Source organism: Apium graveolens, chromosome 1, assembly GCF_009905375.1.
Source record: "Apium graveolens cultivar Ventura chromosome 1, ASM990537v1, whole genome shotgun sequence".
Classification (NCBI taxonomy): domain Eukaryota; kingdom Viridiplantae; phylum Streptophyta; class Magnoliopsida; order Apiales; family Apiaceae; genus Apium; species Apium graveolens.
The window spans coordinates 95,292,562-95,355,471 of record NC_133647.1 but is presented as its reverse complement, the minus strand read 5'-3'; the positions used below and the strand labels follow the sequence as shown (position 1 = coordinate 95,355,471).

General features: G+C 35.3%; 1 protein-coding gene across 1 annotated transcript; it reads left to right on the top strand.

Annotated features, from left to right (window-relative positions):
* Positions 1-22,033: 22,033 nt before the first annotated feature.
* Positions 22,034-24,799, top strand: LOC141665120 (dynamin-related protein 4C-like). Its single transcript, XM_074471106.1, has 2 exons — positions 22,034-22,755; positions 23,128-24,799. Exons 1-2 carry the CDS (start codon positions 22,191-22,193, stop codon positions 24,621-24,623), a joined length of 2,061 nt encoding a protein of 686 aa, XP_074327207.1. The 5' UTR covers positions 22,034-22,190; the 3' UTR covers positions 24,624-24,799.
* The last annotated feature ends 38,111 nt before the right edge of the window (positions 24,800-62,910 follow it).

Here is a 62,910-nt window from a genome sequence, read left to right as displayed (position 1 = left end):
GTAGTGACCTTTCTGCCTCCTCATTGCCCTGAGCAGCCAACAGATGATAGGCTGTCACAGGATGAGTAAAAGTGTCAGCATCCAAGGAAATGTTATCAATTACAGCTTTGTAATGTTGCTGAAATTGTCTTTCCTTTTCAGCATCATCCACAATCATTGACTCATTAGCAATGGCTGGTTCCACCCTTGTATCTACTGTACCTGCTTTTCTCTCTTTTTCTCTATGTTCTTGCATCAGGGGCTCCCCCTGGCTCACACAACTCACTCCCTCACCTTCACCTACTAAGGTGGTACTCCACTCACTTACTTTTGCCATGCTGGAAGAAATAGCATGCATTTTTGAGCTCTCAATCTCTCCTTTTGCCTGGGAGCAACCCAGCCTCTCACTCAAATTGTCACTCCCTTCCCTCAATCCTAAGAGTGATTGCACAGTATTCATGTCTTCTACACTTGGGATTAATTCAGTTATTTGTGTAGAGACTGTCAACGGATGTGGAATATCCGTTGAAGGTGAAACTGATGTTATCAACGGATAACTGCTGTTAAGCTTATCCGTTGAAGAACAACCACTTGTCAACGGATGAGTGATATCCGTTGAAGAAGGAAAAGAAGTTGAAATTGAAAGTGATATAACTGTTGAATCTGTGTAGATTGATTGAGATGTGGTGACACAGATCCTTCAATTATATCTGAAAGAATTTGCGGGTGATCCAACAAATCATCGAAGAGATGATGATCACCTGTATTTGAGTGGGGCTTCTCCCTGAGTTGTAAAGAGGGAGAATCAGGAATTGATGGGAATAACATATCCACATCCAGAGATGGTGATGAAGTGTTTGGTGATTGATGTGTGATTATTGTGAGAGAATGGGGCTGTGACTCCACATTTATTGGAGTCACATCAAACTGAGTTTGAGAAGGCATAGATACAGATGGATGTATCTGTGCAGTGTGTGCACCCTGTGTAGAAGATTGGGTTCTAGCCTTCTTTCTTCTAATAAAGGCTTTTGTTGGTGAGTGTTTGGCTTTAGTGTCCCTCCCTCGTTTGTTCTGTGTTCCTGGTTTGGAACTATTTTCAATAGTAACATCCTTTTGGGAGGATGCTACTAGGGATGTGCTAGATACCTTTTCAACCACCACAGCTTTTTGAGAAACTGTGGCTTGGCTAGCTTGGGAAGCACTCAACTTTCCTTCCTTATCCTGGGGGTTTCTTTGATGTTCACCCCTCCCCTCACCACTCACACCCTGTTCACTCACCTCAGGGTTAATAGTTGGTGTTACAACTGTTGTCTTTTGAGAAACAACAGAGGTGGATTTCTTTGTCTTTGATTTTGAAAGTTTAGTTTTGGTGACCTTGGTAGAAATCTGTTGGGGCATCACAGATTTCATGGCCACACTAGAAGATAAAGAAATAGAGGGGTTGGAAGAAGTAGGAGTTGTAGAAGCAATTACCTCACCTACCTGAGGTGCATTCATGATTGGTAAATATACCAATGGCACACTGCTGTTAAGATCCATTCTCATCAAGTCTGCAAGAACTCTTTTCTCTTGTGCCCAGCACTTGAGTTTATTATTCTCATTGATTATGACTAAACCTTCAGCAACATGGTTAGCCAATAACATAAAGAATCTAGCATAATAGATGTTATTAGGTCTATTAGCTTTGTTACCTAATCTAGTACCTAATTCTAGCATCACATTGTTGCTAAAGTTAAAATACCTATCAGAAACAAGCATATAGAGCATATTAACCAGAGATGAAGTTATGGCATCAAAATTACTAATTTTCCCAGAGAAAACCTTTATAAAGGCATCCCCAAGGAAACTCCATTCTTTCCTAAGGCCTTTTCTTCTAATACTCCCTAAATTAGCAGAGTTAAGAGAATAACCTATGGAATCTAACATGCTGGATACATCACTATCAGTGTGTGGTGTCATGGCATTGTTCTCAGGCAATTTAAAACATGCTTGTAAATCATCACAGTTAATACAGTGAGTTTTACCTTTGAGAGTGAAGGAGATAGTCATATCCATGGAGTTGAACTCAGCAGTTGTCCAAATCTCCTCAACTACTTCACAGAAAATTGTTGGGGCTTCCAGCATTGCATAGCTAAGTTTACAGTTTTTGATGAAGTCCATCATTTTGTGATAGTCTGAGTGGGCTTCATTCTTTTCTACCAAAGCTATGAAATTGTTCTTTTCATAGATGAACCCAGATTGAGACATAATCTTCACGACTGGTGCCATTGTTGTGAGTAGAAATTGCAGAGAATAACTTGAAGTTTTTGCAGAGAGAAAATGGTAAATGCTTGAAATTTCAAGAAAGCGTAAAGTAAAAATGAACAATCAGAAGGACTTATATGCTTTCTCAAATTAATAAACAAAAATATAAAAGAAAGATTTATCAATAAATATGCGTTAGTGAATTTCAGCCGTTTAAGAATAAACTGTAAGTATTCTAAAAACTACCTTTAAAACCAATACATACAGATGTATGTATGAGTATCAACGGTTAAGAGAATAGAATCAACGGCTGTTAAACACCTGAATCGATTGATGTGACATTTCAACGGATAAGGCAAATTGTCATCCGTTGAAAGGTACTTCAGTTTTATCCGTTGACGGATAAAAATTCCAGAAATGTATTTGTCTTTCAACGGATAATGACTATCCGTTGATAGAGCAATTTTGACTTTCAACGGATAGGGAACATCCGTTGATGGAATAAACTATGTTAAAAGTCAAATTTGTTCTTAGCAACTAATATATTTCAGGCTTCAATTCAAATTGCAATAAAGACATGAATTTTAAGAGTAATTAAGCATACCTAGCTCACTTACCAATCTTGTGAATGTTGATTCATCAAGTGGCTTGGTAAATATGTCAGCAATTTGTTGTTCACTTGGAACAAAATGTAGTTCCACTGTACCATTCATGACATGCTCCCTAATGAAGTGGTACTTGATATCAATGTGCTTGGTCCTTGAGTGCTGCACAGGATTCTCTGTTATGGCTATGGCACTTGTGTTGTCACAAAAGATAGGAATTCTATCAACATGAAGTCCATAGTCAAGGAGTTGGTTCCTCATCCATAACACTTGAGAACAGCAACTTCCAGCAGCAATGTATTCAGCCTCAGCTGTAGAAGTAGAGACTGAATTTTGCTTTTTGCTAAACCATGATACAAGCTTGTTTCCCAGGAATTGGCAGGAGCCTGTTGTACTTTTCCTATCTATTTTGCAACCTGCATAGTCTGCATCTGAATAACCAATTAGATCAAAGCCAGATTCTCTAGGATACCAAATACCTAAATTTGGTGTACCCTTGAGATATCTGAAAATCCTTTTGATAGCAATTAAGTGAGACTCCCTAGGATCAGCTTGGAATCTAGCACATAGACATGTAGCAAACATTATATCTGGTCTGCTAGCAGTTAGATATAAAAGTGAACCAACCATGCCTCTATAACTTGTAATATCCACAGACCTTTCAGTCTTATTTAATTCAAGTTTGGTGGCAGTGGCCATGGGAGTTTTTGCAGATGAACATTCCATTAAGTCAAACTTCTTTAAAAGATCATAAATATATTTAGTTTGACTAATGAAAATTCCATCACTAACTTGTTTAACTTGTAAACCAAGAAAATAGGTTAGTTCTCCCATTAGGCTCATTTCATAATTACTTTGCATTAGCTTAGCAAACTTTTTGCAAAGTTTATCATCTATAGAGCCAAATATTATGTCATCTACATAAATTTGAACAAGTATACTAGAGCCATTAACATCCCTAAAGAAGAGAGTTTTATCAACAGTACCTCTAGTGAAGTGATTCTCCAAAAGAAATTTTGATAAAGTTTCATACCAGGCTCTAGGTGTTTGCTTCAGTCCATAGAGTGCTTTCAACAGATAATACACATAGTCTGGAAAATTTGGATCTTCAAATCCTGGAGGTTGACTTACATAGACTTCTTCCTCTAATTTCCCATTTAGAAATGCACTCTTGACATCCATTTGATAGACTTTGAAATTGGCATGGGCTGCATGGGCTAGAAATATTCTGATGGCTTCAAGTCTTGCAACAGGAGCATATGTTTCATCAAAATCTATTCCCTCTTGCTGAGAATAGCCTTTAGCAACCAGTCTGGCTTTATTCCTTATGATAATGCCATTTTCATCCATCTTGTTTCTGAATACCCACTTTGTGTCAATAGGACTCTTGTTCTTTGGTTTGGGTACCAGCTTCCATACTTGGTTTCTCTCAAATTGGTTCAGCTCTTCCTGCATAGCTAATATCCAATCTGGATCCAATAGAGCTTCTTCCACTTTCTTAGGTTCCTCCTGAGACAGAAAACTACTATACAGACATTCATCTTGAGTGGCTTTTCTTGTTTGCACTTTAGATGATGCATCACCAATGATCAGTTCAAAGGGATGATTCTTGGTCCATTTCCTTTGTGGTGGAAGATGTGCTCTAGATGATGTGGCCTCAGTATTGTCATGATGTGAGACAGAGTGTTGACTAGTTGAAACTCCCCCTTAGTTGTTGGTCCTTTGCAGGGAACTTGGAGTTCTATCAACTGATGATGTAAATTGATTATCCGTTGATGAACTATGATCAACGGATGCTTCATTTTGTACTTCAACGGATGATGCACTATGTCTTTCAACGGATACTGCATTGCCTCTATCAACGGATGCAGTATTTTGTGCATTATCCAAGGGCATGTTTTGAATCCCTTTTGAAGTGTCATCTCCATCAGTCTCCTCTTCACTATCATCACAATATATCTCAATGTTGTAAAATTTGAGTCTCTCATTATGTCCCTCATCTGTTAGTCCATCAATCTTTTTATCATCAAACACAACATGCACAGATTCCATAACAATGTTGGTTCTTAGATTGTAGACCCTATAAGATTTTCCAGCTGAGTAACCAACAAATATCCCTTCATCAGCCTTTGCATCAAACTTCCCTTTATGGTCAGATTGATTCCTCAGTATAAAGCATTTACATCCAAAGACATGAAGAAAGTTTAGAGTAGGTTTTCTTCTCTTGAACAACTGATAAGGAGTCATGCCTTTAGCTTGATTGATCAAAGAAATATTCTGAGTGAAGCAGGCACAATTAACAGCTTCAGCCCAGAAATATGTTGGTAACTTTGATTCTTCAAGCATTGTTCTGGCAGCTTCAATTAAAGATCTGTTCTTTCTTTCAACAACCCCATTTTGCTGAGGTGTTCTTGGAGCTGAGAACTCATGCATGATTCCATTTTCTTCACAGAACAGCCTTAATGTCAAATTCTTGAACTCAGTTCCATTGTCACTCCTGATATTTCTAACCTTCAAGTCAGGATGATTGTTGACTTGCCTGATGTGATTGATAATGATTTCACTTGCTTCATCCTTTGATCCAAAAAAATAGACCCATGAGAACTTTGAGAAATCATCTACAATCACTAAGCAATATCTTTTTCTTGTAATAGACAATACATTGACTGGTCCAAACAAATCCATATGTAGCAGCTGTAATGGTTCATCAATTGTTGTTTCAAGCTTCTTTTTGAATGATACTTTCCTTTGTTTGCCTTTCTGACAAGCATCACACAAACCATCCCTTGAGAATTCAACTAGAGGGATTCCTCTAACTAAGTCCTTTTTGACTAGATCATTCATTGTCTTGAAATTCAAGTGAGATAGCTTCTTGTGCCATAGCCAACTTTCAACTGTGCTTGCTTTGCTGAAGAGACAAGTAATGGATTCTGCATCTGTAGAGTTGAAGTCAGCTATGTACACATTTCCTTTTCTAACTCCAGTTAGAACCACTTTGTTGTCTTTCTTACTAGTGACAACACAGGCTTCAGAATTGAAGGAAACTGTATTCCCTCTATCACATAGTTGACTGATGCTCAGTAAATTGTGCTTGAGACCATCAACTAATGCAACTTCATTAATGATGACATTCCTTGTTGAAATCAAGCCATATCCCATAGTAAACCCTTTGCTGTCATCTCCAAAGGTTATGCTAGGGCCAGCTCTCTCCTTGAACTCTGTGAGCAGGGAGAAATCTCCTGTCATGTGTCTTGAACAACCACTGTCCAAGTACCATAGATTTCTTCCATTTCCCTGCACACCATAAAATCAATCAATTTGATTTTGGTACCCAAGTTTCCTTGGGTCCATTCTTGTTAGCCTTTCTCCTAGACTTCATTCCTCCTGCATCTTTAGACTTAGGTAAGTTTGAGTCAACCTTGGTCTTAGATGTAGTTGGTTGAGGTGTAGGGTTAGTCACAGAATCATTTAGCACATTTGTAAAATTATTAGGCATTGATTGTGCAAACATGTTATTCCACATGGGCATATTGTATGGCATTTGAGGCATACTAAATGCAGCAAGATAAGGATTGTTAAAATATGGCATGTTTACAAAATGTGCATAAGGATTTTGTTGAGACATAACAGGCATAGCATGCAGAGGTGATGCAGACATATTAGGCATAGAAGAGGGTACAGTTATGGGAGTCTTCTTAATGGATTTACAATTAGCAGATAGATGATTAACACTACTACAATGCACACAGCTTTTTCTAGGAGCATACCTATCAGGTGTGTAATTGTTGTGTTTATTAACTCCTACCTTCCCATTTCTGTTGGATTTTCTTTTAGATTCCTTTTTATCCTCAACCATCTTGAGCCTATTATTTAACTGTTCTAAGGTCATGTGCCCTACATTCACCTTACTGACATCTTTGGATGTGCTTGCTTCTTCTTTGACAAAGTTCTTTGAAGTTGAACCAAACTTTTTGTTGAGTTTCTTTAGATTCTCTCTTTTAGAAACATCTGCCTGTTTTGATTGAGGAACCTTCAACGGATGCTCCTTTTCTTCCTTCAACGGATAACTTTCATCATCCGTTGATTCCACATCCGTTGACAGCCCATCAATTAATTCCAGTTTCTTTTTATTTTTATCCCAGGCAGTTTCACAGAATGATTCAATTCCTTGGACCTTAGCAATTTAAGCACTTACATCCCTAGATGTCTTCCAGGCTTTAATCACCTCTTGCTCTTTCTCTAATTGATTGGAAAGTATTTCTACTTTCTTAACAGATTCAGCTAGTTCATTTTCAACAGATATACAATGCAACTTTGTTTTCTCTAGGTCAATCATCTTATCTTCTAACAAAGCATTTCTATTACTTAAAAACAGACTGTTCTCTCTAATCCTACTATTTTCTTTAGCAAGAGATTTAAGAGACACACGCAAATGATACAATTCAGTAGACATGTCATTAAAAGCATCATTGCACTCTTCTTTAGTAAGCTGTGTTAAGTCAGTAGTGATTACCTGATTGCTTGATGAACTAACTTCATTTTCTTCAGAATCAGCCATGAGAGCAAGGTTGACATACTCCACATCTTCATCCTCTTCATCTCCATTAGCTGCCCAGTCCCTTTCTTGAGTAATGAAAGCCCTCTCCTTTTGCTTGAGTAGATCAAAATATTTCTTTTTGTAATCTACTTGTTCAAATTTCTTCTTTTCAGAAGTTGGCTTTCTGCACTCACCTGCAAAGTGTCCACTTATACCACAATTGAAACACTTGAACTTGGATTTGTCCACAGTGTTTTTGTGAGGTTTAGTGGCTCTAGTGTTTTTCTTGAATTTCATCTTTTCAAATCTTCTGGACAGAAATGCAAGATGCTCATCAATACCATCTGAGTCATCTTGGCTGGAGTTGTCTTCATTTTCAGCAACTTGCTCTTTCCCCTTGCTTGATTCCTGATTTCTTATACCATCTTTGGAGTTTGATGTAGATCTCGCAGTTTCTTGTCTGCATTTCCTCTCATCTTCAGCTACCAATGCAACTGAACTTCCTTTCTTTCTCCCCTTCTCCAATACCTCATCCTGTTCCAGCTTTAGTTCATAAGTCTTCAAGATTCCATACAATCTTTCAAGAGTGAAGTCCTTATAATCTTGAGAGTTTCTTAAGGAGACAGTCATGGGTTTCCATTCCTTTGGCAAGGATCTTAAAAATTTAAGATTTGAATCCTTCACCTGGTACACTCTTCCATACAGCTTCAGTCCATTCAACAGCTTTTGGAACCTATTGAATGTTTCATTTAAAGATTCATTTTCTTCAAAATGAAAGTATTCATACTGTTGAATGAGAAGCTGCATTTTGTTTTCTTTCACTTGTTCTGTACCTTCACACAGTAGTTGAACTGTGTCCCAAACCTCTTTGGCAGTTGTGCAATTTATTACATTATCAAACATATCCATGTTAAGACCATTAAACAAAATGTTCATAGCCTTCTTATCCTTGTGGACTTCTTCTGTGTCTTCCATTGTCCATTCTGCTCTAGGTTTTGGAATGGATTGACCAACAGCAACTGTGGCTGTAGCAACTGTTGCTACTTTGTGGGGAATGTGAGGACCATTCTCAATGCAGTTTACATAACCTTCATCTTGGGAGAGTAGATGAAGGTGCATTTTCACCTTCCAATGGTGATAACTGTCTTTGTCAAGAATTGGGATCTTTACTCCAATATCCTTCTTACTCATCTTTGTTAGATTCCAAGATCTTTAAACTCTTTGTATGTCAAGAGCCTGCTCTGATACCAATTGTTATTCCTAGTGGACTAACAATGAGATTTACAGAAGGGGGGGTTGAATGTAAATCTCAAAACCTTTTCAAGTTTTGAGCAGTTTATGAAAGTTGTGTGTTCAAGAAGAACAAGTGTGTGAATTGCTTTAAGCTAATACAGACAGATATATATTCAAGCACAAATGTAAAGAACACAACAGACCTTAAAAACTTTTCTGGTGGATTTGTTGTTCCACCAGAGATGGTATTTTAGAAAATCTGTGATTAAACAATGTTGATCACAGCTGCATCCTAGTACAAACTAGATGAATTTTCTCTCAATATTTTTCTAAACAGCTCTGGAAAATCTCACATCTAATTACTAGCTTCTACTTGGTTTATATATTACCAAGTGTACAAGTGAAGAACAATATAAAATACAGTAATAAAATAAGATCTTCACTTGCTTCTTTTCCTGTTCACTCCAGTACTTTGTTGACTATTGCATCTTTGTACTAAAGAAGAACGGCTGCTTTTTCTGTTGTTCCTGAAATTCGGCTACAACATCTCAGTTGTCTCTATCAACCCATGTGCCTCTGTTTGTAGGTACAACTACCCCTTATCAACGGCTAATCATCAGAACATCCGTTGAAGCTTTCATCCGTTGATGCACTCATCCGTTGAAGGATGTTATCCGTTGAAGCTTTCATCCGTTGATGCACTCATCCGTTGAAGGATGTTATCCGTTGATGACTTTATCCGTTGAAGCTTTAGAGACATCCGTTGAAGCTTAGCTTCTCATCCGTTGAAGGTCTTTAAGTCATCCGTTGATACCACTTCACTTATACAAAATTACAAGGCATGAAGTATTTACAATTGGCCTTCCTATCTGCATATCATCTAGTAGTCAACATGACTCATAGTTTCTCTCAACTTCCAAGAATTACATTTTAAATACAGAGACTGAAATATGCTACAACACTAGACTTATTTCTAAGTAAAGCTACACCATCAACGGATAGCCAAAGTGGTCTTATCCGTTGAGGCTACAGACACTAAATTTCTACTTAAGTATTTTGTTAAACATATCATCAAACTAATGCACATACATTCCTAACAGCTAGAGCTACAACTGATTACATGTTTAACAAGCACATGTCTGAGCTAAAAAATATATAATCAATTAGGTAGTCTAGACATTGTATCACAACCTATTTTGTAGGCTAACTTATTTATCAGCACTCTCTAGTTGTCCAAAAAATGCTATGACTGGTTGATGGCAAAACCAACAACCCATGGGTCAAAATCTGCATTTAGAACAACATGCATTCCAGACATGTATGTGAATAACTATTGTGAAGTCTTCAACAATAGTATCAGAGAGTACATAGATATACCTATAATTGGATTGTTGTAGGGTTTACATAAGAGTGTGATGAAAAGAATCTGTTAGGTAATGAATTACACACATGGGGGGTGAATGTGTTTTGTGTTTTTCTGCTTTCTTGAAGTGTTTATGGTGATGAACAAAGTAAAATTAAAACCTTGTAATGAAATGTGTTAGTATTGAATTTATAAAGATAAAATAGTGAACACGGATCTTTCAAAACTCACTTAATTTTATATTAAAATTTAGAATGTTTTGCTACAAAATTTCTAGGCTCTTTGTTGATAAAGATCTTAGCTTCTTCCTTGAGAGAATACAAGATTTCTGATCTAAATTGTTACCTCTAAAATAAAGCATCCAGTGTTTAATTTATAGAACGGTAATCACTGGTTATTACACAGTATGCAGTAGCATGTACCAAACCCTATTTTTAGATAACCAAATCTTTCTATTTATGGCTTAGTGTATCTTTGCTAATCTTGCACGCCTGTGACTTTACTTCGCCAGTTAATCTTGGCCTTTGATCTTGTACTCTTCAAGCTGCTTTTGTAGACTTGTCAATCCAACTGATTAGATTATTTGTTGATTGATAATCTTGGATATCTAACTGGTCAGCACTTTGTACTTTGAGTTTTACCTCGAGATCTCCAGTTTGATCAATAGAGAACTTGACATCTCGATAAGTATATTGGCTTATCGAGATCTCTAATAACTCTATAGTTGTTTGACTTATCGAGGTCTTTGAGTTCTCTAATGATAAATATACTTATCGATATCTCAAAGATCTCTGGTGATATTTTGACTAATCGATATCTCAGAGAGCTCTAATGATATTTTGACTTGTCGATATCTCAGAGTTCTCTAGTGAAGAAATGACTTGTCGATATCTCCAATCTTCATGTCTTCAATTTGGCTTGTCGATATCTCTGAGTTCTCTAGTAGCTTTCCTGACTTCTCGATAAGTCGTTCAGGAGTTCTCGAATGACTTCTCTAAAACACTTAATCTGTGACTTGTAGAGATCTTGACTTAGAATATTTTTTCCAAAATAGATTTATTCAACTCCAAGTTTCTTCATAATTCTTTTGAGGCATGATCTTCTTGATCTTCTTCCAGATAGAATTCTAGGATTGATACTGTTTACAGATAAGACTCCAGTCTGCCCTTGAACATTTTTACAGACTTAAGTGGTACAATACAAAATGCAAACTTAGATTACAATACAACTTACTTAGGGTTGTTAATTTAACTTAGTCTTGTTATAGTACAGGCATGTCTTGCACAACAGAATCCAAACAAGAAGAGATAAGATGGCAATGAGTTATGCTCTTAATCCCATTTATCCAGATGCTATGAGAAAAATTCACAAGTCATTTTTGTTTAATTTAAATAATGAGAAACTGATATCTATCATAATTTAATCTTGTCAGGATTTAATCTATCAGTATTTACACCTTGTCAGTATCTGATATCTATTATGCAAGGCTAAGACTTTGTTTAATTCAAATAATATCTATCAGTATTTGGAACTGATATCTATCAGTATTTAATCTTGCCAGGATTTGGCTTACACCTTGTCAGGTTTTAATCTTGTCATGATTCACATGTCAGTATTTACACCTCTATTATGAAGGGCTATGACTTTGTTTAATTCCAATAATTAGGAACTGATATCTATCAGTATTTAATCTTGTCAGAATTTGACTTACACATTGTCAGGATTTAATCTTGTCAGGATTTAATCTATCAGTATTTACACCTTGTCAGGATCTGATATCTATTATGCAGGGTTATGACTTTGTTTAATTCAAATAATCAGGAATCAATATCTATTAGTATTTAAATTTGTTAGGATCTGATATTTATTATGTAGGGCTATGACTTTTGCCAAAGTTTATGTGGTACAATGGTCAGGGGGTGACAAATATCTTGTTACAATGACTGATTATGGACATGAAATTGTGGTTGATCTGGAAGTAAGGTCATGTGCATGCAAGAAGTATGATCTAACAGGTCTTCCATATTACCATGCAAGAGATATGATCTAACAGGCCTGATTTCATTTATTGTATGTATTTGAGTTATTATGAGCACACAGTTGAGCCGATTAACAGTGAGCAATATTGGGATTTAACAGGACTACCACCTCCATTACCTTCTGTAATGAAGGTTCAACCAGGTAGACAAAAAAAAGAAATACAAAGGATGATGTCCCAGTTGATCCAACCAAACTGAGAAGGACTAATACAAAACTATATTGTAGTTCTTGCAAGGAGTGAACTCATAATATTAGAACATGCCCAGGAAATATAACTACTTGTTATGCATATACTTTAGTTAATCCTATATTATTTATTTCTAATTACAATATTTGTTGTTGCGTCTTGTAGAAAGCTGACATTGGCAATAACAATGATCAACACAAGGCACAATCAAAGAAGTCTAGCAAGCCTAAAACCCAGGAAAATCAGAAAGCACCTACAAAGAAGAAGGCTCCACCAAAAAAATCATAAAAATCATGAGACCACCAATGTGCCTTCTGAACCTATGCATTTAATCAGCCTGCCAAATGTACATGAAGGTAGTCAGGGTGGCATCTCCAGTACTTCACGACAACCAGCTGGGGTGTCTAATACACCATTTGGGTTCAGGCAATTGGAGAGTTGAAAACTGATAATCTTGTAATCACTTTGAAGCCATTAGAAGCTGAGGTCAGTGCAAGGAAAACATCACTAACAAAGCCATCATGGAGAATATGACCTAATTGGATGGTTAATAGGTTTTTGGTATTGACTACCTATAATTGGAGGTTATTATAGAATTATTTTTGGTTATTACTAGTAGTTATTCGATTGTAAACTCTGCATTATATTAAATCAGTTATAAATTGTAATATACTAAACTATGTTGCGCTAGTATTTATGAATATGATAACATTTTGCAAGGTGTATGATTTTTGTTAATTTCAATAGTGAAATGTAATACATTGTTTCTGCAATTTCCAAAGAGTGCACCTACATGCATTGACCATTCCATTCAATGGTCAATACTTTGAATCTTGTAACTCTAAAATGCGTTACATTCACCCAACCATGCTTTATACCTGTTTAAACAGGGTAATGTTCTATTTTTTTCATCTTACAAACACAAAATAGTTTTATTAGTTGTTGATCGAAAACGGCTTACAAATTGTGTGTGAAAGGTGTGTTTGACAAGACTGAGTTCAAGGCTATTGTTGAAGGTGTTCTGAAAAAGAATGGAAGGTGGGTTCGAGGTGTTAGGGGATAATTGGCTTGCCTGAACCCGAGACTGCTGAGCTTTGGGCCATATTCTACGGCCTAAATATGATATTGGGAGCGTCGGTACACAAGTGTGGTGCTTTTCAACGAGAGTAGGTGCGTAGTTGGACGCATCAACAACCCTGATCCTGATGATGCTATGGATGGCTTGGTGGATATGATCATCATGCTTCTTTCTGAGAACTGGACTCATGTCGAGCTCCAGCATACTCATGCATATGCTAATGGTGATGCAGATCACTCACTTCCTTGCTGCAGATGGAGGAGTCACCGAGATGGACGAGCCACCAGCAGCCATCCGCCATATCATTTGATCAACTAAAACAAGGGATTCCCGGTCTTTTTAAATCTTAATTAATCAGTTTTTATTGTTCTGAATAAAATTTGTATGCCCATCTTTTCACTCAATGACAATCTTGTTTGGTTTTAATCTATGATTTCTACTCATAAATCTATTACGACAAACTTGCTCGGTTTATGTTTGTGTTGTCCATATTGTTTATGCTAACGAAAAGTATGCAGTTTGCTTTAATCGAACTTAGAAACACAAATTAAAAAACAAGGCAAATTAAAACCATTAGAGGGCAAAACAAACAACCATGACAGTAACAACAAGATGCCTAAACATCAACATAACCATAATCACTTAACATCAACCTAAACAAAATAAAAAAAAATATCAAACACTCTCATTGCTGTCACTTTCTTTAACAATGCCAAGCGTAATTGAGGTGAGTGCGGCGCTCATCATCACAGCAAAAAGCATAAAAATTGCAACCACTATGAAACCTTGCTTGGCCTTCAAATTAATCTTCTTGGCTTCGTGCTTTGCATATATTCTGTCAATCTTGCGCATGTACGAGTGAATTGTGTTTGCATAGCGGGTTTCCAACTCCTCAATAGCAGCTACGGCTCGATCTCCAAGTGGTGGATCAATCCACTTCAAGAACCCACATGATTCAAATCCACATTCTCGAAACCTCCGACCTGCATTCTTCCTCCACCAACGCGTTTTAACGATACTCATTCGTTCATAATCGCACAGAAGGTCTAGCAAGTCTTCTTCATCAGTCATTGAACAACTTGAAGTAGGCTGATTAGAGGGAAAGAGGAGAAAGAAAAAGGAGGGAAAAAGAGAAGTAATCAAGGGAGTATATGCTGATGTATGGGGGCAATTCTGCACTTTCATATTTCTGCAAACAGATATTTGTTACAAATTAAAGGTAGCCCCCATTCTACACAAATTCTGCTAGTCTGGCCACACAATCTGCAATTTCAGGAGTTGAGCCACACAATATGCAGAAATAGAATATATATCTACATTGATAAAAATTAAGAATACAATCCGGAGGGACAGAGTTTCCTTCATTCATCAAAGTATATCATCTAACCGAAAAGCAAGCTAGTGCTCCCAGAAACTTGGACAATATCACTTCAATGTCCGATCAGATTACCCACAAAAGGCCTCATTAAAACCCTCAAGAGTAAAATCAATGGAAAAAAACTCAAGATGGGAAAAAGAGTACCCGCTAAAAATATATTATACAAAACTAAGTATAAACTAGTGACTAATAGTTGCGCGGATAATCTCACATATCTTCAAAATTATCTTGTACTCTGAGATCTTGGTTGATAATTTAGCTTTAAATCTGATATGAGAACCCCCATTAAATCTCTTACCATCCTGAAAATAAAACCAAAGAGACAAAGAAAAATATTAAAAAATAATTGTTAAGATTATAAAAATAAATACAAATATATAATACATAATAATAACATAAAATCTAAGCAAAATATTAGTTAGACATAAACAAACCCAATAAATTTGCACAAAACAAGCCCAATAAATTGATACAAACAAGCCCAATAAATTGATAAAAAATTTCCTATAAAAGACCAAAATATACCCTCAAATAGGCCACCTATAAAAAGTACACATAAAAACCTTCAGTCAAGACACTCATTAAAAAATCTATCAATTAATTAAATAGACAAAATTACTCCAACAATTATGACATCAACAATTAAATTAAACTAGTATATAACCTGTGCGATGTACGGTTGTTTTTATCATATTTATTGTAAATTCTAATTTTGATTATACCTCTTAAAGAATATTATTTTTTTATAATTTTTATATGTTGCCGGCAGGATTCGAACCTTTACTCCAACAATTATGATATCAATAATTAAATTAAACTAGTGTATAACCCGTGCGATGCACGGTTGTTTTTATCATATTTATTGTAAATTTTAATTTTGATTCTACCTCTTAAAGAATATTATATTTTTTATAATTTTTATATGTTGCCGGCAGGATTCAAACCTTATACCTCTTTAATAATACTAATTTTATAAGTGTCCTATTTTAAATATATAGAATTGATAGGAGATTAATTTTAGGTGTCTTGTTTTAAATATAATATTAAGTGTCATAATATAAGTTCCTATTTTAAATATAATAGAATATATAGGCGAGTAATTTTAGGTGTCTTGTTTTAAATATAATATTAAGTGTCATATTTTAAATATAATAGAACGACCAACAACCAACAACCCAACTTTTAATTTTAAGTGTCATATTTTAAATATAATAGAATCGATAGGAGATTAATTTTAGTTGTTTGTTTTAAATATAATATTAAGTGTCATAATATAAGTGTCCTATTTTAAATATAATAAAATTGATAGACGAGTAATTTTAGGTGTCTTGTTTTAAATATAATATTAAATAACCCGTGCGATGCACGGTTGTTTTTATCATTATATATTATAAATTCTAATCTTGATTATACCTCTTAAAGAATACTAATTTTTTTTTATAATTTTAATATGTTGCCGGAAGGATTCGAACATCATACCTCTGAAATAATACTAATTTTTAAGAATAAATCTAACATTGAACAACGACCGACAACCAAATTTTCAATGTTTCGTCTTTAATATAATAGTATAGATAGAAATATAATATAAGTGTCATATTTTAAATATAATAGAATTCATAGGTGATTAATTTTAGGTGTCTTGTTTTAAATATAATATTAAGTGTCATATCTTAAACATAATAGAATTGATAGGCGAGTAATTTTGGGTGTCTTGTTTTAAATATAATATCAAGTCCTATTTTAAATATAATAGAACGACCAACAATCAAAAACCAAACTTTTAATGTTTAGTCTTTAATATAATAGTATAGATAGATAGATGAGCAAGATCATTTACATTAATACACCCCAAATACACATCATCTTCTCTAACCTTCCACCACCAACAATCATGACTACTTTCGGTGACACCACCGTCCAGCCTCCTACAGGTCAAATTCCGGCAAGTTCGAAACACAAATTTTCTTCCGGAGTTCTACTCACCATTTTCCGATCTATTAATCTACCCAACCCGTTTTTTCAAATTCAACATGGAATCCAAACTCCGTCCATCTCTCTCCCCCAACACGTTGTGCCGCCGCCACCACCATCGGTGGGGGCTGCATTTTTCCGACAAAAACACACGCCAAACACCGCTTACACACACATGCGGCTTCTGTACTCACACACGAACACACAACAATGACCACACACTCTCCCTCATGAATAAAGAGAGTTTAAGAAGAACTTGAGTTTAAATAGTACAGAATCTAAGAACCATAGATTACACCTCTAAATCTCAAGTTCAACCAAGATATGTGTCTAAATGAAATGTTAGCTAGAATACTGTATAATTACTTGAAAGTCTTAACACACAAGAAATAAGTGACCAAAATAAACCACTCTACTTGTTTGATAACATCCACCAAACTAAGTAACATCTTGAAACTATATTGATAGTGAAATACAAAAATTAGGACTGCTCACGAACCGAGCTGTTCGTGAACAAACTCGAGCTCGGCTCGTTAAGAGCTCATTCAGCTCGACTCGTTAACGAACTCGAGCTCGAACTCGAACAGAAAAATGTGTTCGTTAAGCAAATCGAGCTCGAGCTGAGCTTTGGGTTGTTCGGCTCGAGCTCGGCTCGACTCGGCTCGAGCTCGCTCGTTAAAATTTTAAAAAAATCTAATATATCCTGAATACTTTTATACAGGTATGATTTTTTTAAAAAAAATCCAACTTCACTGTATTTTTTTATCTTCCAACGATCATTTTACATACCATATGTGATATATTTTGAAGTGATTTAGAAATTTTATATTTTAGTTTCTAATTTTAAAATGTGGCTTCATAATTATGTTTTTGTTAAGATTTTTTTTTAAAATTATTTCTAATTGATCCAACTGTATGGATGTCATAAAATATATATTTTAATGATATAACCAAAGTTTCACATCAAAACAATTTTATATGATTTTCTATTTTACGGTCAAGCATTGGTTTGGCTATTAACGTTAACTAGTGTTTAGTCTGGATTTGTTATTTCGATTATTTTAAAAATATTTTATATTGATCCAACCGTATGGATGTCATAAAATATATATTTTTTATTGATATAATCAAAGTTACAGATCAAAATAATTTTATTTGGTTTACTATTATAACAGTCAAACATTAGTTTGACTAGTACTAGTAACTAGTGTTTAGTCCTGTATTAGTATCTCGACTTGTTTAAAATTATTTCTAATTGATCCAACTGTATGGATGTCAAAATAAATATATTTAATGATATAACCAAAGTTTCAAATCAAAATAATTTTATTTGATTTGTTATTTTAACAGTCAAGTATTAGTTTGACTTTTATCGTTAACTAGTGTTTAGTCCTGATTTGTTGTTTTGGTTATTTTAGAAATACTTTATATGGATCCAACCGTATGGATGTCCTAATATATACATTTTATTGATATAACCAAAGTTTCAGATCAAAATAATTTTATTTGGTTTGCTATTTTAACAGTCAAACATTAGTTTGACTAGTACTAGTAACTAGTGTTTATTCCTATATTAGTATCTCTACTTGTTTAAAATTATTTCTAATTGATCCAACCGTATGGATGTCAAAATAAATATATTTTAATGATATAACCAATTTTCATATCAAAATAATTTTATTTGGTTTGTTATTTTAACTGTCAAGTATTAGTTTGACTATTACCGGTAACTAGTGTTTAGTCATTAATTAGTGTTTCGACTTTTTAAAAATATTTCCCCCGATCCAATCGTATGGATGTCAAGATATATATATTTTAGTGATATAATCAAAGTTTAAAAAAAAATTATTTGATAAGTTATTTTCACAGTCAATCATCGGTTGACCTGAATTTTTTCTGGCTCGGCTCGAGCTCGCTCGTTAAAAAATTTTAAAAAAATTCTAATATATCCTGAATATTTTTATACAGGTATGATTTTTAAAAAAAAATCGAACTTCACTGTATTTTTTTTATCTTCCAACGATCATTTTACATACCATATGTGATATATTTTGAAGTGATTTAGAAATTTTATATTTTAGTTTCTAATTTTAAAATGTGGCTTCATAATTATGTTTTTGTTATGATTTTTTTTAAAAAATTATTTCTAATTGATCCAACTATATGGATTTCATAAAATATATATTTTAATGATATAACCAAAGTTTCACATCAAAACAATTTTATATGATTTTCTATTTTACGGTCAAGCATTGGTTTGGCTATTAACGCTAACTAGTGTTTAGTCCGGATTTGTTGTTTCGATTATTTTAAAAATATTTTATATTGATCCAACCGTATGGATGTCATAAAATATATATATTTTATTGATATAATCAAAGTTACATATCAAAATAATTTTATTTGGTTTACTATTTTAACAGTTAAACATTAGTTTGACTAGTACTAGTAACTAGGGTTTAGTCCTGTATTAGTATCTCGACTTGTTTAAAATTATTTCTAATTGATCCAACTATATGGATGTCAAAATAAATATATTTTAATGATATAACCAAAGTTTCAAATTAAAATAATTTTATTTGATTTGTTATTTTAACAGTCAAGTATTAGTTTGACTTTTATCGCTAACTAGTGTTTAGTCCTGATTTGTTGTTTTGATTATTTTAAAAATAGTTTATATTGATCCAACCGTATGGATGTCATAACATATACATTTTATTGATATAATCAAAGTTACAGATCAAAATAATTTTATTTGATTTACTATTTTAACAGTCAAACATTAGTTTGACCAGTACCAGTAACTAGTGTTTAGTCCTGTATTAGTATCTCTACTTGTTTAAAATTATTTCTAATTGATCCAACCATATGAATGTCAAAATAAATATATTTTAATGATATAACCAAATTTTCATATCAAAATAATTTTATTTGGTTTGTATTTTAACAGTCAAATATTAGTTTGACTATTAACGGTAACTAGTGTTACGACCGGATTTGTTGTTTCGATTATTTTAAAAATACTTTATATCGATCCACCCATAAGGATGTCATAAAATATATATTTTATTGATATAACCAAAGTTTCATATCATAATAATTTTATTTGATTTGCTATTTTAACAGTTAAATATTAGTTTGACTAGTACTAGTAACTAGTCTTTAGTCCTGTATTAGTATCTCGACTTGTATAAAATTATTTTTAATTGATCCAACCGTATTAATGTAAATTATGTTTTTGGTTGTTTTCGACTCTTTTTTTTCTCTAATTTAATTTACCTTATACGTGTATATAGACTAGAGTAAAAAACAAATTTTAGCAACATATTTTTATTAGGTAAAAACAAATTTACCTTCGACTTCTCTTCGTTGTTTGTTACTTGATCTTGGCTGTCCTTCCATCTGTCTACTCCAGCTATTCTTCGCGTGCTTTTTATTAGTGCGAAGAATTTCTCCATTTTTTCATCCTCTGTTTCTTCTTTATTGTTCTCTACCTTTCTCTTCTTTTTTTCCTTGCCCTTATCCATAATGGCTGCTAAAATGTCTGAGAGGGGGTTTTTATGGAATATTGATGCTATAATAATTATAAGCAAGTGCATCTTATAGGGGAACTGCTAAAGGAACTTGAGTTTGTCCATATATATTCAAGTGAGTCAAGAGAATACTCACAGCTATATAAAACCTTCCGAACAAGATATTGTTACTTACTATCATAATTCATGTGCAAGTTGGTGGGGGTTGGAGTTCGATGTACCGGTACTGCCCTGTGAGTTGGGTTGTTTTTAACAACCAAAGGGTGATCTGGTTAAGTTTAGTACCATATAATTCCAAAATGTTCTCGAATCATATGTGCGTATTTTATCTTGAGAGACTCGTATTTATGCTTGATGAGTCTGTATCATTTACAAGATAATAGCCAATAATATTTGTCATTTGAAGTAATTATATTTTTCAGAGAATGCTGAATCAAACATACTTTTGTTTCGTTATTCTGTAATCCTAAAAACCCTAAGACTTGACACAGTGTTGTATGATCACTCATGATCTACTCCCTCATTTTTTATATATTTGTTGTTTGATTTTTCTCCACACATCTCAAAGTGCTTTGATCGAATAATAAAAATAATTATTTTTAAAATTTTATTTTTTTGAATAAAAATATATAACTTATACTAAAATTCATAATTTTTTTTAAAATAATTATTAAATACACGGTCAAATTACTTTAAACTAGGTGCACAAAAGTAAAACGACAAATCTCCATTACGAAAAGGCAGAAATTCAATTATTTGGTGCGTTTGTAATTAATTAGCAGATAATTTATAACGATGTTTTAAGTTTGAATTATCGTAACAAGAAATGAATTTTGGAGTGGAGATGTACAAACCATACTTGTTTTTGAAACTACAAACCATAGTTAAGTGCAGGATTGTGGAGGAGAGAAAAGAGGACATAGTGAGCTGCAATAGAGGTAATAATTTGCACTTAAAACATAATGATGATGTTTAAAGAATAAACTGGTTTGATTAGATAAAGGATAAAGAATAACGTGACTTCATAAGAACAGTGAATTGCGTCAATAGCCTTACGCAATGGTCCGCTTTGGTACGTCAAATGTGGAAATTTTGTGCAATAGTACAAAAAGGCATCCCTACCACTATTTTTGTCCCAATTTTACTTTGTACCAACCGCATGTTTTGATATACTATTTATATATGTCTTGGCATAACATGTTATACGTACGTAAATCATTTATTTGCTTTGATTTTTACATAATTTTAAATTCTATACAAGCCCGGTTTTTATTTCTGTGCCCGAAAGTTGTCCTTTGAAAATTTGGGTGTGATTTTGACATTTAAACACACAAGGAGCAGTGGTTCTTTAATCCTACCCAGCTAATCATGCTGACGTATTCTGTATTCACACTTAATAAGGGCCTAATGATTTTAGAAGAGGGTATGATGGTTAGAGCCATAGTTGTTGAGAAGGGTGTAAAAGTTAAAGTGCCATATATTGCGCTCTCTTAGTGTAATAATGTAGTGATTTGGTTTTAAGTTACTCCCTCGGTTGAGTTATATATATATATATATCGAGGGACGGTGTCTCGTCACGAATTTTAATATTTTTAAAGTATAATTATCATAAATTATTTTAATTTATTTTTTTATAAAAATAATTAATATTTAAACTTAAATAAAAAAAAAATATAAAAATGGATTATACAAGTATAATTTATATTAAACTTAAAATATGTGCGGAATATTGAAAAGAACTGTAAAAAATGAAATTGGACAAATGAAGTAATTGTTTGTTGATTTCTTTAGATTAGTTCCAAATTATCGTACGCGGTAACCTTAGATGTAAAGTAGAGTTTATGTGAATGAGTGATCCCCATGGGTCACTATGTGAAAGAAATTGGTTGTCCTAAATCATCTATCATGCTAATATCAGCTTATATTATATGTACGTTAACAAATAAAAAGGAGCTAGGCAGGGTCCGCTTGTTTTAGTAGGGAATCTTAGAAATAAAGTTGATAAAGTGGAAATAAGTTAATTAACAAACAAAGTAGTCATGGAATGGATTCCAAAACGAAGAGTAAAGCAGGTTAATAGTAAGTTTAAGCAAGTTGTTGTAAACTCCGATCAAGAACACAGCAATATGTCATTACTTGTTTGTGAAGTTGATGAATCAGTTGTTCCTCTTGCCTGTCATGCACCTATTGTGTCATCATACAATGAAAGAATCAGACCACTTTTGGATGCCATTGACAAGCTCAGAAACTTGAAGGTGATGCAAGAAGGGATTCAACTCCCCACCATTGTTGTTGTTGGTGATCAATCATCTGGCAAGTCTAGTGTTCTTGAATCACTTGCTGGCATTAGCTTGCCGCGTGGTCAGGGGATTTGTACCAGGGTTCCTTTGATTATGAGGCTGCATCACCACTCCAAACCTGAGTCTGAGCTTCATTTGGAGTACAGCAGCAAAGTGGTGTCTACTGATGAGATGAATGTAGCTGATGCTATCATTAAAGCCACTGAAGAGATTGCTGGCAATGGAAAAGGGATATCGCATACACCATTGACACTTGTTGTCAAGAAGAATGGTGTTCCTGATCTTACTATGGTTGATCTGCCTGGTACGTTTAACATATTCCTCATCTCATTTAAATATTTATACAAATATCTTTGGACTGCTTCAACAATGAGTTATACTGATCTGACTATAAAATAAAGTATCTTGAGAAACTAAATTATGTTTTTGGTTGTTTTCGACTCTTTTTTTTTCTCTAATTTAATTTACCTTATACGTGTATATAGACTAGAGTAAAAAAAAATTTTAGCAACATATTTTACTGTTGTCCCAAAGATAATTGAAAAAGTTGTGATTTGGGTCAAGTGAATAGTTAGAATTAAGAGAAGAATTAAGTCATGATAATGTATAGATTTTGTGTGTCTAGTCATTTGCTCCATTTTTTTTTATTTTTTGTATTAACTCTCTCTTGAAACAGGTATCACCAGAGTTCCGGTTCATGGGCAACCTGAGAATATATATGAGCAGATATCTGGTATAATTATGGAATATATAAAACCAGAAGAGAGCATTATATTGAATGTCCTGTCTGCAACTGTTGATTTTCCTACCTGCGAGTCTATTCGAATGTCGCAGTCTGTGGACAAAACAGGGGACAGGACGCTGGCTGTGGTTACAAAGTCAGACAAATCTCCGGAGGGACTGCGTGAGAAAGTCATGGCTGATGATGTGAATATCGGGCTTGGATACGTTTGTGTGAGGAACCGGATTGGTGATGAATCTTATGAAGAAGCAAGGTTGGCAGAAAGCATGCTTTTTGCATCCCATCCACTGCTCTCGAAAATCGACAAGTCTATGGTTAGTGTTCCAGTGTTAGCTAGGAAGCTTGTGCAGATTCAAGCTACAATTATATCCAAGTGCTTGCCAGAAATTGTCAGGAAGATCAATGCTAAGCTGAATGGAAATGTTTTGGAGCTTAACAATTTACCCCAGAAGTTGTCTACTGTTGCAGAAGCAATAAATGCTTTCATGAGGATTCTGGGATTGTCTAAAGAGTCACTGAAAAAACTTCTTGTGAGAGGTGAGTTTGACGAATATCCCGACAATAAGAATATGCATAGTACTGCTCGTTTAGCTGAAATGGTTGACAAGTTTTCTCACGAATTGAAAAACAGTTCTCCAATTATTGCTAATGAGAAGTTTTTGTTAGATGAGATATTTGTGCTCAAGGAAACTAAAAGTGTTGCTCTGCCTAATTTCCTTCCCAGATCTGCATTCCTCCACCTTTTGCAACTTAAGGTTCAAGCAATTTCCGAGATACCAGTTAGCTTTGTCACTAAGGTATGGGACTACATTGAGACTGTAGTGGTTGAAATTTTGATGCATCATTGTGAAAACTATCCTCCACTGCAATCTTCTACTAAAAGAGCAGCCTTGAATCTAATCTCCAAAATGAAAGAGCAGTCAACGTATCGAGTTTTGGAAATTATTGAGATGGAGAAGCTTGCTGACTATACGTGTGATCCAGAGTATATGGCACTGTGGACTAAGCTCATGAAATCACATGATAATTTCAAGGAGGCTATCGATGGTGACGTTTGGAGGATAGCATATATTGAAAGTTTTGGGAAAATTGATGTTCGTCATTTGGACGATTATCCAGGTGTTAGAGATGTAGCATTTGATCTGAAGATGAGGCTAACTGCTTACTGGAACATTGTTCTTAAAAGAATGGTCGACTCTATCGCTCTTTACTTGCTTATGGCTTTAAAAAAGTTGGTTAACCAGGGTATGGAAGAGGAGGTAGTGAACGAGGTTTTGGGTCCTCAAGGCGGTGGCATTGAGCGTCTGATGGATGAATCGCCTTCGTTTACCATCAAGAGAGCAAGATTGAACCAAAGCATTGGTTTACTCAAGGAATCAAGGGATGTACTGGCTAAGATCATAGATCGAATTGCTATCGCAGATGACTAGAGTGGAGTGGCTCCCAAGTAATCTGAGTCGGTTGTTTTGTGTTGCATTTAGTTAATATGCTTCAGGTTTCTTTTGTCATTTAGAATTGCATTATCTATTATTTTGTAATCCTAACTCTTTATCTACTTAATATGCTGTGCATTTCTGTTAATGCGGATTTGATATCTACTTTGAGATGCATACTCCAGAATAGTTATGGCCTAGGGGTTCTAATTCTAAGCAAGTATAAAAAAAATGTTAGACTTCCTAAAATGAGAAATAATGCAGCATGTGTCATTTGATAACAATTGTGACATATAACAGTACACGGAACAGATGTTATACAAATACAAATACATTAAATTTCATTTTCACTGTAAGTCGGAAAAGGTTTTGGCAAAAAAAATTAAGTCGGAAAAGGTTAAATGAATTCTTATTTTTTTGAAAATTATAGAAAAAGATTTGTTTTATAAATTTAAAAAAATCGAGAATTTTGTTAATTGAGAGAGAAAATAAAATCAATATTTGTTGGAACTAAGGGTAACCTATTGGTTCTAATTAATGGTAAAAAAGTTGGGAGCTGATGGTGTCAAATTGCAAGAACTTGATTTTATTGAGGTGAATGAAGGGTTCATTTTCATTTAACAGATAAGAATTGGATACATAATATTTTATAATTACTAGCTTAAAACTCGTACAATGCACGGATCGCACAGATTTTTTTTAATATTATATAATTTTTTTAAAAAATTTTGAATTCAATTCTTAATTTTATTCATTTAAAACTTTATATATTATGACTTCATAATAATTATATTAGTAGACGTATATGTTCATAACTTGTTAGAACATTTTAATTTATTTAAAGTGATAGCATTGGTAAAAGAGAAATATTATTATAACGAAATTATTATTTTATTGAGGGTAAAAATATAATGTCTTCATTATGTTGGGACCTTAAAAATATTATTTTAGCATAGTGATTACTTAATCGATTAACTATAATTCTATAAAGATATTTGAAAAAAATTGAACGATATAGTTTTATTAATAATTTTATGTGTATTTAAAAAATATATATATATTTATTGAGTTTCTATTGCTATAAATAGGGCAAGACTGAACCAAATCATTGGTTTACTCAAGGAATCGAGGGATGTACTGGCTAAGATCATAGATCGAATTGCTATTGCCGATGACTAGAGTGCAGTGGCTCCTAAGTAATCTTGGCCAGTTGTTTTGTGATTGCTGCAGTTAATATGCTTCAGGTTTCTTTGTCATTTGATATTGCATTATCCTATTCCTATGTAATCCTAAGTTACGGACTCTTGCAGTCTTGCTTCACTTTCGGAACTGCACTGTCGTTTCTACTATGTAATCTCAACTCTTTATCTATTTTATCTAATATGCATTTTTTTTAATGTTGGTTTGTTGAAATCTTGTTTGATTACTATGTTTTTTGTTCTAATGATGATATCCCTGGGTTAAAGAAATACATGTTCTTGCTGTCTACATAAAAGATATTTTTTATATCTTGAACCCAGAGGAGCTTGTTTGTTGGTCATTTTTTTAAGCTAGTTGTTCCTTGTATAAGATTATTGGAGCTTACTGGCGACTAATATGAGCCTCATATTAGATCAGGATTGATTTTGAGGATATCTAAAAGCATCGGGATGAAGTACCGAATTCTTTTTCAAATGAATTTTTGCTAGGGTTGTTCACGAACCCAGCCGAGCCGACTTTCGATTGAATAGAGCCGAATTTTAATTTTTTTTCTGACGAAACGAACCGAGCTGAGCTAAGCTTTCTTATCGAACAAAAATCGTGTTCGAGCTCGAGCTCGTTAACTAACTAGCCGAACTCGAGCTTGTTCGCGAACATAAACGAGACGAGCCAGAAAAAATTCAGGTCAACCGATGATTGACTGTGAAAATAACTTATCAAATAATTTTTTTTTAAAACTTTGATTATATCACTAAAATATATATATCTTGACATCCATACGATTGGATCGGTGAAAATGTTTTTTAAAAAATCGAAACATTAATTAATGACTAAACACTAGTTACCGGTAATAGTCAAACTAATACTTGACAGTTAAAATAACAAACCAAATAAAATTATTTTGATATGAAAATTTGGTTATATCATTAAAATATATTTATTTTGACATCCATACGGTTGAATCAATTAAAAATAATTTTAAACAAGTAGAGATACTAATACATGACTAAACACTAGTTACTAGTACTAGTCAAACTAATGTTTGACTGTTAAAATAGCAAACCAAATAAAATTATTCTGATCTGAAACTTTGGTTATATCAATAAAATGTATATATTAGGACATCCATATGGTTGAATCTATATAAAGTATTTTTAAAATAATCAAAACAATAAATCAGGACTAAACACTAGTAAGCAGTAATAGTCACTTTTAGTAAAACGGCCATAACTTTTGATCCGTTAATCAGAATCAAGCGATTCAAGTGCCTAAACGATACTTATAACATTTTCTATCATAATCAAGGGTTATTTTTCAAGAAACTACAGTTTAAATCTTCGGGACTTTCTGCAGAAACATAAAGTTATGTTTTGTTCGTTTTAACGAGATTACGGTTACGATCGGAGTTTCGTTTATGCCTTAAATCTTTATACTACCACCAACAATAAACATATCATAATCACAACACTAACTCCTCTCAAGAACATCATGTTCTTGAGGCAAAAACAATCAACCTTAAATCTACTTAGCTAAACATCAATATTACAACAACACTTCCACCAAAACTAGGTTTACAACTATATTCTAAAAAGATCTTGAACTTAAATCTTAAATAAGGTTGGGTCAAAGATTTATACCTTCCTTGGAGAGTGGGTAATGCTTAAAAAATCTTAGATGATCCTTAACTAGCTTTATACTTGATCAAAACCTCAAAACGAAATCAAGAACACAACATTAATTCTTGAGTTAACTATTCATCTGAACTATAAAATATTAAAAACGGAATTGAGAATCAAGGAGGTGAGGAGAGTAGTTACCGTAAATGTGTAGAGCTTCTCGAGGGCTTCAATTTGATAGGTATAATACAAAAAATGGCCAAGGGAAACTCAAGATACAAGCATTTCATCTTCCACCATTTCCATTGTTATTTCCTCTCGGGTTTTTGATAAAAATGGGGGAAAGAGATGAGTTTTACTTGGTTGTTTGTGTTTGTGGTGAAAAATGAAATGATGCAAAGATATACACATGGTTGATGTTTGCTTAATTATGTGGTTAAAAGAAAGAGTGAGGTGTTAGCTTGGTGGCTTAATTAACACCACTAATTTCTTTGCCAAGTGTCACTTACTCATGCTGTAAGGGTGTTGTCTTGGTGTTTAACTTGTGTCCACATCCTTGCACTACTTGCATTATTCACTCGTTTAATTGTTTTACGATTCATTTATCATTCGTTCTCGTTGATCGTTTCGAAGGGAACTTATCCGTGGTTTCATTGCCAGGGCTATATAAATCCCTCTTGATATCCTTTATTACTCCTTTAATCCCTTTTTATAATCCCTGTTTTCAATTCCTTAATTCTTATTCCTTCAACCTAATTCCTTCAGTGTCTGGTGAATTCTCGGGAAAAAATGAAAGTGTCTGGTTTCGAATTCCAACGACTTTTACATACACTCATTTGGTACGTATAATCATAATATCAACTCCGAAACTCATTTTCTCGTGCACTACATAGTGTGGGCTAAAACATTTTCCCTGTCCGTCAGGGTTACTATTTATTAAACGTTTTTACAAAGTCTCAAAAATTCAAGTTATTACACTAAGCCTGCCAGAAGTACTCCGCCCTAACTCCTCGGTGCAGTAAGTTGATCCAACAGATCACTTCTCACATTACGGGCCTCAGAAAGGCCACCCAAAGTCATGTGATAATTGGCAATAAGAGAAGTCTGAACGGTTGTATCTAGCAGTCTATGTGGTGCAGGTGGTGCAGACCTGGGTGATTTAATCGGATAACCGAGTGCACTATCAAGTGACGATGATGCAGGAGATAAAGGAGGCATTTCCTCAGTAGGTGCTGGGATCAGTATAGGGGAGGGAACATGAACTGGTGGAATGTTATGAATATGTTGTGAACTTGATGATAAGTTAAACAAATCACCTTAGTAGATTTAACTTAGTGAATATTGTAGCACTCGACAGATGATCTAATATAGTCCCGACGGGTAAACCTTACAGTCCCGACGGATGACAGATTAACATCCGTCAAGTGAGTAGCTTATGTAATAAATAAGAATTGTAGCACATTTTTGCAAACAACTTTGTGTAGATTCTGTAGGAGTATATGAGTCATGTTAACTACTAGTGGATATGCAGAATAGGTTGATTAATTGTACATATGAGATGTCTTGTAATTATGTATAAGTGAAATGGAGTCAAGTGACAAATAGCTACCCGATGGATGATCAACAAAGCTACCCGACGGATGATCAACAAAGCTACCCGACGGATGATCAACAAAGTTTCCCGACGGATGACAAACATGTACCCGGCGTATGATCAAATTCAAATATCCGTTGATAGTGATAACACAGTCACATGCGTTGGGTGTTTACAAAAGGAATGTGGCAGCCTGTTAAGCAGGAATTTGAGAACAAAGAAGCATTACCATTTCCATGCAATTGTGAAGATATTCAAAGATGCTGGAATAGAGTAGTGAAGGAGCATAAAGTTAGACTAGATATATTTTGTTTTATTATCTTGTATTATTATCATGTAAATGTGGTGATATATAAACCAAGTGTAGCAAGTAGAACAATAATCGAACTAAGCAGATATATTTTCAGAGAAACACATCAAGCTATATCCTGTAAGCATTCCTCTGTAGTTTAGTTGTTCAAACTTGTAAGCAGCTGTGAGCTATTCAAGCTTCACAAGGTTCTCATTCGATATATATATATATATATATATATATATATATATATATCTGGTGGATACTTTAAAATCTACCAGAAAGTTTTAAAAGCTCTTATTTTTATTACTTAGTGTTTTGATTTCTATCATCTTTTTATTCCGCACAACTGCTAATCAAACACTGTTATATTTATCAAGTTAGAACTGTTTTAAAATCAGAAAAAGTAGCCAGAATTACATTCAACCCCCCTTCTGTAATTCTTGTTGTATTGTTAGGGAATAACAATTGGTATCAGAGCAAGCTCTTGAAGTACAAAGAGTGTAAAGATCACAACAAACAACATGATGAACAAGAAGGATGTTGGAGTCAAAATTCCATTTCTGGACAAAGATAATTATCACCAATGGAAGGTGAAAATGCAACTACATCTTCTTTCCCAAGATGAGGCCTATGTGGATTGCATAGAGAGAGGTCCTCATGTACCAATGAGAGCTGCAGTTGGTAATGAACCATCTGTTCCCAAACCTAGGCATGAATGGTCAGATCCTGATATTGAGCAAGTCAGGAAAGATAAGAAGGCCATGAATATATTGTTCAATGGAGTTGATGGTGATATTTTTGATAACATCATTAACTGTAAAACAACCAAAGAGGTTTGGGACATAATCCAAATTATTTGTGATGGTACTGAGCAAGTAAGGGAGAAGAAGATGTAGCTACTGATTCAACAATATGAGCAATTCCACTGTGAAGAAAGTGAGTCTCTCACTGATATTTTTAATAGATTTCAAAAGCTACTAAATGCTCTGAAGTTGCATGGAAGAGTCTATCAAACAAAAGACTCTAACCTCAAATTCCTTAGATATCTTCCAAAAGAGTGGAAGCCAATGACAGTCTCATTGAGAAATTCTCAAGATTACAAGGATTTCACCTTGGAGAGACTGTATGGCATCCTAAAAACTTATGAGCTTGAAATTGAGCAAGATGAGAGGATGGAGAAAGGAAGGAAGAAATGAGGGTCCATAGCACTGGTTGCTGAGTTAGAGAAGGAGAAAAAGATGAAGGTAGAAGCTGTTGAGTCTACATCAAAGGTCTGTGAAAGCAAGGGTAAAGGGATGGTAGCTGAAAATAAAGATCACTTGAGCCAAGATGACATGGATGATATTGATGAACATCTAGCATTCCTATCCAGAAGATTTGCCAAGCTCATTCAAAATGAATTTTGGAGCAGCCAAGCCAAGTAGAAATATGGTGGATAAATCCAAATTCAAATGTTTCAAATGTGGCTTGGCAGGGCATTTTGCAAGTGAATGTAGAAAGTCTGGTTCTAGCAAGAAGAAGTTTGAGCCTGTTGACAATAAACATAAATACTTTGATTTTCTCAAACAAAAGGAAAGGGCTTTAATCATACAGGAGAATGACTGGGCTGCAGATGGTTTGGATGAAGATGAAGAAACAAACTATGTCAATCTAGCCCTAATGGCCAAATCTGATGAAACAGAAACAAGTTCTTCAAGCAATCAGGTAATCACCACTAACCTAGCACATTTATCTAAAGCTGAGTATAATGATGCAATAAATGACATGTCCACAGAATTATATCACTTGCGTGTTACACTTAAGTCCCTCACTAAGGAAAATGCTAAAATTAAAGAAAACAATTTATTTTTAAGTGAGAAAAATAATGTGTTAGAGTCTCAGTTTATTGAATTTAAAAAATTGAGAATTGAGTGTAAGATTGCTAAGGATGAATGAACTGAGTCATTGAAGAAAGAAGAGATTTTAAAGAAGCAACTTGAATGAGAACATGAAGTGATTAAAACATGAAAATCATCCAGAGATGTCCATGCTCAAATCACTAAAGTTCAAGGTATTGAGTCCTTTTGTGATGCAACCTGGAAGAAGAGTAAAGAGAAGGTTGAGTCCAATTTGGTTGAAGGATTGTTGACAGATGTGGACTCAACGGATGATGAAAATCATCCGTTGGATAATCAGAAGGATTATCCGTCGAGTGACAAGGAGCCACATTCGTTGGCTGTGAGTAAACCTATTAGCAAAGCTAGGCTAGCTAAGTTAAATGAGAAATATGGATCAGTTTCTAAGAACTTTATTCCAGGAGAATCTAGTCAAGTAAATAAGGAGAAGAAAGTTAATGTTGGTCATCCGTCTATTAAGCAATTGAATGACAGATTAGAAAAGATTGAGGTTAAAATAGAAACTAAAAAGAAAAACAATAGAAATGGGAAAGTAGGAATTAACAAACATAACAACTACAAACCTGATAAATATGCACCAAGAAAAATCTGTGTTAAGTGTGGTAGTGTTAATCACTTGTCTGTTAATTACAAACTTGCCATGCCTACTCCTCTATATGCACCTCCCTCTTTTCCCAACATGACTGCTATGCCTACCATGCCATTGAATGCTATGTCTACTCAGAATATGAATGCACAATTTGCTAATATGCCATTTGCACCTAATCCTTATTATTCCGCATTTAGTATTCCTCAAATTCCATTTAGCATGCCTTACTGGAATAACATGTTTGCAAACAACATGCCTTTTCCTGTTAATCAAAATGTGCATGATAATTCTGTTCTAATGACTGGTTTCAAAGGTCCAACTCAAATGACTAAGGATGAATCAGAAATCCCCAAGTCAAATGAGATCAAACCTAAGAAACCAAAGAAGAAAGCTAACAAAGCAGGACCCAAGGAAACTTGGGTACCAAAATCAACTTGATTTGATTTTGATGTGTGTAGGGAAATATAAAGAATCTTTGGTATCTGGATAGTGGTTGCTCAAGGCACATGACTGGAGATTGTACTCTGCTCACTGAGTTCAAGGAAAGAGCTGGCCCAAGTATTACTTTTGGAGATGACAATAAGGGTTATACTGTGGGATATGGTTTAATTTCAAAAGACAATGTCATCATTGAAGAGGTTGCCCTAGTGGATGGTCTCAAGCACAATCTGTTGAGTATCAGTCGACTTTGTGATAAGGGCAACTCAGTAGCCTTCAATTCAGAAGCCTGTTTTGTGACAAACAAAAAGAGCAACAAAGTGGTTCTCACTAGAGTGAGAAAAAGGAATGTGTATCTAGCTGACTTCAACTCATCTAATGCAGAATCTGTCACTTGTTTTCTCAATAAAGCAAGTCAAGATGGAAGTTGGCTATGGCATAAGAAGCTGTCCCATCTAAACTTCAAGACCATGAATGAGCTTGTCAAGAAAGAACTGGTTAGAGGTATTTCTCAAGTGGAGTTTACCAAGGATGGATTGTGTGATTCCTGCTAAAAAGGAAAGAAGATCAAAACATCATTCAGAAAGAAGCTTGATTCAACAATTAAGAACCTTTACAATTGTTACACATGGATTTGTTTGGACCAGTCAATGTGTTGTCTATCTCAAGGAAAAGACTTTGCCTAGTAATTGTGGAGGATTTCTCAAAGTTCTCTTAGACATATTTCCTAAAGTCTAAAGATGAATCTAGTGAAATCATCATCAATCACATAAGGCAAGTCAACAATCATCCTGATTTTAAAGTAAGAAGAATCAGGAGTGACAATGGAACTGAGTTCAAGATTATGTGATACGATCATTTTGTGAAGAGAATGAGATTATGCATGAGTTTTCTGCAGTAAGAACTCCACAACAAAATGGACTAATGGGAAGAAATAACAGATCCCTTATTGAATCTACATAGACAATGCTTGGAGAATTAAAGTTACCAACATTTTTTGGGCTGAAGCTGTGAATATTGCCTGCTACACTCAGAATATCTCTTTGGTTAATCAAGCAAAGTGCATGACACCCTACCAATTGTTCAAGAATAGGAAGCCAACTCTAAATTTTCTTCATGTCTTTGGCTGCAAATGTTATATCTTAAGGAATCAAACTGATCAACATGGGAAGTTTGATGCTAAAGCAGATGAAGGAATTTTTGTTGGATATACTGTGGGAAAGGTATATAGAGTTTACAATCTAAGAACCAACATTGTTATGGAATCAATACATGTTGTGTTTGATGATAAAAAGATTGAAGGACTGCAAGATGAAGATTTCCATGAAAGCCTCAAGTTTGATAATGTGGAGATGGTTAGTGATGACAGTGATGATGATAGTGATCAAGAAATAGTGAATAAGGATAATGCAGAAAAGTCTACAACTAATGAAGCACATAATTCAACATCTGTCGAGTTGCAAAATGCTTCATCCGTCAGGAGACAATCTGTCTTATCCGTCAGGAGATAATCAGCTTCATCCATCGGGACACAAAGTGCATCATCCGTCAGAACATTAAGAGAAGCTGGAAGTCAGAATAGATTACCTACAGAAAGTTTCCCTTTCTCAAATCAAAGATTCACAAACTCAGGGAGAGTTTCTCATAATCAAAACTTAGTCATACATCAAGACAACAATGAGGCCTCTTCATCGAAAGCTAATCTACCTCATCAAAGTAAATGGACTAAAGATCACCCTTTTGAGCTCATAATTGGTGATGCATCTTCTAGAGTTCAAACAAGGAGAGCAACTCAAGAAGAATGTCTATATAGCAGCTTCCTATCTAAGGAAGAACCAAATAAAGTAGAAGAAGCTTTGTTGGATCCTGATTGGATTTTAGCTATGCAGGAGGAGCTAAACCAATTTGAAAGGAACAGGGTATGGAAGCTGGTACCCAAACCTAAAGGAAAGAATCCAATTGACACCAAGTGGGTATTCAGAAACAAGATGGATGAAAATGGCATAGTAGTCAGGAACAAAGCTAGATTGGTTGTTAAGGGCTACTATCAACAAGAAGGAATAGATTTTGATGAAACCTTTGAACCTGTTGCAAGAATTGAAGCCATCAGAATTTTCTTAGCCTATGCAGCTCATGCTAATTTTAAGGTCTATCAAAAGGATGTCAAAAGTGCCTTTCTGAATGGAGATTTGGAGGCGGAAGTCTATGTCAGTCAACCTCCTGCTTTTGAAGATCCAAATTTTCCAGGATATGTCCACTATCTTTTGAAAGCTCTTTATGGACTGAAGCAAGCACCTAGAGCCTGGTATGACACTTTATCAAAGTTTCTTTTGGAAAATCACTTCACTAGAGGTACTGTTGATAAAAATTTATTCTTTATAAATGTTAATGGCTCTAGTATACTTGTTCAAATCTATGTAGATGATATTATATTTGGCTCTACAGATGAAAAACTTTGCAAAAAGTTTTCCAAATTGATGCAAAGTAAGTAGAAAATGAGCATGATGGGAGAACTAACTTACTTTCTTGGTTTACAAGTTAAGCAAGTTAGTGATAGAATATTCATTAGTCAAAATAAATATATTCATAATCTTTTAAAAAAGTTTGAACTAATGGATTGCACATATGCAAAAACTCCCATGGCCACTGCAACTAAGCTTGAATTAAATACCACTAAAAAGTCTGTGGATATTTCAAGCTATAAGGGCATGGTTGGCTCACTTCTGTACTTAACAGCTAGTAGGCCAGATATAATATTTGCTACTTATCTTTGTGCTAGATTTCAGGCTGATCCTACAGAATCTCACTTAGTAGCTATTAAGAGAATTTTCAGATATCTCAAGGGAACACCAAAACTTGGCATTTGGTACCCTAGAGATTTTGGTTTTGATCTAACTGGTTATTCAGATGCAGATTATACAGGTTGTAAAATAGACAGAAAAAGTACAACAGGAACCTGTCAATTTCTAGGGAACAAGCTTGTGTCCTGGTACAGTAAAAAGCAAAATTCAGTTTCTACTTCTACAGCTAAAGCTGAATATATTGCTGCTGGAAGTTGCTGTGCACAGATTTTGTGGATGAAAAACCAATTATTGGACTATGGTCTACAAGTGGATAGAATTCCCATTTTCTGTGATAACACAAGTGCAATTGCCATCACTGAAAATCCAATACAACATTCAAGAACAAAGCACATAGATATCAAGTACCACTTCATTAGGGACATGTGATGAATGGTACTGTGGAACTTCATTTTGTTCCAAGTGAAAAGCAGCTTGCAGATATATTTACTGTTAGGTCATACACATACTGTAGAGGGGGGTGAATACAGTGTATAGCACAATCAAATCGAACTTTAATAACTCAAGTAACAGAAAACAAACTTTATTAAAAACAATAAACTCTGTTACAGTATGGAACTGTTCTCTCTCAGTGATGAACATATATCACGAGAGCTGCTAGGGTTACAATGAATAATCTTCTCGATTATGATAACACTTATAGTGTAAACCCTATGTCTGTGTTTATATACTACACAGTTATAAGATAATCGTTAATTGATATGGAATATAATTCTGCTTCCTAAAATATATCAATCAGATATCTTTTCTTCCAAGTATTCTATTCTTCATAGAATTCCTTCTTCATGTATATATCTTCTTATGCTTGTCTCGATCTTCTCTTCCTGTGAATCAGCTGCCTTCCTTATCTGAATGTTTCCTTTAAGTCCTGATATTATCTTCTGATAAATAGCTTCTGAACCTTAAGTACTAATGACTTAAGTTCTGACTTCAGTATAAGTGCTGATTTCAGTTAAGTACTGATTTGTCCTGTTTAAGTAAGATCTGTAAACTAAACATAAATCACATTAGTCATGACATTGTCAAATATATCTAACAATCTCCCCCAACTTGTAAATTAGCATAATATACAAGTTTAACATATATTTGATGATGTCAAAAACATTAAGTACAAATGCATGAGAATTTGACTAGATAACTACAACTTACAGTCCTTAAAGCTTTACCAATCTTTAACTTCTGATAACAACTTCAGTCTGTATTCATATCAGAATTTAAGTAGTTGTAGATCTTGACTTGGCTTCATCTTCTGATCTCTCTGATGTCAGGAGTTGTTCTGAGATAGTTCTTCAACAAACATCTCTCAGCATATCTGAGTTCATCAATCATCCTCCTTTTAGCATCTTTAAGTTCTGCAGAATCTTCACCAGTTTGAAAGATTGCAGCCCTGAGATCATTAATTTTAGCTTTCTTTATGTCCTGATCCAGTCTGATCAAATATGCCTTGTCAGACTCAAGATTGAATTCCACAGCCCTGTAACCCAGAAAGGTAGTTATAATCTTAGCAGAGTTGGGCTTCATCTCAACAATATCACCCTTGTGATCTTTGTACTTTGGAAGATATGTGCTGCCAGACTTAACAGAATAAAGCCTTTTCTGTCTCTGAATCTGATTCTTCAAATAGTTTGCAGCACTTTCTATTATTTTGTCATTCACTTGAAGTAAGAATAATACATGTTCCAGTTCTTCAAAATACTTCAGTGGAATGGCATTTTCCCTTATATGATAAACCCTACCATCTGTCATGCAGTACAACAAGATGTGTTCTTTCAAGTAGGTATGGTAAACCATTTGTATAGATTCTAGTTGATTCAATCTCTCAGGAGTTGCTCCAATACCTGGTTCACTTAAGGAAGTTGGATCATTGGTTGTGTTCTGTACTCTTCTTTCATCAGCACTTCCCAATCCAGTTTTGTCTCTTGCTTCCTTTCCAGTAACTACTCTTGCTTCAAAACAACTTACATCAGTCTTCAAAGGTTGAGTCTGTTTGGCTTTGGTGAATCCTGGTAGGAGTATCTTCGAATGTTTAACATGAGCAATGTTAGAGGTTTCCTTTGATTTATCTTCTGATATCAAGTTAACTTGAGCTATGTCAGAGGTTACTTGCTTCTTTGAGATATCAGAACTAACTATCTCTTGACTCTAAACAACTTGAGCCATGTCAGAGGTTGTCTTAGAAACTTTTCTTGAAGTCAGAGCAAGATCAGCATCTTCATCAGTAATTTCTTCATTCACAGGAGGCACATAAACTTTGATAGGTTCACCAACTTTCTCTTTGCCCTTGGACCTTGGATCTATCTGCAGTTGTGATTTAGCTTTGGTTGCTTTAGGATTTGTCCTTTCTTTTATCACAATGCCTTTGAGCTTTGGAAGTTTCTTTTTACCAGAAGCTTCAGATTTAGATTTAACTTTTTCTGATTTAAGTCTAGCTTCTTCTTCCATCAGACTCTCCAAGTCCATTCCTAGATTTTCCTTAAGAAATAACTGTCTTGACATTTATTCATCAAGATCTAAAAGTTCATCAGAACTTATCCTTTTACCAGTAGCAGAAGTAATTCTTTTTCCAGCATCAGAACTTGTCCTGTGACTTGTAATTCCAGCTCCTCTTGATGAGAAACTTCTACCTTGACCATGACCTCGACCCATTCCAGAGTTTCCCTGGTCATCTTTTTCATCATCCTTCCCCTTCAGTGTCTTATCAGTTTTGCATTTGGACTTAATTACTTTCTCCCCCTTTTTGGCATCAGCAGGTAACATAAGAGAGACAAACAATTCCACTGAGGCTTGGATTTCATCGTGTTGAGATTGCTGAGAAGCTTGATTTTTCAAAATATCATCAATCTGAGATTGGTGCTTTTCTTGGGTCTTCTCAATATAAGCAACTCTATCAAAGGTAGGTTGAAATAATTTTTTCTTTTCAATTTTCTGAACTGTTTCTTGCTTGAGTAATTCTTCCTGAATTTTATGTAACTCTTCATGAGTTGTTGAATGGAGACCTTGCAAATGTCTAGTACTCAATGCAGTGACTCGAAGCTGTGTCTTGAAATCATCATTAATTAACATTTCATCAGCTTTTGTCAAGTGCTCAGCAAGAACTTTTCAGATGGAACAAAGGTAACTGAGTTCCATTCCTTAGTCCACTCCTGTCCTCGAGGAGTTTCACTCCAAGGCACTGGTGCTCCTCTTCGAGTAAACTTCTTGACTAACTCACTTTTATGAACAGTTTGCTGAGGTGCATGTCCTAAAGGACCAGCTGCATCAGCATCTGCATTCATAGAAGTATCACCAGTAGGGTCAGCATTTGAAGCATCAGAACTAACAGAATCAGCATCTTCTGATAGAACAACAGTATGAGAAGCAATTGAGGCTTCAGCATCATCCTCTAAGTGCTGATCTGGTTCCAAGTTCTGATCAACAACCATATCCTGATGCTCACCTATATTCTGATCATCAACATCTAGATGCAGAGAAGGTGTTGGAGACAATTCTGGAGTTTTAGTAGCATCAGGAAAATGTGTTGTAGATGGAGTAATTGCTGTTGGAGCTTCTAAGTAAAGTACCTCAGGCACAACCAGGTTCTGAATATCAATTTCAGCACTTGTGCCTGGATTGACAGGAGATACAGTCTTATGTACAGGAGACACGGATGGTGTGTTGGTCTTTTCTGTAGCAGCTTCATGAGTTGGAGTCAATGGAGAAGCAGTGGCTTCAGTAAATTCTGGTTCTTGTGAGATCAGAGATTCATGATCTCCTTCCTTAGCTGCTGCTTCCTCATCATCTGAAACTGGCCTTTTAGCTCTCTGTTTCTTGTATCTCTTTGAAGGTGGAGATTCCTTGGGAGGTTCAACAGAAGTCATTCTTCTAAGCCTTTTGAGAAGGTTAGATCCCCCAATTCCAGAATCCTTTTGAGAAGAAACTTTCTCAGCTTCTTTAACAACAGGTTCTGATGCAGAAACCTATTCCTCACTATCAGACTCATCTCTCGGAACAATCCCCCTTCTCTTCTGTGGTGTTTGAGGAACAGTTTTTGTCCTCTTGGGCTTGGAAGATGAAGGCTTCATAGTAGGTGCTGAAGATGAAGGTTGAGCTGTTTGTGAAGTTGTGAGATATGATTTGAGATATGTTCTGAGGGAGGGTTGAGGTATAGATGTATGAGTGGTATGTTCTGATGGTTGCTGTGGTGTTTGGGATGTGGTGGTGGGTTGTACATTAGGATAAACAGATCTATAGGTTTCAGGATCAGCATTTACCAAGATCTGTTTTACAGACTGAGGAATCTGTAAAGGTCTAACTGTAATAACCCCAAATTTTGGAAATTTTTTGAAACCCTTATGAATAGTGTTTTTGCTGAATGAGAAAACTTTTCATGCCACACTAGGTAGGGGTTCTTTTATGGATATTCTGAGATTTTATTGGCACTCTATATGACATATAAGTGTATGTAAAGATCGTCAGAATCCAATTCCGAACACTTTGATTTTTCCCGGAAATCCACTAGATACGGAAAGAATTGAGTATAAGGTAACAGGATAAAAAGGATTTAAATTAAAGGATTATGAGAGAGGATCATAAAAGGAATACAATATATTGAGAAAGGTTAAGGGAACCTAAGTAATAAGATCCCGGGTATGATCCCTCAAACGATAAACGAAAATGAAAGTTAAGCGAACCGTATAACAGATCAGCGGTCATTAGGCAAACAATTAGAATCTAATCAAAGAGATTAGAGGGGATGATGTCATCCAACCAATGAGAAGAGGGCAAAGAGGGAAGGATGACACCACATGATGACATAAGCATGACATAGGAGGGAAGGAGGTGTGGTTGGCTATTAACCACACAATTTGCAAGGTTAATAAAGTAATTAACCAAAATCTAAAAAAAACAACCAACCAAAAGCAAAACACAAAAATCATTTCATCTTCTTCAAGCCTTTGCTCTCGGCTTTTCTTGTTTTCAAAGAGAAGAATTTCAAAAATCCAAGATCCAAGCTTCCTAAATTGGTGAGTGAATTCTCTAGTCTTCCTTATGCATAGTTATGGCTACCTTATGAGTTTAAGCCTATAATTCATTCTCAATATTCTCCAATAAATCAATGAAGAAGACAATGAATAGTGATTTCAAAGTTTTTAACTTGATTTTCTTACTTTTCCTTTAAGATCCAAGCATTCCTAAGACTCCTCAAGGCTTCTTAAGGCTTCATAGCTACTCCCACCACTTCAAGGAAGGTATATGATCTCCAAACCCTAGCTTTAATTTGTATATTAGGTTGATTATGGTTGTGAGGGTAAAGAGTAGCTTGAAACTTGTTTGTTTAAGAGTTTGGGTTGGAATGGTGGTGGTTGATTTGTTGAAATCTTAAGAGTTGGTTAAAGAATGTAGTATAGTTTAAATTCAAGTTTTGGGATTAAGTAAATTGATTATAATGAGTGATTTGGGGCTGTTGTAATGTAGTTTAGATGGAGGTTTGATTGGGTTGTGAATTGGAGTTGAAATTGTGGTTGTTTGAATTGGTTTAAATTTGGGAAATCGCGTAAACATAGCCGTCGTAATGTCCGATTTAGTTTAGACTGCTTTTTTTCCTAACATTAGGACCCGAGAACCCCCTGCTAGATTTTGACCATTGCCATGTTTAGGTAGTTCATGTTACGAGCTTCGTTTTGATATGTAGTTCGTTTGATTCCGATGTACGGTTGAGGAGAAACGACCGTTTTAAGTAACGGCGTTTCGCGAACGAAACATTTCCCCTCGCCTTACTTTGGAACCTTGGTTAAAGACCTTAAAAGATAATTGGAGTATGGAACATTTATGTAAAGTGTGTTAGGAAGTTGGTAAGACACTCGCGAAAGAATTGCCTTAAAACCCTTAATGGTTAATTTATTAAAAATGGTGGAGCCGAGGATACTCGAGCAACTTAAGCGAATCGTTAAGCGCGAAAGCGAGCGTTAGGACTCTAAATGGTTAAAGTCTAGTTTCTTAAGCGATCGGGGTTTAATTCCGACTTATGTTGTTGTTCATAGGTTATCGGACCCACTCTAAGCTTAAGTCTATCCGGGAGCACTCAGGCAAGTTTTCTACCCGTTATACTGTTGTTGTGATGTATATATGTATATGCATTATCTTGTGATAGATGCATGTTGGTTAATTAGCAAATTTTGCGATATATTGAAGCATGCTGATATGGTATATATATGCATGCCTGTTTCGTATTCTTGCCATATATATATATCTGTTGGTTCAGTTGATAATACCTATGCTAGAGAATAGCGGTAATTTGCATATACCCTTAGTATAGGGACCCAAAGGTGAAAACATTTTCAGAACCGGGAGTCGAGGATCCCGAGTAGATTTTATATATATATATAATTATATATATATGGTTATAGTTTTCAAAACTATTAATCGAATAAGGTTTATTCGATAACTTTATATTATTATTGAATATTATTTCGAATATTCATCCGAGGACTTATGACTCCTTTATTTTATTATTGAATATTATTTCGAATATTCATTCGAGGGCTTATGACTCAGTTTATATTATTTAATGATTATTAATTGGATAGTCATTTGAGGATGTATTGACTCCTTTATTGTATTTAATGAATATTATTTATAATATATATTCGAGGTATTATGACTCCGCTTATTATTTAATAATATTCTTTATTTTATTAAAGAATAATGTTTCGATAATCAAACTTATTTTCGATTATTCAAATAAAGATAGTACTTTCGTATAAGTATATCTTTGGTTATTTAATACTCATTTCAAGTATAAGTCTTACAACTTCTACTTCAATTATTTGTATAAAGATTATTCTTTATGGGAATATTATTTAAATAATAATATTCAGACATTTTCTAAAAATATTGGGACTGATTTACTTCATTAAATCAGCATTACACCAAACACTCTTTAAAGTGTTTTCGAGTCTTCAAAATGATTTTTAAAAGTTAGAGCGGATCCCAAAACTCATTTTTATATTTAAGATCTTCCTTTTTAAGGGGATTTAAATACTCGCTCAAAACCTGAGGGATCCGGCTCTGTGGTGTATTTTATATTCGCAACAAGGTTGCGGTTTTGGTAAATGAATTGATTACTTACCCAACGTTCGGGAAGTAAGTCCATCTATTTGAGTCGGCATAAGCAACATGGGCTCAGTGGGCGTCCATGATAGTGTAAGTGGCTCAGTGGGAGTCCATCAAATGCATAAGTGGCTGAGTGGCAGTCCAGCATAAGGTCCTATTGCGACCAGGGTGATGACCAGTGGGGAATTCGTCCATCTACTAGTAGAAAAGGTTACTTATTGGTATCTTTGCCTGATCAGCAAGATATCAGGTTTATGCCAAAATTCTTTCCTTTCCAAATTTATTGGATATTGCAATTCTGTTCATACTTTACATGACAGAGGTTTTCAGGAAACGTATGTATATATATATAGGTGTATATATATATCGGGGCTTAATGAAGTATATCATAACTTCATTTCCTTCAAAATATTTCAAAGATTGAATCTATTCAAGTCTTATCTTGTAGTCTCATCAGTGTGATGAACTTTTGAAACTAATTATAACTTGAACGGTGGTAGTTCAAGTAGTATTTGGAAAAGATATAAGTATATTGAAGTATCTTGTAACTTCATCTTTTAAACTTATATCTAGTAAATGAATATCTTATGCATGACAAAGATTTTTAGAAAAACGTTGAGACAAGGTTAGATATATGAGATCACCTTGCAATGATATTTTTATACAGTTATACACTGGAACTCTGTGTGTATTATGCATGGAAGAGGACTTCCCATATTTTGAAAAGTATATATGTATATATATATACTGAATATTTTGCGACTTCATCGCATTAAGATATCAACTTGGTTCATTTCTTTTGACCAAGACTTTCATGAGTACTATGAGAAGGCTCATATATTGTTAATCATTATGCATGTTATTTTGGTGGGCTTGTTGCTCACCCTTGCTTTCTTTTTTCATCACACAACATCAGATAGACAAGATGAACATGACCAAGCTCCCAATTCGCGAGCGGATAGGAAACGTTCCCAGTTTCCTATAGGCGTTGATGTCGCTGTAGCTGAGGTAGGAGCTACCAATAGGCTAGACTTTCAACTTTTGATGTACCAGATTTATGTATATTTATGAATTGTATTAATGGCAAAGAAATGTAAATTTATTCAGAAAACCCTTTTAAGGTGTATTGACAGATAATTGTGGAATAAAGTGACTTGTGATTATTTTTGGGAATTCATCTCTGAGACTATAACTTGTGGTGTGTGTGTGTATATTGTGGGGTCACAGTACAGAGTAGTTGATGGTTTAATAAGATTGGGTGTTATTAAGGGAAATGGAACTCGTGACAACCCGGATCCCCGACCCCGGATTTGGGGGTGTTACAGAAGTGGTATCAGAGCTAAGCGTTATAAACCTCAAAGATGATGTGACGTTAAGATAATAACTAAGATAATAAGAACTCTTGCCAAGTTCATAGTCGGGCTACCTAACATAGTACTGACAGTTAAAACCCTTATGGGAACCCTTATAAATATCGTGATAGAAGAGTAGTTCGTTATCGTATATGGTAGCGGGACTCCGAACCCTGAGGTTGAGGAACAACAATGCGATGATGTTTTATTACTAATTGGAGATCGGATTGTGGATCCGATAGAGCGTCCTAACGCATGACCGAATGATGTTCATATTGAGGATGTAGCGGTTGAGGATGTTGTCCTAGAAGGGATTGTTGCTGAGGAGGATCCCGTGGAGGATCCTGACAAGAATGAATAAAGGACCACTGAGGAATTGATGACCATGGTTAGGGAAACTACCAGAGGTAGGATTGGCCGGTCACTACCGGAGGTTCGTTCAAGTTTGTAAAGATAGTACCCCCTTTAACGCGGCTTACTCGTAAGACTGAGAAGTTCGAATGGACAGAGAAATGCGAGAACAACTTTTAAGAACCGAAGCAAAGGTTGGTGATGTTCCCTATGTTGGCGTTGCCGGATGGAAAATGAGATTTTGTGATGTGTAGTGACGCTTCGCATAAGGAATTAGGGTGCTTCATATACAACACATCAAGGTAATCGCGTACGCGTCAAGACAATTAAGGGAATATAAAATTCAATATCCCCACCCATGAGCTTGGGCTCGTGGCAATAGTTTTGCCCTAAAGATTAGAGGCACTACTTGTACGGAGAGAAGTGCAAGATTTACACAAACCATAGGAGCTCTAGTACATTTTCACGCAGAAAGAGCTCAACATGCGCCAAATGAGGTGGTTAGAGCTAATCAAGAATTATGATTGGGAGATTCTTTATCATTCAGGGAAAGCCAATGTGGTGGCTGATGCCCTTAGTAAAAAGGAGAGACTCAAGATAATAATGTCTTTGGGAGAGTTTATAAGAGATTTTGAGAAAATGGAAATAGAAGTGAAGGTAACCGGAGCCGGTACCGAAAAGTTGTTTGAGATTGCAATACAGACCGAATTTTTGGGAAAGAACATATTCTGCCAGAAAAAGTGATGAATGAAGGCAGAGAGCCAACAATTAGATAAAAGATTAATATCGAGAAAAATGATAAGGGAATAATGAGGTATTCCTACAGAATTTGAGTTCCAAACGTTCAAGAGCTTAAAGATGAAATCTTAGATGAAAGCTAGTTTGAGGAATAAGGTTTAGAGCAAACCCTGAATGTGATAGTCAGGGAGGTTGCCATCAAGAAAGAAAGAACCCATAACATAATATAGTGGAAAACAAGGTTTTTAATGTATAAGATAACCCCGATTATGGGAGAAGGTTGAAACATTTCATACTAAGGAAACAGAAAGTCGAGTAAGGAAAGGAGACCCGAGACGGTACTCCTATACGGCAATTTATGGACCTGTCTAGACAGAACTTAGACTATTATCCCCAACCACCACCCTGAGGAAACAATGCGGTGAGAAATTCTTTCAGGACCTTTAAGTCTCTAAGCTCTCAGAGTTCCAAGGAACAGGTTGACCTAGTCGAGGCAAGAGCCCGGCTAAAGGAAATATAGGAATCATTTGAGATTCTAAATGATGGACGAATCACAAAAGACTGTTTTTGTCACTTACCCTTCTAAGAGAGAGGCCACCCACTGGTGAAAGACCAAGAAAGGCATGGAGCCAGAGATTATAATAAACTGATTAAAGTTCAGTCAATTGTTTTCGGGAAAGTAATTCCCAAGGTTATGGAGATAGTGTAAAAGCTTTAGAGCCAGAACAAAGGCAGAAGAGTATGATGAATTATGAATCTAAGTTGTAAAAGTTGTCAAGATTCGTTCTGAGGACACGAATCAAGAATGACGGGATGTATGAAATCAATGCTTATGTTGTGTTGGTTCATGAAATAATGATAAGAGAAAGGAAAATAAAAAGAAACTGAAGTGGAAAGGAATATAAAGGCAATAGAGTTTGAGGAATGATAAAGGAATTGGGTATGAGGAAACCCTAAAGACTCGTAGCAATAGAAATAGAAAAGTATGTAATCGTCAGGATGAGGGTGATTCACCATGAGTTAAAATTGATGGTTGAAGGCACAAGAGATACATATATTTTATCCCCTGTAAGTTGGGAGGATTTGAGGAAACCTTGAGATAATTCGAAGGATAAATAATGAGACGCAGATAGACTGAGGAGACAAGGAAGTAAGAAATTAGGAAAATTGGATGAAGGAAGTGACCTTCAAGAATGTGAAGTGTAAGACCGGTGGCTTGATACCCAGAAAGGGAGACGCCAGGTATGAAAGATATCCCAACATTGAGATGACTGTTGAAATAAACAGAAAAAGTAAATAAGGAATTATTAAGAAGAAGTTCCCGTTGAACACGACCAATATCTTCCAGAACATCCCTGTTGTCATTACCAAATTAGGAAAGAAAAGCGGATAACCGTTGTTATCTTTTGGAGGCCATTTTGATTAACCTCATTTTGTATACAGATGTTATTGTGAAATTAGGCATATACTATCGAGGTGGGAATGATTGAATAAGACACCCTTATCAAGGATATATGACTTGATTTATCCATGGAAGGATGCAGGTACCTTTTAAAGGTGGAATTACGGATAGAACATCGGTAACTTAAAATGAATCCTAGGGGAATGCATAAAGGTTGACATTTCACCCTTAATAGGGACAGTATGAGTTTTGACAGTATGATTTGGAAAGGGTTAAGGTAACAACAACCTTTAAGAATCAGTGGAGAAATTTTTCAGAAGTATATAGACAATGGTTTTAGTATTAGTAAATGGTATTTTGATATGCCCTGTATCTAGGGAATACATGAGGAACGATTCAAAGATAACCTTAGAGGTTTTACAAGGAGAAAGGTAATACTCAAAATTCTCAAGAATAGAAATGTTGATAAAGGAAATATGATATAATTATAATGATGCCAAGTGGGGCACGTGTTAAACCACGAGAAAGTATGGATCGAACCAGTAATGGTCGAAATTGTTCAGGGCAATTATGACTTAAGATAAAAGATGTTCTAAGTATGATTGAGAGTCAGTCGTGACAGTGATTAACCTCTAAAGACTGAGGCAATAACTTATGGAAAAATGGTAATTTTTTTTTACTCATCAGATTTTAAGGAAAACATCTTCACATAAGCTGTGATTGAAATAAGGTAGAAAATTTATTTGGAGGTGGTTAAAATGACATTGACTGTAAGGAAATTTTACTATCAGGAAAGGCCAAAGAGGTGGCCGACACTTTAAAGGTAAGAGGATAATTATAGGCGCTTGTGCCAAAGGAATACAGCGATGATGGTTAAAGCTGTGCAGGTTGTATTATGGTTTGGAAGATTGACATTCCTTCTGATGACTGTGCAATACCCAACCGTAATAGTAGTTGGTAAAGGTTTAATTCGTGTAATCTCCATGAGCGGGCTATCTATCTCAGAGGATATTATCTTGAGATAAGCCAGGACCATATTTCAAAAAGGGCTAGATGAACCTTTGAGTTAAGTCTTCTATTGAAGGCATATGATTGAGAATTGTATTAACCTGCTATCATTGCTTTGATTGAAACTCTTCTGCAATTTTATCTGCTTCATGTCATGTATGTATGTCAGGATCAGGAGTGTTCTTCATGAATCATGAATGGTGATTATGTTACCTCCTTAGAAGGATTTGATACGACATGTATGGACTCCGTATGGTTAGCTATTAAGACTTCATGGAAAATGAATGACTACAGTAGGTCAGTGGTGGACCATAGTAAGGCAGCAATGATTCTGCGAGTAATGAGCTGATTACAACCGTGAGAGTTGTATTGGAATGGGTGTTGAGATTGAGTACCACTAATCGGGTCGTGGTAGTGTATAAGTTATCATTGATAGACTAATTAAGTAGAGTATCTACCTATTAAATATTTATTCTTTCTTATCAATAGAGAGTCGTATTATTATACGAGGAAGGTTGCGGTGCAAGCATAGAATTCTAGTAACGATGATGTCTAGAATAAGATCCCAGATTCGATTTTCGATATCGAGGGAGTTTCAAAGGTGATTTTGTATAAGCTCGAGGAAGAGCCTGGGTCCATAAAATGATGGACGGAATAGCAAATATTTAGGCATGTGAAATACGATGCTAAAATACTTGATGTTGATATAAATACACATATGTTTTGTTCTCCTATGACAAACCTCTATAGTTCAGAGGTAGGTTCCAAGCCAGATATTTTGTGGCAGTATATTTTTTTTCATATATACAATTCTCTTCAATTCGTTCTTTTCTCTTCTTTTCATTTCATATAAACTGCGAAGAACAACCCTTCCAGAAGGGGAGGTATTGCCGAATGACTATCTATCTGTGTGATAGAAGCCGAGTAGGATACCAACTATTGTTAAATTGCTTGTCAAGTACTAAAGGCTGGCCACCTTCTGTACTAACTATGCGATATAACAAGTGTTCATGATCACAGTGATCTCTCAACAAATTCCTTTACTTCTATATGATTGATCAAATTTTGGAAAATAGAAACAGCTGAAAAAGGAGTAGTAAAGTTGTGGTAGTATTCGGAATGGAAACACATTCGTGATACTAAGGTTGACGTGGTTATTAAAAGGTTATAGAACGCTAACGAGCAAAAGTATAACCAGTATAATATTAGGAACGGAAGGTAGTAGCGATTACGAACTGGAAAAGAATGGGTATTGAGAAGCAAAAGCTCTAATGCTAAAAGCTATAATGAGAGTCTGTGCAATAGACTTGAAAGAAATTGGAATGATCACTTAACACAGATTGAGTTTTCTTACGACAATAGATCATATGTCAGTATTGAGATATCGCCTTATGAGATCCTTGAGGGAAGACAATGTCGATCCCCCTTATGTTAGGATGAAGTTGTAGAGCGCAAGATGCTCAGACCAGTAGTGGTCCAAAGGACCAAGGATATAATAGATCTAATCAGAGGACGACTGGTAGTAGCCCAAGATGGACATAAAAAGTATGTTGATTTAACACGAAAGGACAAGGAATGGGAAGTAGGGGACCTAGTGTTGTTATAGGTATTCCCTTGGAAGGGGTTAATGAAACTCGGAAAGAAAGGAAAGCTAGGTCCACCAATTGTTGGACCCTTGGATATATTAAGAAGTATTGGGAGGTTAGCATATGAGCTATCCTTACCCCATAACATGTAGCAAGTCATAACGTGTTTCACGTATCAATGTTAAGGAAGTGTAATTCGGATGCCAGACAAATAGGGGCATATGAGCGCATAGACATGCAACCCGACGTAACCTATATGGAGCAACCAGGAAGGGTTATAGAGTGAAAAGGAACAAGTGCTTAGGAGAAGGGTTATCAAACTAGTCAGAGTTTGATGGAAGAACCACAATGTGGGAAAATTTACTCGAGAGTTAGAAAGTGCAATGTTAAGAAAGTATCCCTATTCATTTTCTATCTGATTCCGGGACGGAATCCTTTTAAGGAGGGGAGACTGTAATAACCCCAATTTTTGGAAATTTTTTGAAACCCTTATGAATAGTGTTTTTGCTGAATGAGAAAAATTTTCATGCCACACTAGGTAGGGGTTCTTTTATGGATATTCTGAGATTTTATTGGCACTCTATATGACATATAAGTGTATGTAAAGATCGTCAGAATCCAATTCCGAACACTTTGATTTTTCCCGGAAATCCACTAGATACGGAAAGAATTGAGTATAAGGTAACAGGATAAAAAGGATTTAAATTAAAGGATTATGAGAGAGGATCATAAAAGGAATACAATATATTGAGAAAGGTTAAGGAAACCTAAGTAATAAGATCCCGGGTATGATCCCTCAAATGATAAACGAAAATGAAAGTTAAGCGAACCGTATAACAGATCAGCGGTCATTAGGCAAACAATTAGAAGCTAATCAAAGAGATTAGAGGGGATGTTGTCATCCAACCAATGAGAAGAGGACAAAGAGGGAAGGATGACACCACATGATGACATAAACATGACATAGGAGGAAAGGAGGTGTGGTTGGCTATTAACCACACAATTTGCAAGGTTAATAAAGTAATTAACCAAAATCTAAACAAAAACAACCAACCAAAAGCAAAACACAAAAATCATTTCATCTTCTTCAAGCCTTTGCTCTCGGCTTTTCTTGTTTTCAAAGAGAAGAATTTCAAAAATCCAAGATCCAAGCTTCCTAAATTGGTGAGTTAATTCTCTAGTCTTCCTTATGCATAGTTATGGCTACCTTATGAGTTTAAGCCTCTAATTCATTCTCAATCTTCTCCAATAAATCAATGAAGAAGTCAATGAATAGTGATTTCAAAGTTTTTAACTTGATTTTCTTACTTTTCCTTTAAGATCCAAGCATTCCTAAGACGCCTCAAGGCTTCTTAAGGCTTCATAGCTACTCCCACCACTTCAAGGAAGGTATATCATCTCCAAACCCTAGCTTTAATTTGTATATTAGGTTGATTATGGTTGTGAGGGTAAAGAGTAGATTGAAACTTGTTTGTTTAAGAGTTTGGGTTGGAATGGTGGTGGTTGATTTGTTGAAATCTTAAGAGTTGGTTAAAGAATGTAGTATAGTTTAAATTCAAGTTTTGGGATTAAGTAAATTGATTATAATGAGTTGATTTGGGGCTGTTGTAATGTAGTTTAGATGGAGGTTTGATTGGGTTGTGAATTGGAGTTGAAATTGTGGTTGTTTGAATTGGTTTAAATTTGGGAAATCGCGTAAACATAGCCGTCGTAATGTCCGATTTAGTTTAGACTGCTTTTTTTCCTAACATTAGGACCCGAGAACCCCCTGCTAGATTTTGACCATTGCCATGTTTAGGTAGTTCATGTTACGAGCTTCGTTTTGATATGTAGTTCGTTTGATTCCGATGTACGGTTTAGGAGAAACGACCGTTTTAAGTAACGGCGTTTCGCGAACGAAACATTTCCCCTCGCCTTACTTTGGAACCTTGGTTAAAGACCTTAAAGGACTAATTGGAGTATGGAACATTTATGTAAAGTGTGTTAGGCAGTTGGTAAGACACTCGCAAAAGAATCGCCTTAAAACCCTTAATGGTTAATTTATTAAAAATGGTGGAGCCGAGGGTACTCGAGCAACTTAAGCGAATCGTTAAGCGCGAAAGCGAGCGTTAGGACTCTAAATGGTTAAAGTCTAGTTTCTTAAGCGATCGGGGTTTAATTCCGACTTATGTTGTTGTTCATAGGTTATCGGACCCACTCTAAGCTTAAGTCTATCCGGGAGCACTCAGGCAAGTTTTCTACCCGTTATACTGTTGTTGTGATGTATATATGTATATGCATTATCTTGTGATAGATGCATGTTGCTTAATTAGCAAATTTTGCGATATATTGAAGCATGCTGATATGGTATATGTATGCATGCCTGTTTCGTATTCTTGCCATATATATATATATCTGTTGGTTCAGTTGATAATACCTATGCTAGAGAATAGCGGTAATTTGCATATACCCTTAGTATAGGGACCCAAAGGTGAAAACATTTTCAGAACCGGGAGTCGAGGATCCCGAGTAGATTTTATATATATATAATTATATATATATGGTTATAGTTTTCAAAACTATTAATCGAATAAGGTTTATTCGATAACTTTATATTATTATTGAATATTATTTCAAATATTCATCCGAGGATTTATGACTCCTTTATTTTATTATTGAATATTATTTCGAATATTCATTCGAGGGCTTATGACTCAGTTTATATTATTTAATGATTATTAATTGGATAGTCATTTGAGGATGTATTGACTCCTTTATTGTATTTAATGAATATTATTTATAATATTCATTCGAGGTATTATGACTCCGCTTATTATTTAATAATATTCTTTATTTTATTAAAGAATAATGTTTCGATAATCAAACTTATTTTCGATTATTCAAATAAAGATAGTACTTTCGTATAAGTATATCTTTGGTTATTTAATACGCATTTCAAGTATAAGACTTACAACTTCTACTTCAATTATTTGTATAAAGATTATTCTTTATGGGAATATTATTTAAATAATAATATTCAGACATTTTCTAAAAATATTGGGACTGATTTACTACATGAAATCAGCATTACTCCAAACACTCTTTAAAGTGTTTTCGAGTCTTCAAAATGATTTTTAAAAGTTAGAGCGGATCCCAAAACTCATTTTTATATTTAAGATCTTCCTTTTTAAGGGGATTTAAATACTCGCTCAAAACCTGAGGGATCCGGCTCTGTGGTGTATTTTATATTCGCAACAAGGTTGCGGTTTTGGTAAATGAATTGATTACTTACCCAACGTTCGGGAAGTAAGTCCATCTATTTGAGTTGGCATAAGCAACATGGGCTCAGTGGACGTCCATGATAGTGTAAGTGGCTCAGTGGGAGTCCATCAAATGCATAAGTGGCTGAGTGGCAGTCCAGCATAAGGTCCTATTGCGACCAGGGTGATGACCAGTGGGGAATTCGTCCATCTACTAGTAGAAAAGGTTACTTATTGGTATCTTTGCCTGATCAGCAAGATATCAGGTTTATGCCAAAATTCTTTCCTTTCCAAATTTATTGGATATTGCAATTCTGTTCATACTTTACATGACAGAGGTTTTCAGGAAACGTATGTATATATATAGGTGTATATATATATCGGGGCTTAATGAAGTATATCATAACTTCATTTCCTTCAAAATATTTTAAAGATTGAATCTATTCAAGTCTTATCTTGTAGTCTCATAAGTGTGATGAACTTTTGAAACTAATTATAACTTGAACGGTGGTAGTTCAAGTAATATTTGGAAAAGATATAAGTTTATTGAAGTATCTTGTAACTTCATCTTTTAAACTTATATCTAGTAAATGAATATCTTATGCATGACAAAGATTTTCAGAAAAACGTTGAGACAAGGTTAGATATATGAGATCACCTTGCAACGATATTTTTATACAGTTATACACTGGAACTCTGTGTGTATTATGCATGGAAGAGGACTTCCCATATTTTGAAAAGTATATATGTATATATATATACTGAATATTTTGTGACTTTATCGCATTAAGATATCAACTTGGTTCATTTCTTTTGACCAAGACTTTCATGAGTACTATGAGAAGGCTCATATATTGTTAATCATTATGCATGTTATTTTGGTGGGCTTGCTGCTCACCCTTGCTTTCTTCTTTCATCACACAAATAGACAAGATGAACAGGACCAAGCTCCCAATTCGCGAGCGGATAGGAAACGTTCCGCAGTTTCCTATAGGCGTTGATGTCGCTGTAGCTGAGGTAGGAGCTACCAATAGGCTAGGCTTTCAACTTTTGATGTACCAGATTTATGTATATTTATGAATTGTATTAATGGCAAAGAAATGTAAATTTATTCAGAAAACCCTTTTAAGGTGTATTGACAGATAATTGTGGAATAAAGTGACTTGTGATTATTTTTGGGAATTCATCTCTGGGACTATAACTTGTGGTGTGTGTGTGTATATTGTGGGGTCACAGTACAGAGTAGTTGATGGTTTAATAAGATTGGGTGTTATTAAGGGAAATGGAACTCGTGACAACCCGGATCCCCGACCCCGGATTTGGGGGTGTTACAGAAGTGGTATCAGAGCTAAGCGTTATAAACCTCAGAGATGATGTGATGTTAAGATAATAACTAAGATAATAAGAACTCTTGCCAAGTTCATAGTCGGGCTACCTAACGTAGTACTGACAGTTAAAACCCTTATGGGAACCCTTATAAATATCGTGATAGAAGAGTAGTTCGTTATCGTATATGGTAGCGGGACTCCAAACCCTGAGGTTGAGGAGCAACAACGCGATGATGTTTTATTACTAATTGGAGATCGGATTGTGGATCCGATAGAGTGTCCTAACGCAGGACCGGATGATGTTCATATTGAGGATGTAGCGGTTGAGGATGTTATCCTAGAAGGGATTGTTGCTGAGGAGGATCCCGTGGAGGATCCTGACAAGAATGAATAAAGGACCACTGAGGAATTGATGACCATGGTTAGGGAAACTACCAGAGGTAGGATTGGCCGGTCACTACCGGAGGTTCGTTCAAGTTTGTAAAGATAGTAGCCCCTTTAACGCGGCTTACTCGTAAGACTGAGAAGTTCGAATGGACAGAGAAATGCGAGAACAACTTTTAAGAACCGAAGCAAAGGTTGGTGACGTTCCCTATGTTGGCGTTGCCGGATGGAAAATGAGATTTTGTGATGTGTAGTGACGCTTCGCATAAGGAATTAGGGTGCTTCATATACAGCACATCAAGGTAATCGCGTTTCAACTGTCCAAGCTTAGCCAAACACTTTTCATACCCCAAACTGTCCATTAACTCTTGCAGAACTGATTCCTCCGGTGTTGAAAAAGTACAGCCTTCTGGTAAATGTAAGGCCTTGCAAATTGTACAAGGAGTTACCACATGTTCGGAATCATCCACTTCAAAAACAATACTGGGAGACCAGTTGCACCACCATTATCAAAATGCCCAGTCCGCCAAAATGTCAGAACTTGTTCGCTTGAAAAGACTGAAGGCTGGGTTAATGCATACCCAATTTCACTGTGTGCAAGAAGATCTTGCACAAAATGCAACTCAGACGGAGCTTCATCATGATCGAGAATTGCAACATAGTTATTTGGAACGAACTTAGCTCCATCAATGATCAAATCCTTAGGTGTCATGAGAAGAATCGAAAATTAAGAGTGCCTGTTAGGTGTTTGATAAAATGTCTGTATGAAAAACCAACGTCAGGAGATGGGAGATAGTAAAAGCAAAGAAAGAGAGATAAAGTGTAAAAGTAAATAAAGATTTTATAATCTTCTCTCTCTCTTACTTATACTTGGAAAAAAATATAACCGTTGGACACCTGTCAGACATGCAACAATAATGAATAGTTAATGGGCACGGGAAAACAGTAATCATGACTTATCACATGCAGGTTTTCAAGGAAAAACCGTTCCACTTACCCAGTAATCCCATTAATTGAGGTAAGTCAGTTTTAATTCAAAATTTAAACTGTTCCCACTTATTCAATTATTTTCACTGCAAAACCAATATTCTGAAAATAAATTTCAAGTGTGAGAATGACCAAAATAAATCAAGGAAACAAGTACTGATATTTTAAAGTCAGAACTTAATTTAAATCAATGATTAAAATGATCATCAGAACATGGATATATCAGGATTTAACAGTGCATTTAAATGTGCAAACATCTCAGAGACAGAATCTTGCAAAAATAAGAAATTTCATTAATATATTAGGAGAATACATTCATGAAATTGAAATTACATCAGAGAATTACAAGACTGTCCTAAGCTTCTAATCCTAACATCAACAGCCTTAGTCCTAGCTCAAGAAGCAGGGCAAAGCTGACGATGAAGAAAAACAGGATAAAGAAAATAAGTTATTTCTTCTTCCTACTCTCTACAAAAAGAATAGCGAGTCTGATGATTCGCTCTTGCTGGCGAAGAGCTTCCAGCCGTTCCTCCTCCAATCGCTCCAGATGGCGATGGTAGTCCATGTAAAAGAACAGGAGGTGTGTGAGAATCTCCTGGGGAACCGAGTCCCAAATCTCATCAGGAATGATAGTCACATGCCATTCCTGCTGCCATCCCTCACGGCTTAACTCCATGTTGAAGGTCTCATAGTTTAAAAATATATTGTAGTTAACCATGCTGTTGTGTATATGAGGGAAAAGAGAGTAAGTGTTTGAGGAAGGGAATAATGTGTTGGCTGATGTGAAGTGTTGGTTTATATAGGCAGAAGAATGCCAGGAGATGCATGGATAATTTAATGCAGACAGTTAGAAATAATTCTACCCCGTCTCCCTAGACTGGGAAGACGAAAAACAGTCATTGGAAGTGTAAGACAGGGTTTAATGCGCACAAGAAACAAGTAAAAATTACTGTGCATGTACGTGTTCTACTAACCCTAATTAGATTGACTGTTAATATTCTACCCAAACAAATTCTGATTTAAAAAGGAGACTTTTTCAAATTATAACCACAAATAAGTCAAGTAAAGGATCATAATTTAATATCATAACTTAGACTTATATCAGAACTTAACAGTCATCAGAACATGATTTCTGAACTCGAAAAATGAATGCCTATCTCCGTAATTCTTCACCCAAATTCTGATATCGATTCTTCAGAACTTAATCATCAGAACATTCAACAGAACCTGTCCTCAGAATTTATGCAATTTGACACATAAACTGTTCATTTTCAACAACATGGATCACCACAGAAATTTTTATCATTCATATGGAGTGTTAGTGTGTGCATTAAGCTAAATATCAGACAAAGAGTAAAGTCTGATTCACTTCAGAACATCTTAGAAATAAGGCATAACTAAAACTTTACTGAAAATCTGTCATTATTCTGAAGCCTACTATTGAATGAGTTCATGCTTGAGTCCACCTCAACTGTTTTGTGCTAATTTTGTGCATCTTTTTAAATTCCATTTTATAGTGGCTTCTCAGTGTAAGTGAGTCACGACTGCTTATCAGAATTTATGCTATTATCAGAGTATTTCTCCAGTAATCATAGAGTGTGAAAAATCACCAAGAAAAATATTTATTTGCTTTTCTGATGCATTTTACTTAATACCAGCAATGCACTTGGGTCGTCCCTTCCACATTTTTACTCTAGATCTCAAAGGAGTACCTGATTTTTATTCCTTGTTTCTTTTCCTTTTTCTTTTGATAAGTGAGGTTTATCAACACTTAGTACATTCAACAGATTTACTAGAATCAGAACTTAATAGATGAGAAGCATTATTCTAGTTTTTGAATTACTAATAAGATAGACAAAGTAAACTCAACTAAGCTCAATATCAGAATTTGCTTGTGTCAATAGATTTCCACAGAAATAATTACTTCTAACATGGGATCTCTAGTGTATTGAAGACTACTAGGTCAGCGTCTAGCACAAGTATCCTCATAGGATTGAATAGTTACATAAACAGTCATATCACTATCAGAGTTTAGAAAGACACATCAGACAACAATCAGTACTTAAGCAATTTTCAATTAAGCACAGAATACACAAAGAGAGTAATTTCTGTAAATACTGATCATAAAGTCTGATGCATCAGAACAAAACTAAGCAGATTTAGAGAAAGAACCTGAAACCATTCCAAGTTCATTTACCAATCTTGTAAAAGTAGCTTCTTACAGTGGTTTTATGAAGATATCTGCTAGTTATTGATCTGTTGGAACAAAGTGCAATTCCACTGTACCTTCATCCACATGTTCCCTTATGAAGTGGTACCTAATGCTGATGTGCTTTGTCATTGAGTGTTGAACTGGATTACCTGTCATAGCAATAGCACTTTGATTATCACAGTAAATAGGGATTTTAAAATATGTTAACCCATAATCCAGTAACTGATTCTTCATCCAAAAAATCTGTGCATAACAGCTTCCTGCAGTAATGTACTCTGCTTCTGCAGTTGATGTGGAAATTGACTTTTGTTTCTTGCTAAACCAAGAAACCAATCTGCTTCCAAGAAATTGGCAGCTTCCACTTGTGCTTTTCCTGTCAATTTTGCAACCTGCAAAATCTGCATCTGAGTAACCTATTAGTTTAAAATCTGATTCTCTGGGATACCACAATCCCAGATCAGCTGTTCCCTTAAGATATTTGAAAATCCTTTTCACAGCTGTTAAGTGAGGTTCTCTTGGATCTGCTTGAAATCTTGCACAAAGACAGGTAGCATACATGATATCAGGTCTACTAACAGTTAGATAGAGTAGAGAGCCAATCATACCTCTGTAATCAGTAATATCTACTGATTTACCAGTATCCTTATCCAGTTTTGTTGCAGTGGCCATGGGAGTGGATGCACTTGAACAATCATGCATCCCAAATTTCTTCAGCAAATTTCTGGTGTACTTGGTTTGACAAATAAAAGTGCCTTCTTCATTCTGCTTGACTTGAAGGCCCAGAAAATAGCTAAGTTCCCCCATCATACTCATTTGATACCTTGACTGCATCAGTTTGGTAAACTTCTTGCAAAGTCTGTCATTTGTAGAACCAAAGATGATATCATCAACATATATCTGAACCAGAAGTACGTCCTTTCCATGGTTGAGGTAGAACAGTGTTTTGTCTATAGTTCCTCTATTAAATCCACTTTCCAGAAAAAACTGAGCTAAAGTCTCATACCATGCTCTTGGAGCTTGCTTAAGGCCATAGAGTGCTTTATCAAGCCTGCAGACATAATCTGGATATTTGGGATCTACAAAACTTGGAGGTTGTTCAACATATACTTCCTCCTCCAATTCTCCATTGAGAAACATCCATTTAAAAGACAGTAAACTTTTTATGAGCAGCATAAGCCAAAAATATCCTTATGGCTTCCAATCTAGCAACTGGTGCAAAAGTTTCATCATAATCAATTCCCTCATGTTGAGAATATCCTTTTGCAACCAACCTTGCCTTATTTCTTGTAATTATGCCATCACTGTCAGTTTTGTTTCTGAATACCCACTTTGTACCAACAACAGATCTGTTCTTTGGTCTTGACACTAGGGTCCAAACTTTGTTTCTTTCAAATTCATTTAACTCTTCCTACATTTCTTGCACCCAATCAGTATCTTGAAGAGCTTCTTCCACTTTTTTTGGTTCAGTCTGAGAAAGAAAAGAATTGTAAAGACATTCACTTGAAGTAGCTGTTCTAGTTCTGACTCCTGCATCAGGATTTCCAATTATTAAATTAGGTGTATGTGATTTTGTCCACTTCCTTGCAGATGGAAGGTTTTATCTAGAACTGGATGCTCCCCCATGATCCATGCTCTCTTCATCAACATTTTTTGATGCTCCCCCTGAAACTATGCTCTCAGTACTTGGCTTATCAGAACTTGACGAATCAGAACTTGAAGAGCCAGATGTATATTCTGATGCTTCTTGAGATGTGGTTATATCTTGAGTATGCTCCCCCTGCATTGGTGCATCTTCCTTTGGCGTAGTCACCACAGTTTCAATAACATCAGAGTTTAATTCATCAGAGTTTGCAGTATCAGGATTTAGGCTGTCAGGATTTTTAGTATCAGAATTTAAGTCTTCATTTTCAAATCTCAGCTGCTCATGATCATTGAAGTCTTCAAGCCCAGTAACCTTCTTATCATCAGAGGAGACATTGATAGATTCCATGACCACTCCTGTTCTCAAGTTATAGACTCTGAAGGCTTTTGTGGAAAGTGGATACCCCACAAAAATTCCTTCATCAGCTTTTAGATCAAATTTGGACAGCTGTTCAGGGTAAGTCTTAAGAACAAAACACTTGCATCCAAACACGTGAAAATACTTCAGATTCGGCTTTTTTTTCTTCACCATCTCATATGGTGTCTTTCCATGCTTGTTAATTAGTCTTGCATTCTGAGTAAAACAAGTAGTCTGCACAGCTTCAGCCCAGAAATAGGTTGGAAGCTTTGCTTCATCAAGCATTGTTCGAGCTTCAATAAGAGTTCTATTCTTTCTTTCAACAACTCCATTTTGCTGTGGAGTTCGAGGAGCAGAGAATTCCTGCTTGATTCCATGGTTTTTGCAGAACTCTTCCATTATCAAATTCTTGAACTCAGTACCATTATCACTCCTTATTATTTTCATAGAATCTTTGACCAATTTATCCAGTTGCCTGACATGATCAATCAAGATAGATGCAGTTTCACTTTTTGTGTTCAAGAAATACACCCATGTGTATCTGGTGAACTCATCTACTATGACCATAACATATTTCTTCTTTGCAATAGATATGACATATACTGGACCAAATAGATCAACATGTAGATGGTGATAAGGCTCAAGAATTGATGATTCAGTCTTGCTCTTGAATGAGGATTTCCTTTGTTTAGCCTTCTGACAAGAATCACAAAGACCATCAGGAGCAAATACTGACTTTGGCAGTCCTCTCACAAGATCTTTCTTGACTAGTTCATTTATATTGTTGAAATTTAAATGAGAGAGTTTCTTATGCCAATTCCAGCTTTCTTCAATTGATGCTCTACTCATCAGACAGATTGCAGAACCATCAGTACTTGTTGAAAGCTTGGCTTCATAGATGTTACCATGCCTGTATCCTTTCAGAACAACTTTGCCTATAGATTTACTTACAACTTCACAGTGTTCTTCAAAGAAATCTACATGATAACCTCTGTCACAGATTTGACTAACACTCAGCAGATTGTGTTTAAGTCCTGAGACCAGAGCTACTTCCTTAATGATGATATTCCCAAGATTGATATTGCCATATCCCAATGTTTTTCCAATGTTGCCATCTCCATAAGAAACACTTGGGCCAGCCTTCTCCACAAAGTCGGATAGCAGGGCTTTATTTCCAGTCATATGTCCTGAACATCCACTGTCCAGAACTAGGATGTTTTTCCTGTTGCCCTACAATCACATAGACCACTAATGATTAGTTTTAAGGACCCATACATGCTTGGATCCTTTGGCCTTATTAAGTCTGTTAACATTTGCAGCGGATTTAGCATCAGAGTTTATGTTAACATTTTTCTTATCAGAATTTACACTATCAGACTTTGAATCAGAACTTATACTAGAAGGAACAATGGTAACTTTCTTTAAAGAAGGTTTTATTTGATAATAATCATAGTACAAACTATGATAATCCTTACAAGTATAAATGGAATGCCATAAACTACCACAATGAAAACAAGGATTTTGTAGCTTATATCTAACAGACTGACTCTTAACTCCTTTCAGCTTATACTTAAGCTGCTTCTTTGTCATTAAGCCTATGTTTACTTCAGTTGTCTTTTCCTGTTTTAGTTTGTCAGAAGTTAATTCCTTCTTAACTTCTGATTTCTCAGTATCAGACTTTACAGCTACAAACTTAACAGGTTTTAACTTTGGCTTTTGTTTAACAACTACAGGCTTAATATCTACAGTTCCTTTATCATTCTTATCCTCTCCATAACCTAAGCCCTCTTTCCAGTTTTCACTACTTAACAAATTTTGAGTTGTTCTACCAGAGTTAGACCAAGTCCTGATAATCTCTCTTTCCTTTTCTAACTCAGCTTTTAGAGATTCATTCATTTTAAGCACTTCATCCCTAACATAGAAAGCATCATCTCTATCTTTCTGAGTTTGATGGAAGATGACTAACTCTTTTTCTAAATAATCATTCCTCTTTTTGCAAGCAATATTTTCAGAAGTTAATCTTTCACATGTTAAAGTTTGATCTCTATAACTAATGAACATGGTTTTAAGATATCTTCTCAACTCATTAATATCATCAGTATGAAAGGCATAAGTAGTTTGAGGTACCTTTAACTCAGCAGCTTCACAACTGCTTTCAACAATTGTCGTATCAGCATTTGCCATCAGGGCATAATTCTCCTCACTTTCAGAATCTGAGGTGTCTGTCCAGCTTTTCTTCTTTGTGACAAGAGCCTTGCCTTTATCACTCTTCACTTTCTTGCAATGAGGAGATATGTGGCCTTTCTCACCACAGTTGTAGCATTTGACATTTGTATAATCTCCTCTGTCAGACTTTCCTCCTCTGCCCTCAGACTTTATGAAATTCTTCTTATCAGAACTTGCGCCTTTCCTGGAAAACTTCTTTCCCTTCCCGAACTTCCTGTATGCAATCTTTGTGATTCCTTTCACCATAAGAGGACACAGCTTCATCATCTCTTCATTAGCATCCGTCTCAGGCGAGCTTTCAGATTCTGAGTCATCATCACATTCAGAACTTGATGACTCAGTATCAGACTTTGTGAAGAGAGCTTTACCCTTGTCTTTCCTTGAAGTAGCTTCCTTGGGGGATTTTTCTTCAGCCTTAAGAGCAACTGTCCTTGACTTTCCTCCTTTCCTCTTGCTTCTTTGTTCCATCTCAAGTTCATGAGTCTTGAGCATTCCATAAATTTCATCAAGAGTTGTTTCATCAAGATTATAGTTGTCTCTTATTATTGTTGCCTTCAAATCCCAGCTTTCAGGAAGAGCCAACATGAATTTTAGGTTCGAATCTTCAAGATCATACTCCTTATCAACCAGTGACAAATCATTCAAGAGTTTGACAAATCTATCATATAAATCAGTCAATGACTCATTAGCCTTTGAGTCAAAGTGTTCATACTCTTGAGTGAGTATTGTCTTCCTGTTCTTCTTGATCGAATCAGTTCCCTGGCACCTTATTTCCAAGGCATCCCATATCTCCTTTGCAGTCTTGCAGTTTATTACCCTGTTTGACATTACATTATCAATAGCACTATGCAGTAAGTGTCGTACCTTAGCATCCTTAGCAATTGATGAGATATCTTCAGCAGTGTAATCACTCTTCTCCTTTGGTACAGACTTTGCTGCTTCACCTGCAACTGCAACAGCGAGCTTGGTTGGTTTGTGAGGCCCTTCCTTGATTCCATCAAGATATTCTGGATCTGTAGCTTCCAAAAACATGGTCATCCTCACCTTCCATATCGGATATTCAAATGGTCTCAATATGGGAACTGTAATAGTCTCATATCGGCTTTGAATTTGTGTCTTTGGAGGTTCTTCAGCTTTGGTGGGCTTAGTTGGAGTTTCTGCTTCAGACATGATTGTGTTTGGATCTTAAGCTGTTTGTGTGTTAACAGATAGGCTCTGATACCACTTGTTAGGTCACACACACACACACACACTGTAGAGGGGGGTGGATATAGTGTATAGCACAATCAAATTGAACTTTAATAACTCAAGTAACAGAAAACAAACTTTATTCAAAACAATAAACTCTGTTACAGTATGGAACTGTTCTCTCTCAGTGATGAACAAATATCACGAGAGCTGCTAGGGTTACAATGAATAATCTTCTCGATTATGATAACACTTATAGTGTAAACCCCATGCCTGTGTTTATATACTACACAGTTACAAGATAATCACTAATTGATATGAAATATAATTCTGCTTCCTAAAATATATCAATCAGATATCTTTTCTTCCAAGTATTCTATTCTTCATAGAATTCCTTCTTCATGCATATCTCTTCTTATGTTTGTCTCGATCTTCTCTTCCTGTGAATCAGCTGCCTTCCTTATCTGAACGTTTCCTTTAAGTCCTGATATTATCTTCTGATAAATATCTTCTGAACCTTAAGTACTGATGACTTAAGTTCTGACTTCAGTATAAGTGCTGATTTCAGTTAAGTACTGATTTGTCCTGTTTAAGTAAGATCAGTAAACTAAACATAAATCACATTAGTCATGACATTATCAAATATATCTAACATTTACCAAGCCACTTGATGAATCCACCTTTTTAAGGTTGGTAAGTGAGTT

Bases quoted from the DNA above. Each gene is read 5' to 3' on its own strand.
- LOC141665120 (XM_074471106.1), top strand. From the start codon at position 22,191: ATGGAATGGATTCCAAAACGAAGAGTAAAGCAGGTTAATAGTAAGTTT. The intron at 22,756-23,127 runs GTACGTTTAACA...CTCTTGAAACAG, and splicing joins TACTATGGTTGATCTGCCTG to GTATCACCAGAGTTCCGGTT.